At 35.3% G+C, this 72089-nt stretch overlaps 1 protein-coding gene across 1 annotated transcript; it reads left to right on the forward strand.

The window, feature by feature from the left end:
• Positions 1 to 15669: 15669 nt before the first annotated feature.
• LOC133036283 (uncharacterized) lies at positions 15670 to 43288 on the forward strand. The gene is made up of 4 exons (XM_061112824.1): positions 15670 to 15860; positions 16266 to 17006; positions 42844 to 43039; positions 43265 to 43288. Exons 1-4 carry the CDS (start codon positions 15670 to 15672, stop codon positions 43286 to 43288), a joined length of 1152 nt encoding a protein of 383 aa, XP_060968807.1.
• Positions 43289 to 72089: the final 28801 nt, after the last annotated feature.

Consider the following 72089-nt stretch of genomic DNA (forward strand, 5'->3'; position numbering starts at 1 on the left):
GGTGGGAGTTGATAACCCTCACTCGGGACGTCACGCTGATGACCTGGGAAGAATTTAGGGAGTTATTTAACTCCAAGTATTACAACGAAGCGGTCCGCAGTGCAAAGCGGAAAGAGTTCACTGATCTAGTTCGGGACCGAGGGAATGTCGACCACTGAGTACACAACGAAGTTTGATCGGTTGGCTAAGTTGGCGGCAGGAATTGTGCCCACGGACTTCAGTAAGAAAGAAAAATATTTAGCGGGTTTGAGTGCAAAGATCCGGCATGATCTGGTTATTACCACTACTGAAGCAACCACGTATGCAGATATGGTTGAGAAGGCTTTGAGAGCCGAGGGTGCAGTTAAATTTCTTCAGGAGCCCCGGGTGACTCCGAGTGTTGGTGGAACACCCACTATTCCTACTCCTGTTTAGGGATGGTGGTGACTCCACCACTGAGCAGAAAAGAAAAGTTGTTCCAGCTTCTGGTGGCTTGGGGCAAAGTAAGCGGTTCCGTGGGAACCAAGGCAGAGGAGGACGCCAGGGTTACTCTTATCCTGAGTGTCCAAGGTGCAAGAAACATCATCCGGGAGAGTGTAACCGGAAGACATGCTTCCTGTGTGGCATGGTGGGGCATTTCAAGAAAGATTGCCCCCAGGCAAAGAAAGAGGAGCCGAAAGCCGAGGTGAAACCGGTTCCTGCTCGTGTGTTTGCCATTACCCAAGCTGATGCTGCAGCCAGTCCTTCTGTTGTGACAGGTCAGCTTCCCGTCAACAACTTGTTATTTACAGTATTATTTGACTCGGGAGCTACACGTTCATATGTGGCTACAAGAGTGATTGATCTTTTGGGTAGGCCTTGTGATATTTTAGAAAGAGGGTTTGGAACCCTAATGCCTAGCGGGGAATTGGTTATCTCTAATAGGCGCATTAGGTCTATGCCGATTAGGATCGAAGATAGGGAATTGAGTACTGACCTTATAGAATTGAAATTAACTGAGTTTGATATTATACTGGGAATGGATTTTTTATCCAAGTATTCAGCCAGTATAGATTGTAGGCGTAAAATGGTGACTTTTCAGCCGGAAGGTGAAGATCCATTTGTTTATGTTGGATCGGTTCAGGGGTCTCGGATCCCGGTTATTTCTGTGCTGAGAGCTAGGGATTTACTATGCAATGGTTGTGTAGGATTTCTAGCGGTAGTTTTTGACTCCAGCAGACCTGAAACATTTGGGCCTGAGGTAGTCCGGGTGGTGAAAGATTTTCTTGATGTGTTTCCCGAGGAATTGCCGGGATTGCCGCCACAGCGAGAGATTGACTTTGTAATTGATTTGGCACCTGGAGTCGAACCTGTTTCTAAAGCTCCATAAAGGATGGCTCCAGCAGAACTCAAGGAGCTTAAGTTACAACTTCAGGGGATGCTTGATATTGGGTTTATTCGACCCAGTGTAACGCCCTGGGGAGCTCCGGTTCTTTTTGTGAAAAAGAAAGATGGTTCCCTCAGAATGTGTATTGATTATCGGGAACTAAACAAGCTGACGATTAAGAACAAGTACCCGTTGCCTAGGATCGATGATCTGTTCGATCAGCTTCAGGGAAAGGCAGTGTTTTCGAAGATTGATTTACGGTCTGGTTATCATCAACTCAGAATTCGGGAGGAGGACATACCGAAGACTGCTTTTAGAACCAGATATAGGCATTATGAGTTTCTAGTAATGTCGTTCGGATTGACTAATGCTCCTGCGGCCTTTATGGATCTCATGAATAGGGTGTTCAAGGATTTCCTCGATAACTGCGTTATAGTGTTTATCGATGACATTCTTGTATACACTTAGTCAGAAGAGGAGCACGAGCGTCATCTTCGAATGGTGTTACAGCGACTTAGGGATCACAAGTTGTATGCCAAGTTCAAAAAGTGTGAATTCTGGTTGTCCGAGGTGTCCTTTCTGGGTCATATTGTTGGGGAAAATGGAATTATGGTTGATCCAAATAAGATAGAATCAGTGAAGAATTGGCCGAGGCCCAAGTCTGTGACAGAAGTTCGAAGTTTTCTCGGGTTAGCAGGGTATTATCGACGTTTCGTCGAAGGATTTTCTAAACTTTCTATGCCCCTAACTGAACTGACCAAGAAAAATCAGAGATTTGTGTGGTCAGATAAGTGTGAGTCAAGTTTTCAGGAGTTGAAGCAACGTTTGATAACAGCTCCGGTGTTAGCTTTGCCATCAGATGAAGAGAAATTTGTTGTGTATTGTGATGCATCCAGACAGGGTCTGGGATGTGTTCTGATGCAAGCTGACAGAGTCATAGCTTATGCCTCTCGTCAACTGAAAGATTATGAGCAGCGTTACCCAACTCATGATTTAGAGCTCCCTGCTGTGGTTTTTGCTTTAAAGATTTGGCGACATTATCTTTACGGTGAAAAGTGTGAGATTTATACGGATCATAAAAGTCTTAAATACTTTTTCACCCAAAAAGATTTGAATATGAGGCAGAGAAGGTGGTTGGAGTTAGTTAAAGACTACGATTGCGAAATACTGTATCACCCCGGGAAAGCCAATGTTGTGGCCGATGCTCTGAGCAGAAAGGGTCCCGGGCAAGTGTGCACTACGGTTATGATAGCCCCACAACTAGCCTCGGAAATGGTTAGTGCAGGAATTGAGTTCGTGGTCGGGAAATTACACAATTTAACCCTCCAATCTGATCTGTTGGAGAGAATCAGAAAGGCACAACTAGAAGATCCCGAGCTAGTTAAAGTTCGAGATGAAGTAGTGGCTGGTCGGCCTAGAGGCTTTTCAGTCTCGAGCAGTGGAATGTTGTTACATAAAGCTCGAGTTTGTGTTCCTAGTGTTGATGAGCTTAAGAAAGAAATACTGGATGAAGCTCACACCACGCCTTATTCGTTGCATCTGGGAACCACCAAGATGTATCAGGATTTGAAACCCTACTTCTGGTGGTATTGGATGAAAAGAGATGTAGTGGACTATGTGTCCAAGTGTTTAACCTGCCAGCAGATTAAGGCTGAACATCAGAGGCCAGCCGGGTTATTGCAACCTTTAATCCTTCCAGAATGGAAGTGGGAGGACATCGCAATGGACTTTGTAACTAGATTACCTAGAACTACAGGGATGTATGATTCTGTATGGGTCATTGTGGATAGATTTACAAAGTCGGCTCACTTTCTACCAGTGAAAGTTACCTATTCAGTGGATCAGTATGCTGAATTGTATGTGAAGGAGATAGTTCGTCTCCATGGAGCCCCTAAATCTATTGTGTCAAATAGGGATCCAAAGTTCACATCGAAGTTTTGGGTGAGTCTTCAGAAGGCTATGGGTACCAAGTTAAAGTTTAGTACAGCCTTTCACCCTCAGACTGATGGTCAGTCAGAAAGAACTATCCAGATTTTGGAAGACCTACTGCGAGCCTGTGTCATGGACTTTGAGGGTTCATGGAGTAAGTACTTGCCTTTAATTGAATTCTCCAACAACAACAGCTACCAAAGTACAATAGGGATGGCTCCCTATGAGATGTTATACGGTAGAAAATGTCGTTCTCCTATTCATTGGGACGAGACAGGAGAAAGGAAGTACCTGGGTCCAGAGTTAGTGCTAAGGACCAATGAAGCTATTGATAAGATCAAGGCTCGGATGCTTGCTTCTCAAAGCAGGCAGAAAAGTTATGCTGATCCGAAGCGCAGAGATGTCACATTTCAGGCAGGGGAACATGTTTTCCTGCGAGTTTCACCCATGAGGGGTATTAGGCGCTTCGGGAAGAAGGGTAAGTTAAGCCCTAGGTTCATTGGGCCATTTCAGATACTCGAGAAGGTCGGGCAGGTAGCGTATCGGCTAGCCTTACCACCAGCTTTATCAGCTGTTCATGACGTATTTCACATCTCTATGTTAAGGAAATACGTGTCAGACCCGACTCATGTCTTGAGTTATGAAGCCCTTGAACTACAACCAGACTTATCCTATGAAGAGCAACCTGTTCAGATTTTGGATAGAAAAGAAAAAGTTCTTCGTAACAAGACTATTGCACTGGTTAAAGTGCTTTGGAGGAACAGTAAGGTGGAAGAAGCCACCTGGGAATTGGAGTCAGATATGAGGACTCAACATCCAGAGCTATTCAGGTTAGATTTCGGGGACGAAATCCTATTAACGGGGGGATAATTGTAATGACCGATCTAGTAATGTGGATTAGAAAAGGCAATTAGCACTAATTTTTATTATTTTATTATTATTTGTGAATTAATTTTTAATGTGGACCCCAATATTTAGAAATAAATATTAGAGTTATAATTTCTCAATTTCGGAGATTTTATTAAACTCTAGGGGTATTATTTAGCTTATATGTGAAATATGTTAATTTTGTAATTTTTGCTCGGCGACAACGGAAAATGCGATGGATGGCTAGATTGATCACATGGGTAAGTTTAGAACCCTATTTCATGGTGGGGAATATTTTAGAGAAAATAAATTATCGGGATTGAGCGGGGTTATGGAAATTGACCATTTTACCCCTAGTTTCAAAGAAATACCCTAGTTTAAGTCTAAAGGGCATTTTAGTCTTTTGTTAAGGTGGATTAGGTGGCTGCCATGAGTGTGTGACACCTAGCACATTTCTTTTCAGCAAGATTTAATTAAAAAAAAACCCTTTGAGAAATTAAGAGATAAAGAAGAAAAATTGGAAAATTGGATTATCTCTTGAACTCTCTCTCTCTTGCTTTCGGCTGGGACAAACCAAGGACCTAAACCAGAGTTTTCATCTTGTTTTTCTGAGATTTAGCAAGGAATCAAGGAGGATTTAAGTAAGGTAAACCCTAGAATCCTTGAATATGTGAATTTTCAAGTTTTATGTTAGTTTGAATTAATGAATTTGTGATATAGTGGCTGTTAGGTTTAGGTAGGTTTAGGGTTCGAATTTTAGGGTTCTTTTGAGTTGATTTTAACTCCTAGTAGCTGGTTTTACAGTGTGTTGTTGGTTTTATACAAGTTTAAGTTCTAAGAGCAAAGCTTTGTTCATTAATGGCAACTTGAGTTGTGATGGTTTATTCTGAGAATTACTGCCTGGAAATCATTGTGTATGCATTGTATAGGTATACTGGAGAGTTTGGTAAGGTTTGGGATTGAATTGAATCAAGGGGGATGATTTTTGGTTCCCAGCAGTAGAACCGAAATTCCGGTTCTGGGTGGCCTGTACCAACCGGTCGACCGGTTGGGAACCGGTCTACCTGTTGGGGGAATTTCCAGAACCCTAGTTTTGGCCAATTTTGAGATATTTAGGGTATTTCCATGAAGTTTATCGATAGGGAAACTTTTAGTTTCAAGTTTTAAGTCCCGGAAAGTGATTTAGCGAGTCACTCATCTGTATTACTATTATTGTGATTAGGGCATCCATCTAGCACGTGAATTCCGTTCAGGTCGGCCAGCACACTTGAATTCGGAAAACAAGTAAGAACTGTGTATAATGTATGATATGATTATCTGAATGTGTGTATATGTGTTTATATATGCATGCTTGAATTATGTTAAACACTACCAACACTTGTATGAATAAGTTATAGAGTGTATTAGTACAGTGATTGTTGTAATTGTGAGTACGATACAGTGATACCAACACAAGCATGGGAAAATGCTAAGGTGTGTGGTACATCACTCAGTGTTACTCAGTGATCGGGATAAACCCTACCAACACTTGTACAGTGAGGTACGATGTGCATGTGGTATAGTGGTTGTACCCTGGTATCGAACGTTCATACTTATCTGTTAAGCTCTGTAAATAGGTGTATGGGCGCCTATTTACAGGTCGGAAATTATATGGTATGTTATATGCATTTCTTACTGAGTCTGTTGACTCACAGTTTCTACTTCCATGTGTAGGTAAAGGAAAGGCGAAGGCTGAACAGGAATGAACCTGAGCTCGGGTGAGATTGTACATGTCAAGCGGCGCGACCTGGAGTGTTCGGTCTCGGGACATCTGGGTGTTATATTTTGAAAGTCGATGTGCGACCTGTGAATTATGTATTTTGAAATGTAAAGTTTAAAAAGTAAATTTTACGAAGTTTGAAATCGGGATCCCGGAATTTGTAAATATTATATTAAATTACAAAGTTTAATATTTAAAGCAAAAATTTTAAATTGACACGTTTTTCGAGAAATTTCTTTGATTAGCAAAGATTGCACAATAATTGAAAAAGCACTGTAGCGTGCCTTAGCATTAGGGCGTTACAACTAAAATGATCACTTTATTTTGGGTCTAACTGCAAATAGCAATACACTAATATACATATAGGGGTGACAAAGCTTGTCATCGTGTCGTGTTTGTGTCATATTTTATGTGACCGGCTTTTAAATTTTGTGTCAAGCTTGTCGACCCGTTGTTTAACTCGTGTCTAATTATCTCAGTACTAACCCGATCCGTAAAAAATCGTGTCGTGTTCGTGTCGACCCACTGTGACCCGTTTTGTTATTATTGAAGCTAGAATTGTAGGGAAAAATAATAAATTTAAGCTCTATTAGAAAACTTATATACATTATGTATATATAGTTTGTTATATATATAATAAAAATTAAAAAAATTATAATATATTTAATTTCATGTTAAAGAAAGTTAAATTTAATTTTTTTTTAATTTAATATTGAATCACGAAATATATATTTTTTATATAATTATATTATTATTATTAATTTTCATTTTTTTATATTTAAATAAATCGTGTCAAACGTGTCACATCGTGTTAAGCGGGTCGTGTCGTGTCGACCCGTTTTTGACCCGCGTCTAATTTTCCCAACCCTAACATGTAAAATTCGTGTCGTGTTCGTGTTCGTGTGCCGTGTCGAAAGCTGTTTTGCCACCCCTACATACATATGAGCCCATATTAAGAATTTTAATCCAACAATCTCTCATTTGGGCTACATATATTTTCTCATTGTGTATACCCTTATAACTGTTAGTTTTATGGTACTAAATCAGATACGCAGCGGAAAGGTTTTGTATTGCTAATTATTACTGTACACATCCTAATGGATATCTAGATGTGTGTACATTAAATCAAAATATACAATAATAAGTTTAGAATATACCTCTTGAAGACTATCAGGGTATCCTTGAAACTTGTCGTATGTTGCATCCCTTAATCTAGATGAAGAGGATGATGCAATTAGACTCACACTAGTGTTTTCCAAATCGTTACACCACAAACAAGGAATAGTGTGGTCTATTAGGATAAAGGGTAAAGAGTTGTTTTTGTTGAGTTCTCAACACATGAGCAAGAATAGTTGAGAGAAAAATTATTTCTTTCTTTTCTCTATTAATTTTGAAAATTAATATGTCAAAAAGAGTGTTTTAATTTCTCAAATCAAGCTTCTGTTTATAGTAGTTCAAACTCTTAAAGTAAATCACATTTAATTATTTAAATAAATAAATATCTATAACCGAATTTGGTTACTAATATTTATGAAGGAATCTCTCAACTACTTAAGAGAATATCTCAACAGCTTTGAAATATATTTAACCACTTTTCAAATTCAAGTATTTATTTAATTGAATTAATTAATTAATTAATAACACAAAAAGATAAACTCCATAGGGACAGGGTACATGCTAGGCGCCTATCCTTGTGTATTTAGGACAAAGATGATATTTTTTGTTCTAACAACTTTTATCTCAACAAATCTTGTCTTGACTGACCGCAGTGGGTTAACATCTCCCTGACCGCATGCCCTACCTCTTAGGCCTCTGCCTCGACCACGAACATTTGGGGGAAACTAAACTCCCTAACTGCCACTAGATCTAATCGAGCTACCTTGGCTTCTCGTGTTCCTCCTAGCATCCATTCTGTTAGAACAGCCTACAAAACCATGAGCTAGCCTGGTCAGTTTGCGATCAGGAATAAAGTTCTATTTACCGCTTACTTGAGAAAATAAAATATGCACCTATTCAACTATTAGGCTGCTAACATGCTTCCTATTAAGTTTTTCTTATAACATACTAATAAAACAAACTACTAAAGCAATAAAGGCTTACTGAATGATGAGTCGAGCTTATCTCTGATCATGATTGAACATATCATGACGATCATCAGAAGATAACCTGGCAGCTCTAATACCAAATTGTAACACCCTACTAGGTTAGGCGTGGTATCATAATTTAAAGCTAACTGTGCAATTTTTTACTAATCAACGAGTTTATTGGAAAACGTATTTAATTAAAAAATTACTTGATTAACCTTTAATTAAAATTAATAAACTTTATCTGCTCACACTCACTGTTGCTCAGCCTAAGCCTTACCCTTACCTACACATGTGCACAATAATTGTGAGTCTACAAACTCAATAAGAAAAGCATAATCAAAAAATAACTTAAACCAGATCATAATTTAGCGCCCATACACCTAATCATAACCCTATCTCGCGTATTGAGTCTAGAACATTCGTACAACTGTACTGTTGACCATAATCTCAGCCTATACTCGATACTCTAGTCATACCGATGTGATAGCGTCAATCAGTATTTTGCCAAACATCTATCCGTCGGTATTCAGTGAAACTCTATGTACACTAATACTGCTATTATTATATGTCATCTAACAGGTATTCATAAATATGTACGCTAAATATATAATCATATATGCATATTATTATACTAATCTTATCTCAATTTTGAATTCAGGTGTACTGATTAACGTGAGTGGAACTACTGCTCGACGGTTTACAGGCCCCTAAGTTAACATACATAAAATTGATAAGCAATACACTAAATAACTTTTTGGGGACTTAGACTCGAAACTAAAAGTTTCCCTATCGATAAATAGTGTGACCAAAACCCAAATATCGAGAAAATACTAAAAATTGGGATTTTAGGAACCCATTTTTTTGGGTTTTCTGCCTAGAAGAACAATAGACTGTTTTCCCAGAAACGGTCTGTCGTTTCTTCAGCAAAAAATGCCAAAATCCCAAAACTCATCCAATTCAATTCCAAACTTTACCCAAAGCTCTAACACCTAATTAGACCATAACAAACATATTCCAACTGGAAAATTCATCATCAAGCTACTAAAACTAAAATCACCAATAAAAGGTCATTTTTGAGCTTAAAAGCTCAATACATGCTTAAACATATCCATGACTAACATAATCAGTTCAAAATTATACAAAAATCAATAAAGAAACTGTAGAAGCAAGACAATCCACCCCAATCTGAATAGCAACCAAAACTCTAAATTTAAAGCTTAAAACCTAACTTTCTAACCATGAACTTCAAAGGAAACTTGGAAGAGATACTTACCTAGAATGGACACTACAGAAACTAGCTAAAAGTCCTTGATTTGATCTGAATTTTGATGAAAACCACATGGTTTTCCCTTGGTGTTCTTGGTGACCGACCCAAAGAGAGAAAGAAAGGGAACCTCCAATTTTCTAGTTCTTTCCTAAGTGTAATAAATGAATAATCAACCTGATTCAGCATTTAACTAATTTAATTAAGCTTGAGTTTAATTAAAAACTCACTAATTTAACTAAAGGCAAAAAGGGTAAAATAACAAATCTACCCCTTGCATAAGCATAAAGTAACCTTGTAACCTAGCGATATTTTGGTCAATCCTAATAACCCCAAATAATCCTGACATACCAAATCTCTATCTATAATGCTTCGCTATTTCTAATGTACTAAACTATAAAAAAAGTGACTCTACATGCCATACGTCTTATTCCACTATGGCCAGGCATAAAAATATAGAATATATAAAATTTATATATAACATAATTAACACACCTAGAATTCCAATATATCTCCACACTTGCATAAATAATAATTAAAAATCTAATTCTGAATTTAACCATAATTATCTACTAATTCTCATATTAAAGCTAAGTGGTCATTTGTAATGACCGCTTTATTAATTTTGATTAGTAAAGGCAATTAGCACTAATTTCTGTTATTTTTATAATTATTTATGAATTTAATTATTTTTGGACCCAGATATTTGAAATGGGCATTAGAGTTATAATTTCTCAATTCCAGAGATTTTATTAAAATCTAGGGGTATTATTTGTCCTATATGTGAATTATGTAATTTTTGTAATTTTTACTCGGCGACAACGAAAAATGCGATGGATGGCTAGTTTGATCACATGGGTAAGTTTAGAACCTTATTTCTTAGTGGAAAATATTTTTGAGAAAATAAAATATCGAGGTTGAGCGGGCTTATGGTTTTTGACCATTTTACCCCTAGTCTTAAAAATACTTAAGTTTTAAGTAATGGGCATTTTGGTAATTACCTTTGGTTAGGGGTTAGGTGGCTGCCTTGTTTGAGTGACACCTAGCACTAGTAATTTCAGCAAGGATAAGTTAGGAAAATCCTTTCCCATTTGAAGAAAAATCAAAATTTAGGAAAAAGACTTGTTTCCCTTGAAGCTCTCTCTTTCTCTCTTCGGTCGGGACAAAAACTAGAGGAGATCACCTCTTTTCAGCTCATTTTTCTGGAATTTCAGTAAGGATTCAAAGGTTCTTGAACCGTAGGTAAGCCCTAGTAGCACCCTTCTTTAATTCTCAAGTTTCTAGTTGGTTTGGTTATGTGATTTTGTGAAATCGGGGCTGTTAGGGTTAGGTTTGTTTAGGGTTTGATTTTTAGGGTTCATTTGAGTTGGTTTCAAGTTCTTCCAGCTGGTTTTAATGTGTTGTGTTGGATTTATGCAAGTTTGAGCTTTAAGCTCAAAGCTTTGATCTCTAATGGCATAAATTTATTTTGTATGTTTTTCTATGAAATACTGGTTGGATTATGTTGTGTATACCCTAATTAGGTACTCTGGAAGGTTTGGTTACGTTTGGTGGAGTTTTGAGCAAGAAATAAAATTTCTTGGGTGAACTGGTGCAAACCGGGTAACCAGTTTTACACATACGTGTAAAATCGGCTAGCCGGTTTTGGCATGGTTCCCCAGGCCTTTCATTGCCTCAATTCTTGTCCATTCTGTACCGTGGTTGGGTGTTTCCCTATTTCCAAAGTTAGATTAACCACTACAAAGTATAACAGAACCTAGAGTTGTGGGTTCGGGTTTCCCGGGATTAGGGTTTTAATCATGTAACTTACCCGGTTTCATAATGTGATTAGGGCATCCATCTAGCACGAGACTTTCCGTTCAGGTCGGCCAGCACACTTGAATCTGGAAAGAAGGTAAGAACTGTATATAATGTGTGATATCAATATCTGAGTGTATGTATATGTTATGTGTATATGCATGCTTAAAGTGTTAGTTGCACTACCAACACTTTTACATTTAAGGTATAGAATGCATTGGTATAGTGAATGTTATCTGATAGTAGAGTGATACCAGCATAAGTACGGAGAAGTACTGAGTGTGTGTGGTACATCAATCAGTGGTACTGAGGGTATGAAACAAACCCTACCAACACTTGTATAGTGAGGTACGTAGTGTATGTGGTATAGAGGCTATACCCTAGTATAGAACGTTCTTACTCATCTGTTGAGCCTTGTAAATAGGTGTATGGGCGCCTAAATACAAGTCAGAAATTATATGATATATTATATGATTTTCTTACGGAGTTTGTTGACTCACAGTTCTGCTTCCATGTGTAGGTAAAGGAAAGGCGAAAGCTGAACAGGAGTGAACCTGAGCTAGGATGAGGTTGTACATGTCAAAGCAGCGTGACCTGGAGTGTTCGGTCTCGGGACATCTGGAGTTGTATTTTGTAGTCGCTGTGCAACATGAATATTATGTATTTTGAAGTATTATGTTAAAAAGTTTGAAAACGGGATCCCAAAACTTGTAAATGGTTTTGTATATTATAAAGTTTATTAATTAATATAAAAGTTTTAATTTGACACGTTTTTCAAGAAAATTCTTTGATTAGCAAATATAGCACTGTAATCGAAAAAGCACTGTAGCGTGCCTTTGCATTAGGGTTTTACAGTTTTGGTATCAAAGCCGCAAGGTATGTCTACCGAAGCTTGCCAAGACATGTACAATCTTCATCAGAGAAAGCTCGGTTGACGGTTCAGTAAGCCGGTACTTGTTTAGTGTTTTAAATGATTATTAAAGCATGATAGGAAGCATATTAGAGTATAATTGTTTATTTTAAGTGTGTTGCTTTTAAGTCCATAAGAGCGGTATTAAGTTTTATGATCGCTATCTAACCTGCCTGGCTTATGGGTTTGCAGGCTAAGTCCTATAAGATGGACGCCTAGCGAAATACAAGAAGTCAAGGTAACATGGTTGAGACTGGAGGCGGTCAGGGAAATCAAAATCCCAAGAATCCCCGTGGCCGTGGTCGTGGCCGTGGCAGAGCTCAGGGTGGTCGCCCTATAAATCCACACCAAGCTCCTCCGGATATGGAGCAGAGGTTTGCAGAAAGGAAAGATCGAATCTGCCAGCATGATGAAGAAATTCAGAGGTTGAGGCAGCAGGGTCCTCCTGACGTGCCTCCTCAACGATTTGCTCGGGCCGTTAAAGTTCAGCTGTAATACCCTAGAATTAAGAAATGGATTAGCAAAACCCTAATTAGATAATTATGATAATTGAGGAGTTATATTATTATATAGTTCATTATATTTGAATTAATATGAATTTTAACATGTTAAGACCCCGTTGGTGAGCCAGGGGCATTTTAGTAATTATGATCCGAGAAGGGTAAAATGATGAAATTAATTTAATTACGTGCTTAATAGAATTATATTATTATATAGTATGACTGTGTTGTCTTTTCAGGTGCGTTTTGACAGGTTGGCACGGTATTGTCACAACCGGATATTTCGGGCCGAACGGGGTTCGAGCCTGAAATGCAATTTGGGATTAAATGTTGGCATTTTATTTCATATTTTATAATCTGAAATTTGTTTGAAATTAAATGTGTTGGGATGACAAAAATGCCCTTGAGAGTGCTTATGCATGTTATATAGCCGTAGGGGCAAAATGGTCTTTTGACCTTATATGATTTATTTTTGACAAAATGGATTTTTGAGGGAAAGTAAATAAAAATTCTGGACTCTCTCTCTCTCCCAACCCGTCCCTCTCTCCCTCTCTTACTCTTTTGCTTTCAACTTGATTTGTGTGGGGATTAAGCTTGGTTGGAGCTTGATTTTTTGGAAATTGATTATGCTAAGCTTTGAATTGGAGGTTGAGGTAGTTTTTACAGTTTTTATTTTTGGATTCATTGCTGAAATTAGCTATGGAAAGAGCATGATTATGTGTTGATCTTGTTGTTTATGCATGTATGAGGGTGTTGTAGCTAATTTTGATGAATTTGAGTATACTTATGCTTGAATCTTTGATGTGGTGTTTAATTGAGCTATGGATGGAATACTAGGGTTCTTCTTTACCTTAAATTCAAGTTGTTTGGGATTAATTGCTGCTGAATTATTTGGATAGGTTGAGTTTAAACTCAAGTTTGAGAGCTTGAAAGTTATAAGTTTAAGCATGATTTTGAGATGTTTTTACAATCTGATATTTTAGGGTAAAGTGTGGATTTTGATGCATTTTTTATGTCTTTTAAACTCCCTAATGTTTGCTAGCAATGGAATGTTATAAATTGGAAGTTTTGTTTTAATTTGGGATGAATTGGATTTAGTTTTTAGCTGAAAATCGTGTTTGAAGGTGGCTGATTTCTGGGTTTTCAACCCAGGTGCCGCGGCATGCCCTGAGCATGCCGCGGCCCGCCCCTACTGATGGAACCTGGGGGTTCGTCCCACGTGCCGCGGCATGACTTGGGCATGCCGCGGCCCACCCTCGTGTTTTTGTGCAGTTTTAAGTTGAATTTTTAAAATTCATAACTTTTGATTCTGAACTCCGATTTGAGAGTTCTTTATATCGTTGGAAAGCTCGTTTCGAGCTCTGTATGATTATTTGAATTTTAAATGCCATGATTGAATTTTATGAGTATGGAATCCGGGGTTAACCCTAAGTGTGAAAAATCCCAGATTTGTGTGACTAGGATTACCGGCACCTGATCAGGAGCACCCGGGGATTCGGAATCTTTATCTCTTGCTGGACAATAGGTAAGACACTGATTAGCACGTAGAGTATGCGCAGTGGTGCGTATATTGAGAATGATATGCATGAATGTTTAGTAACCGGGATTAGGGTTATTACCCTAATAAGAATGGTCTAATAGCCTAGGGTTATTACCCTAGTGATATATGTGTATAAATGCCATGCCATTTTAATTGAAATGAGATTTAAGGATTATGCGCTCAAGGCATAATCAGGTTGGACTCAGTAACTATAACCGAGATGAACCAATTCTAAGGCCTTAATGTATTTAGACGTGTGAGAGCAACACGTGGGTCTACGCCACGTAGATTTAAACAGATGTGTGAGCGCAACACATTGGTCTACACCACGTAGACATAAATAGGCATGTCAGTGTGATATGCAGGTCTGTGTGATACAGACATATGTGAATGGCATATTTGTTTAAGTAGTATGATAAGCATATTATATTTTTTATGACTTATACTGTCTTGCTGGGCTTGGCTCATGGGTGGTCTACTGTGCAGGAAAGGGTAAGGCATTAGCTGATCAGCCATGAGTTTGATAGTTAGGCAAAGAATGTACATGTTCAAGCCATATCAGACCAAGCGGGTTAAGGGTCTACCAGTGTTGAACTTTTGGAATTCTATTTTGCCGCTTAGGTCGACTAGAAAGCAAAGACTTGTTATAAAGTTTGTAAATATTTTCTGGATCCCAACTGTTTAAAAGTTTAAATAATTACAAGTTTTATTTTCATTCTGTTTACTATAAAAGTTTAAATTTTTGCGCTATTTTGATTAAGTAATCCCGTCTAGGGGATTAGGCTTTCATAAGTAATTGGGTAGCGTGCCTAATTATTTAGGGCGTTACAATTTGGTATCAGAGCGCCAAGGTTTTTAAACTTCCTGTAGACCGGCCGAACATGTACATTTATCGTCAGAGACAAGCTCGACTCATGGTGCAGTAAGTATTGAGAGTAAATACTTTACTGTTTGCGTGATCATCTGTTTACCGCTTTCCATTTTAGGCAGTATGCAAGCATCTAGAGTATGTATGTGTTATGTGATCCCATGCTTTAAATGCTTTTTGTTTACGTGAATATTTTATGAGGTAAATAGATGAGTTAGGGTTTAAGGCAATAAGTGCGTAAGTGTGGTGTTGGTGCTTAACTCGCTGGGGTTGTTGAGTACAGGGGTACTAGTAATGGACCCTCAGCAATCATCTAGACCACAAGGCGAGCAAGTAGAGCCCAGGGCTACCCAAACCGATCCACCAGCACCGCTTCCACCTCCGCAAAATCCGGGGGATAACGCGGGGGCTGATAATGCTAATCCTCCTGCTGACTGGCAACAGATGTTCTAAGAAATGCGAAGTGTCATACTTCGTCAAGAGGAAGAGTTGCAACGTTTGAGGCAACAGGCTGTCCCAGTTGATCAAGGGTTACCACCAGCACCTGTGCCAGTGATGGGTAACCAAGGGTATATTATGCTGCATCGGGACTCTGTGTTCGAGCGGTTTGTGAAGCTGCAACCTCCGACTTTTCTGGGAGGTATTGATATTATTAAGGCCGATCAGTGGAAGAGCACTGTTACCCGTATCCTCGATAATATGGGGGTGTGGGAACTGAGAAGGTGAATTGTGCGGCCTTTATGTTTCAAGACCATGCCCGTGTCTGGTGGGACATAGTGGGTCAGGCCCGAGATGTCAGTGTAATGACATGGGAAGAGTTCAAGAAACTTTTTGAAGAAAAGTTCTATAATGTTGCTGTGAGGACTTCACATCAGGAAGATTTTATGAAGTTGACTCAGGGAAAGATGTCTGTGGCCGAGTATACCCTGGAGTTCGATCGGTTGTCAAAATTTGCTGGTGATCTGGTTCCTACAGATTTCACCAGAAAACAGAAGTATGTTCGAGGACTGAACGCTACAATCAGTTGACACTTGAAAATTACCACATCACATGACACTCTGTATAAGAGAGTGGTGGACTTGGCCTTAACAGCAGAGGAGGCCGAGCAGCAAGTAATGAAAGAGCAGGTTGTAAAGGATGCCGTCATGGCATCAAATCCTCCTGCCAGTGGTAGTATCAGTAAGGGGACCGATAGTGGCAACCCTGAGCACAAACGGAAGGCTGAGGCTTCTGGAGCATCAGGGGGAAATAGAAAGTTTTGGGGAAATAGAGGTGGCTGTCAGGGTCGCAGGTCCTCATTCCGATCGTATCTTGAATGTCCTAAATGCAAGAAACACCATCTTGGTGAATGTCGAGCCAAGGCATGTTTCCAGTGTTGCGTGGTGGGCCACTTTATTAGAAATTTTCCCCAGGCTAAGAAAGAGGAGCCTAAGAAGAATACTGCTCAGAACCCGGGGCGACTTTTCACTATGACTCAAGCTGACGGTGATGCTAGTCCGTCAGTTGTGACAGGTCAGTTGTCTACTAATGGTTGTTCATATACTGTGTTATTTGATTCGGGAGCTACTCATTCTTATGTATCGAGTAGAGTTATAGAAAGTTTTCATAGGCCATGTGATATTTATGCTTCGGGGTTTGGAACCCTGTTACCTTTGGGAGACCTGATAGTATCCACTAGGTGGATTCGATCATTGTCTTTTTGGATTGACGGTTGTGAGTTGACCGCCAATTTAATTGAGTTACAACTATCTGATTTTGACATAATCCTCGGAATGGATTTTCTATCTAAATATGGAGCGATAATTGACTGCAAGCGGAAGATGGTGATGTTTGAGCCCGATAGTGCTAACCCAGCAGTGTTCGTGGGTAAGATTCAGGGGGCACGCATACTGAGAATAACATTGTTGAAAGCTAAGGACCTGATGGGTAGAGGTTGTCTGGGGTTCGTAGTCACTATAGTGGACACCAGCCAACCTGTGACATCAGGACCTGAGAATACGAGATTGGTATGCGAGTTCCTTGATGTCTTTCCAAAAGACTTGCTGGGATTACCACCTACCCGGGAAATTGAGTTCGTTATTGAATTGGTTACAAGAGTGGATCCAGTATCTAAGGCACCGTACCGAATGGCTCCAGCTGAGTTGAAGGAATTCAAGATACAATTGCAAGAGTTACTGAATCTGGGATTCATCAGGCCGAGCTACTCACCTTGGGGTGCTCTAGTATTGTTTGTGAAGAAGAAAGTGTTGGAATTCATTTTACCAGGATCTTAGATCTACTCACAAGTATGTTTATTAACACCCTAAATATGAACTTTCTAAAACGATGAAATAAACACATATAAAGTTTAGGAAACCTTACATTGGGTGCAGCGGAATATAATGACTCCTTCCGTTCAGATATCTAGCCCTTGATTCCTTTCTGTAGCAGAGCACTATCAATATCTGAACCTGGATCTCTTTCTCTGAATCTTTGATGCTGAAACCTCCTTCTTGCTGAAAGTCTTTCTTCACGATCTTCCTCACTATGATTGAGGTATCACTTGCTGTGTGTGGGCACTACTCTCACACTAAGATTTTCTAAATTGAAGGAAGAAGAAAGAGAAAGTGGGTTCGGCCAAAGATAGGGAGAGAGAAGGCTCAGTTTTTTTTCTGAATGAAAAAGTAGAAAATTTTTGTGTAATTTTCCTAAAGCCTTCACTATCTATTTATAGCATTCCACTAGGGTTAGGTTTAAATTATTTGGCATTAAAATAATGAAAATATTAGTTTAAATTTCCTACAAAAGTGGGCGGCCCTATACTAATGGATTTGGGCCTCACTTTTTACAATTTTGCAGTTTTATCTTTTCTGCATATGATTTTCTCAAAAACGCCAATTTTTTCTAATTCAACCATTTAAATGCCAATTCTAACTATTTAATAACTATAAATAATTATTAAATAATATTGTCATTTATCATATTTATTAATTGAACCATACAAAGTATCATAATTAACAAATATGCCCCTAAAGCTCTTTCTTTACAATTTCGCCCTTACTTAGTGAAAATTTCACAAATAGACTTAATCTAATTTGAGAATTATAATTGATTAATCAAAACCAATTATATGAGTCTTACAAGCAATATTATCTCAACTAGTGCGGGGACCATGGGTCTATATAACCGAGCTTCCAATAAGTGGATCAAGAATTTAGCACTAAAATTCACTAACTTATTAATTCTTCGTTGAATCCACGCATAGAACTTAGAATTGCACTCTCAGTATATAGAATGCTCTATATGTTCCATCATATAGAGGCATCATTAGTTATCAATTGTTATAATCCTAATGTGATCAATGATCCTCTATATGAATGATCTACACTGTAAAGGGATTAGATTACCGTTACACCCTACAATGTATTTATTCCTTAAAACACTTGACCCCGTATAAATGATATTTCAGCTTATGTGAAATGAGTACTCCACCATTTATGTTCGTTTGGTCAAGCTCGAAGGAGATCATCCTTTGCTTACTATTCGCCAGATAGAAGCTATAGATTCCATGTTATGCTAGCGCTCCCACTCAATTGCACTACCGTGTTCCCAAAATGTACGTATCACCCTGACCTAAAAGTAGGCTTAACTAACAAATCAAAGAACACAAATAGCCTTTCAAGATTGAGCCTAATCATAACAGGATTAAGAACATTTGATCTAGGATCAACTAGGCGATATTGACATGAATAGATATTACGGTAAGTTTAATAAATCTAAGTCAAAGTTCAATATCGGTCCCTTCCGATGCATACTCCATGCATCCAACCTGAGCTTTACTTTAACCAATGCTCTGGAAAGAACATAGCACTTCTCCAAATGCAAGTAAACTCTGTTGTAGATTATTATATAAGTAAAACCCTGTGTCTGATAAATCTTGGAAACTTTATTCACATAGTCATGTTTACTTTCCAATGTGTTGACGACATAATAAACAGGATCAAGTATGTGAAAAGGGTTTCAGATGAATTTATACATTATGTACATATAATCATGAAATAAATCATGTGAACCATGCAACATTAAATGTTATTTCTGATCTATATTAATAAGTAAATCTGATTATATTGAAATGAGTTTTATTTAGGGCATAAAACCTAACAAACTCCCACTTGCACTACTATAAAACAAAAAAGTGCGTTTCAAATAATCTCAACACCTTGATATACAAATCAAGTGTAGTAGTAGTAAACTCCTCGTAATAGGATCTGAAAGGTTGAATTAAACACAACATTTTCTCCACCATTACTCTTCCTTTGATCACAAAATCATTGATAATGTGAAATTCCTCTCTATATGTCTACTCTCTTGGGATACTGGATTCTATATCTTTGGCAACTACTTTTGGTTAATCAGGAAATAACACTAGTAGTTTAGGCAATTTGGAATGGTGCCAAAAATGTATAGAACTTTCCTTAGACTGAATAAGTACCTTTCCTGCAACTTTAACATTCAGTCCCTATCTGGTAGAGCTAGAGACTTCAGATAGGTTTTTACACTTCTCCAAAATCACTATTCCACCCCCAGAGTAATCACCATCTTATTAGAAAGATTTACTAGCACAAAGGCAAATTTCGAAATCTGATATGGTGTAGTCTAAGAGTTTTAAACACACCCTTATAGACTAACATATAGTTCCTCTTCTTAATCTTAGGATTTACTTGATTGTCTTCCAATGTTCTTTTCCTGGATTAATCTGATACCTACTCATTACTCCCACTCAACAGCAGGTGTCTGGTCTAAGGCATACAAAAGCATATCTAAGACCTCTCACATTTGATATAAGAAATTCTTTCATTGCTTTATCTTTTCTAGAATAGTTAAGACTTTTCCTTAGATAAATAAAATCTATACCTAAGAAGTTGTAAAGCTTTTATAGATTGCCATTAGAAAGCAAATGCTTCAGCATCTTACTAAAGTAAGTTGCTTGCATTAGAGTAAGTAATTACCAGGTATACCATAAGCAATAGGTTTAGATAAACTCAAACCTATAATATTAGGAACAAGAAGTTTTGTTAATTCCATTGAATAGACTTATAAACGAAAATTTCCTTTTATGTCCTTGTAATAGAAAACTTTAGGTTATTCCATGTGAATGGATTAAACCATAGTTCTATTGGCTTTTCTTCTTAGTTTATTATCTTGACAATCCATTACTTGTTTAAACTCACAATGGATTTTAATCACTAGTGTCTCCCAAGTCATAAGAAGGTGAGTTCCTAGAAACTCTCCCACTACGACAAGGTACCGTGAATTATGTCTAAGAAAACTAAATGGTATTAATCTCTTCAGTTGTGACAAGACAACAGAGGCAGTGGGATCATCATAAATAAGATGATAGAACATTTTTGGAATCAAGAAAAATATCTCCTTTATTTGCTACTTTATTTTCAGACTTGTCATTATCTTAGAAAAGTAGTATTTGTTTGAACAAACACTTTCTCATCTATTGACAATGGGATGGTCCACCCCTAATCACTTAGAACAACTAACAAACCATGGTTAACAGTTCTAGCTTTTCTTAAGATTTTGATTAGGTCATCCATGAATCTAGTAATGATTTACATTAAGTATACAACCATTACATCATTCTGAAATTGTATTACCATAGAAGGAATTAGGCAACGACTAGTAACTAATCATCAACATGCAACTTGAAATTTCTGGGGAGGTAAGTTTGGATATAATTCAAAAATCAATTTAATGATCTTTGAACTGCATATCTACTAACTATTTCTCCACCCCTATCAGTTTGCAAGATCTTTAACCACTTACCTTAATGGCATTAACCATTGTTAGAAATTAATGAAATTTTTTAAACATTTAAAATTTCTTTGCTAAAAGGTATAATCTAGAGTTATCGTTTTAAGAATACAACCAAAAACTCATATCCACCCCTGAATGTACATCCATCTGCGAATGAGATGAACTACTTTCAGTGGATATAGGCATATTAACTCTTTGTAGAGATTGATCTTGTCAAATCCACTATGAACAAGATACAAATGCCATAGATAAAAAAAAAGTGGTAGTGTCTTTTGATGACATAGGTTTAGTTACATCAAAGAGTTCTTAGAATACTGCAAGTGGATCCTGGTCACAGAATACCTAACTCATATTCCATACAGTTTTAATCCATTAATAGAAGATGGATATTAAACACTTGAGAAAGTGTAACTGTATTGTATTCTGGAATTAGAAATATAAGAAAATTTCTATTTGGAATCTAAAATTAAAGTCAAAGACTTAAATTTATACCAAATATAATGAGTAATTCTATCTTGGACCACCACTACTAATACAAACTCTAAGTCAGATTTGCCCATACAAGTAGGAGATTTCTAAGATTGAGGATTTATATCAATTGGGAATAGAATTTCGGGATTATAATCATATGCGTCATTTAAATTTCTTAAGAGAAAATATAGAATGACATGAAATGATTTATAGACCATTCATCCAATGATATGTTATTGAGCTAATTCGAAATGAATAAGCTAAGAGGAATTAGTTTAATTTCGTTTAAAATAAGAATCCAACGATGCTTCGATTAGCGAAAGTCAAAGTAATCTTATTTATACAATCTTCTTGTTTCATATCGTAAAAATACTAGTCTAAGGTGTCATCAATTGATGAACAGCTAGATGTCGCATATACAATATTTATCTTTCGAGATCTAACACTATTATGTATGTCTAATGGTGAAAATCCACTAGGGATTTATCTCATTAGATAAACAAGCCAAGTTAGACCAACAATGAAGATTCGAAATTAAACTACAACTTAATAACAGAAAATAACATGGTTCAATATAAATTCATACACAATTCAGAAATTATAAACATATAGCAAGTAGGAATGACAAGTGAAAATACTAAAACTTACAATCCTAAATAATTTCCAAGGTTTTTCAACAAACTGATACAGTGTCCCGTTTAGGCGAGAGTCAAAGCATCATCCATTGAATAGAGTTGTCAGCTCATCTAAAATGATAACCATTCTAGCAACCTTTTATTCGATCAAGATTGGAATTCAGCGTTGTCCCGTTTAGGTGAGAGTCAAGGCAATTCTATCTTATGAGCTTCCACCATTGTTTCATAATTTGCAGGTCAAGTATGGTCGCCACCATTGGGGTGATCTATACCATACAAAACACTTACAAACTACTTATCATTCGAGATTAAACGATGCAAAATTGCTAATGAACGTTCCTCCATTAGGGAGGATTACTCACTAAAACAAACGCGGTGTAAAACCCACAATGGAGATCGAATGTCTTTGAATTAAAAGCTCATTATTTAAAAAGAGTTGTATTTTCTTTGATTCTCTTTATTTATTCTATTTATTTTAAATATATATTTATTTAATTAAAATTTCCAATTTAGAATGAAAAATTCTAAATATAAATTTTAATTGAATATTTATAAATTTTACTTAGATGGATATGAAAATAACATGAATTATTTCCATCTTAGTAATAATTTCCAATAAATATTTAGAAAAATGTTCAATTTAAGTTGTTACAAAATTAATTTAAATTTATTTACAACTCAAATTTTATTTTCTATAAATATATATTGCATTTCGAAAAATTAAAGTATTTAAGAATACAATTTTCGAAAAATGCATGTTAAAATAAAAAGTAAATCCTGGAAAAATTATTCTAATGTAATGTTGGCCCAAAATTAATTAATAAAATTAATTTACAACAAAAAAATATAATTTTCCTATTTAATTAAATATATATAAGAAAAATTTCAAATATTTAAGTATGATGATAAAAATCAACTTAAATATTAATTTTCTATTTAATTAAATACACTAGAAAAATACTTCAAGCAAAAATTTTACCTATCTAGATTTTCCTTTGACTAATTAATTCAATTTCTACTAATATATTTTAATTCATTTATTTAAAAAGTAATCAATTAATGAAAAAATCATTGATTTAAGTTGGTCCAAAATTAAAATAAATAATTTACAACTTTAATCTATTTTTCAAATAAAATTCGAAATTCCAGCATTTAAGAAATGCAATTTCGAAATTTGATTAATAAAATAAAGAAAAAATGTATTTTGAAAATTATTTTAAATTTAGTTGAAAAAAAATAAATTTCAACTAAGAATAATTTTCTATTTAATTTAGTGTCATGAAAAAGAAATATTTAAGTATCATGATGAAAATCAACTTAGATATTTAATTTTTAAATTAATTAAATGTATTAAATTCAAGAAATAAATAATTAAGTGTAGAGAAGGCTTAATCATTAATCTCTAGTTTAATACTAGGAAAAAAATAAATTAATTATTTAAAATAATTAATTTCACAATGTATAATATTTTCCTATTTAATATTAGAAATAATAAGTAGTCTAGAAATAACTATCTAGAAAATATCTTATTTAACTAAGTATCTTTTCCACAAAATTTGAAAAAATAATATCTAATTTAAGTTGTATTAGAAAAAATCTAGAACTTAAATATTTTTCAAATTTAAATTTAATTAAATATCAAAAATTAAGTTATAACCACTTAATTTGAAAATATTCCATTTTAAGTTAATATTCGAAAAGATATTAACTCAAAAAAAAAATATCTAAAATATTCCATTTTAAGTTAATATTCGAAAAGATATTAACTTAAAAAATATCTAAAGAATCTTAATAACCAATGCCTAAAATTCCTCAACTTAATTTTGAAATTTGAAATTCAAAAGATATTCAGATTTAAGTTGGTTAGTTGTAGATAACTAAATATCAACTTAAATAGGAATATTTAATGAAAAATTTAAATTAAGCTCCAGAAAGAATCTAGATGGTTATAATTCTATATTTAATTAAATACAAGAAAATACATATAGTTTAGCTTAGAATAAAGAATTCTTTAAACTAAAATTTTCATAAATTAATTTGAAAATAAATGAAATTAATTATGTTGCTAATCAATTTTATTAGGTTAAACTAGTTTAATTAACCTAGTACAGCCATTCAAATCAGGCAAATGGACCTGCACAATTGGGGTGGTTTATGTGAGGGGGTGCTGGGTTCAGTATGTCGTACCCACTACTATGGCTCCCAACTCTCACACAAGGCCCAAAAGAGAGGAATTTAACCTTAAAATGAACAACTGTTATTAATTGAATAGGCCCAAAAACTAAATGGGCCTAAATAAAATCTATCAAGAACTATGATATTTTATTTAGCAACAACAACCTATATGCATCTATAATGAAATTAAACACATAAGCTCACACAGGCACACTTTGGATGGGTCCTATCATGTTGCTAGGTCATACACAGATGAAAGAAGATTGTAAATATACCTGTGATCATGTTACAAATTATTTACTTGACCAAGGGAGCCATCAGATCATTAGATCTGGCAAAAAGTAACCATGGCTATTTGCAATCAAGCAATAATAGGTTTTAAAAACTTACAAACAAGCTAAAACACATACTCCTGCAACAAGGTTAGCTGGATAGTTGGATGTAGGATTTATTTAATTTAAAATAAATAATTTTGAAAAATAATTCATTAAAAAAAATTCGAAAATTTAAAATAAAATAAAAGAAATTTCGAAAATTAAAAAAAATTAAATTTAAAATTAAACCTACAATTTTGAAAAATTAGGTTTCAACCAACCTAAATATCATTTCAAAATTTGCTAACTACTTTTAAAAATTAAATGTTATTTTATAAATAAAAATTAAATAAAAAATTAAAAAAGATAAATGAATATCTTTTTCAGATTTTAAATGTAATTTAAATAAAAAAAAATAACAAAATTGAAAAGTTAGCAAAATATCTTACATCTATTTAAAATTACATGATTATAGTTATCTTATTTTAAATTTAAATAAGGTCAAATTATTTAAAAAAAAGATTTAATTTAAAATATTTAAAATCTGACCCTAAATTTAAAAATAAGATATAATCAAATTTAAAAATAAGATAGATTATTAAGCAAAAAAAGATAGATACTAACTATTTTTAAATTCAAATTACACTAATATCTTGAATTAAATTTAAAAAATATTAAATTAATTCATTATGATAATTAGAATTGAATTAGGAATAGTAATAGTATAAATACAGAACTACACAAAAAATCGGAAGTTAATTCCATGAAAAAGCATGAAAAAACGAAGAAAACCCAAAAAATTGTGAGCTGTACGGACAGTTTTCGCGATCGCAGGGAAATTTCAGCACAACTTCGATTTTTTCGAATCTTCAAAAAATCATAACTAATTCAAATTAAATCCAAATTGAGTTCTGTAAAAAAGTAACTTGCTTAATTTTTTCCATACTATCAAATAAAAATAATTCCAAAAACAGATATTCAGATATTTTTAACAAAAATTCACAAACACCAATCAATCATCAAATAACACTCAATACAATATGATACCATCCAAAAACAAACAAACAATCGTTTTAAAGTCCAAATTTCTTGCAAGTAAATCAATTACCATGGCTCTGAGGCCAGTTGTTGGAATTTATTTTACCAGGATCTTAGATCTACTCACAAGTATGTTTATTAACACCCTAAATATGAACTTTCTAAAACGATGAAATAAACACATATAAAGTTTAGGAAACCTTACATTGGGTGCAGCGGAATATAATGACTCCTTCCGTTCAGATATCTAGCCCTTGATTCCTTTCTGTAGCAGAGCCTTATCAATATCTGAACCTGGATCTCTTTCTCTGAATCTTTGATGCTGAAACCTCCTTCTTGCTGAAAGTCTTCCTTCACGATCTTCCTCACTATGATTGAGGTATCACTTGCTGTGTGTGGGCACTACTCTCACACTAAGATTTTCTAAATTGAAGGAAGAAGAAAGAGAAAGTGGGTTCGGCCAAAGATAGCGAGAGAGAAGGCTCAGTTTTTTTTCTGAATGAAAAAGTAGAAAAATTTTGTGTAATTTTCCTGAAGCCTTCACTATCTATTTATAGCATTCCACTAGGGTTAGGTTTGAATTATTTGGAATTAAAATAATGAAAATATTAGTTTAAATTTCCTACAAAAGTGGGCGGCCCTATACTAGTGGATTTGGGCCTCACTTTTTGCAACTTTGCAGTTTTATCTTTTCTGCATATGATTTTCTCAAAAACGTCAATTTTTTCTAATTCAACCATTTAAATGCCAATTCTAACTATTTAATACCTATAAATAATTATTAAATAATATTGTCATATATCATATTTATTAATTGAACCATACAAAGTATCATAATTAACAAATATGGCCCTAAAGCTCTTTCTTTACAATTTCGCCCTTACTTAGTGAAAATTGCACAAATAGACATAATCTAATTTGAGAATTATAATTGATTAATCAAAACCAATTATATGAGTCTTACAAGCAATATTATCTCAACTAGTGTGGGGACCATGGGTCTATATAACCAAGCTTCCAATAAGTAGATCAAGAATTTAGCACTAAAATTCACTAACTTATTAATTCTTCGTTGAATCCACGCATAGAACTTAGAATTGCACTCTCAGTATATAGAATGCTCTATATGTTACACCATATAGAGGCATCATTAGTTATCCATTGTTATAATCCTAATGTGATCAATGATCCTCTATATGAATGATCTACACTGTAAAGGGATTAGATTACCGTTACACCCTACAATGTATTTATTCCTTAAAACACTTGACCCCGTATAAATGATATTTCAGCTTATGTGAAATGAGTACTCCACCATTTATGTTCGTTTGGTCAAGCTCGAAGGAGATCATCCTTTGCTTACTATTCGCCAGATAGAAGCTATAGATTCCATGTTATGCTAGCGCTCCCACTCAATTGCACTACCGTGTTCCCAAAATGTACGTATCACCCTGACCTAAAAGTAGGCTTAACTAACAAATCAAAGAACACAAATAGCCTTTCAAGATTGAGCCTAATCATAACAGGATTAAGAACATTTGATCTAGGATCAACTAGGCGATATTGACATGAATAGATATTACGGTAAGTTTAATAAATCTAAGTCAAAGTTCAATATCGGTCCCTTCCGATGCATACTCCATGCATCCAACCTGAGCTTTAATTTAACCAATGCTCTGGAAAGAACATAGCACTTCTCCAAATGCAAGTAAACTCTGTTGTAGATTATCATATCATTAAAACCCTATGTCTGATAAATCTAGGAAACTTTATTCACATAGTCATGTTTACTTTCCAATGTGTTGACGGCACAATAAACAGGATCAAGTATGTGAAAAGGGTTTTAGATGAATTTATAGATTATGTACATATAATCATGAAATAAATCATGTGAACCATGCAACATTAAATGTTATTTCTGATCTATATTAATAAGTAAATCTGATTATATTGAAATGTGTTTTATTTAGGGCATAAAACCTAACAGAAAGACGGAACCCTGCGAATGTATATTGATTACCGGGAGTTGAACAAGCTTACCATCAAGAACAAGATCCTTTACCTCGAATAGATGATCTATTTGATCAACTGAAGGGGAAGACATTCTTTTCCAAGATCGATCTTCGCTCAGGCTATCATAAGCTGAGAATTCGAGAGGAAGATATCTTGAAAACTGCATTTCGTACTCGGTATGGACACTATGAATTTCTTGTGATGTCTTTTGGACTCACTAATGCCCCGGCGGCATTTATGGATTTAATAAATCGGGTGTTCAAGGATTTTCTGGATAGGTGCATCATTGTGTTTATAGATGACATTATGGTGTATTCTGAGTCAGAAGAAGAGCATGAGTTGCATCTCAGAGCAGTTTTACAACGGTTACGGGATCACAAGCTCTATGCTAAATTCAAGAAGTGTGAATTTTTGTTATCTCGTGTCTCATTTTTGGGACACATAGTGGATAAAGATGGGATCATGGTGGATCCAGACAATATTGAAGCTGTTCGGGATTGGCGAGCACCAAAATCAGCTACAGAGGTCAGAAGTTTTTTGGGTTTAGCTGGGTACTACCGTCGGTTCGTTGAGGGTTTTTCAAAGATTGCCGTACCCTTAACGGAGCTGACTCGAAAGAACCAGAAGTTTGTTTGGATTGATCAGTGGGAGAAAAGTTTCCTGGAGTTAAAGCAACACTTGATTACCGCTCCAGTACTAACTCTTCCTTCAGATAAGGAAAAGTTTGTAGTTTATTGTGATGTCTTGAGACAGGGTCTCGGCTGTGTGCTTATGCAGGCTGGAAAGGTAATAGCTTATGCTTCTCGGCAGTTAAAGGAGTACAAGCAGAGGTACCCTACCCACGATTTAGAACTCGCAGCAGTGGTATTTGCGCTAAAGATTTGGCGACACTACCTATATGGCGAGAAATGTGAGATATACACTGATCACAAGAGTCTAAAATACTTCTTTACCCAGAAGGACTTGAATATGAGATAGATGCGTTGGCTAGAGTTGGTGAAGGATTATGATTGTGAGATCCTTTATCACCCTGGTAAGGCCATTGTGGTTGCTGATGTTGGAAATTATTTTACCAGGATCTTAGATCTACTCACAAGTATGTTTATTAACATCCTAAATATGAACTTTCTAAAACGATAAATTAAACACATATAAAGTTTAAGAAACCTTACATTGGGTGCAGTGGAATATAATGACTCCTTCCGTTCAGATATCTAGCCCTTGATTCCTTTCTGTAGCAGAGCATTATCAATATCTGAACCTGGATCTCTTTCTCTGAATCTCTGATGCTGAAACTCCTTTGCTGATGATCTTTCTTCACGATCTTCCTCACTATGATTGAGGTATCACTTGATGTGTGTGGGCCCTACTCAAATCACTAAGAAATTTCGAAATTTCAATGAACAAGAGAGTGAAGAAGTGGCAGCTAAAGATAGGGAGAGAGAGAGGCTCAGTTTTTCTGAAGCCTTCACTATCTATTTATAGCATTCCACTAGGGTTAGATTTGAATTATATGGCATTAAAATAATGAAAATATCAGTTTAAATTTCCTACAAAAGTGGCAGGCCATATACTAGTGGATTTGGGCCTCACTTTTTGCAATTTTACAGTTTTATCTTTTCTGCATCTGATTTTCTCAAAAACGCCAATTTTCTAATTCAACCATTTAAATGCCAATTCTAACTATTTAATAACTATAAATAATTATTAAATAATATTGTCATTTATCATATTTATTAATTGAACCATACAAAGTATCATAATTAACAAATATACCCCTAAAACTCTTTCTTTACAATTTCGCCCTTACTTAGTGAAAAATTCACAAATAGACATAGTCTAATTTGAGAATTATAATTGATTAATCAAAACCAATTATAGGAGTCTTACAAGCAATATTATCTCAACTAGTGGGGGGACCATGGGTCTATATAACCGAGCTTCCAATAAGTAGATCAAGAATTTAGCACTAAAATTCACTAACTTATTAATTCTTCGTTGAATCCACGCATAGAACTTAGAATTGCACTCTCAGTATATAGAATGCTCTATATGTTCCACCATATAGACACATCATTAGTTATCCATTGTTATAATCCTAATTTGATCAATGATCCTCTATATGAATGATCTACACTGTAAAGGGATTAGATTACCGTTACACCCTACAATGTATTTATTCCTTAAAACACTTGACCCTGTATAAATGATATTTCAGCTTATGTGAAATGAGTACTCCACCATTTATGTTCGTTTCGTCAAGCTCGAAGGAGATCATCCTTTGCTTACTATTCGCCAGATAGAAGCTATAGATTCCATGTTTATGATAGCGCTCCCACTCAATTGCACTACCGTGTTCCCAAAATGTACGTATCACTCTGACCTAAAAGTAGGCTTAACTAACAAATCAAAGAACACGAATATCCTTTCAAGATTGAGCCTAATCATAACAGGATTAAGAACATTTGATCTAGGATCAACTAGGCGATATTGACTTGAATAGATATTACGGTAAGTTTAGTTAAATCTAAGTCAAAGTTCAATATCGGTCCCTTCCGATGCATACTCCATGCATCCAACCTGAGCTTTACTTTAACCAATGCTCTGGAAAGAACATAGCACTTCTCCAAATGCAAGTAAACTCTGTTGTAGATTATCATATCAGTAAAACCCTATGTCTGATAAATCTAGGAAACTTTATTCACATAGTCATGTTTACTTTCAAATGTGTTGACGGCACAATAAACAGGATCAAGTATGTGAAAAGGGTTTCAGATGAATCTATACATTATGTACATATAATCATGAAGTAAATCATGTGAACCATGCAACATTAAATGTTATTTCTGATCTATATTAATAAGTAAATTTGATTATATTGAAATGAGTTTTATTTAGGGCATAAAACCCAACAAACTCCCACTTGCACTAATATAAAACAAAAAGTGCGTTTCAAATAATCTCAACACCTTGATATACAAATCAAGTGTAGTAGTAGTAAACTCCTCGTAATAGGATCTGAAAGGTTGAATTAAACACAACCTTTTCTCCACCATTACTCTTCCTTTAATCACAAAATCATTGATAATGTGAAATTCCTCTCTATATGTCTACTCTCTTGGGATACTGGATTCTATACCTTTGGCAACTACTTTTGGTTAATCAGGAAATTAACACTAGTAGTTTAAGGCAATTTGGAATGGTGCCAAAGATGTATAGAACTTTCCTTAGACTGAATAAGTACCTTTCCTGCAGCTTTAACATTCAGTCCCTCTCTGGTAGACCTAGAGACTTCAGATAGGTTTTTACACTTCTCCAAAATCACTATTCCACCCCCAGAGTAATCACCATCTTATCAGAAAGATTTTCTAGCACAAAGGCAAATTTCGAAATCTGATATGGTGTAGTCTAAGAGTTTTAAACACACCCTTATAGACTAACATATAGTTCCTCTTCTTAATCTTAAAATTTACTTGATTGTCTTTCAATGTTCTTCTCCTGGATTAATCTGATACCTACTCATTACTCCCACTCAACAGCAGGTGTCTGGTCTAAGGCATACAAAAGCATATCTAAGACCTCTCACTGTTGATATAAGAAATTCTTTCATGGCTTTATCTTTTCTGGAATAGTTGAGACTTTTCCTTAGATAAAAAAAATCTATGTCTAAGAAGTTGTGAAGCTTCTATAGATTGCCATTAGAAAGAAAATGCTTCAGCATCTTACTAAAGTAAGTTGCTTGCATTAGAGTAAGTAATTACCAGGTATACCACAAGCCATAGGTTTAGATAAACTCAAACCTATAATACTAGGAACAAGAAGTTTTGTTAAGTCCATTGAATGGACTTATAAACAAAAATTTCCTTTTATGTCCTTGTAATAGAAAACTTTAGGTTATTCCATGTGAATGGATTAAACCATAGTTCTATTGGCTTTCTTCTTAGTTTCTTATCTTGACAATCCATTACTTGTTTAAACTCACAATGGATTTTAATCACTAGTGTCTCCCAAGTCATAAGAAGGTGAATTCCTAGAAACTCTCCCACTACGACAAGGCACCGTGAATTATGTCTAAGAAAACTAAATGGTATTAACCTCTTTGGTTGTGACAGGACAACAGAGGCAGTGGGATCATCATACGTTATATAAGATGATAGAACACTTTTGGAATCAAGAATTAAATATCTCCTTTATTTGCTACTTGTTTTTCAGACTTAGTCATTTTCTTAGAAAAGTAGTATTTGTTTGAACAAACACTTTCTTATCTATTGACTATGGGATGGTCCACCCCTAATCACTTAGAATAGCTAAGAAACCATGGTTAACAGTTCTAGCTTTTCTTAAGATTTTGATTAGGTCATCCATGAATCTAGTAATAATTTACATTAAGTATACAACCATTACATCATTCTGAAATTGTATTACCATAGAAGGAATTAGGCAACGACTAGTAACTAATCATCAACATGCAACTCGAAATTTCTGGGGAGGTAAATTTGGATATAATTCAAAAATCAATTTAATGATCTTTGAACTGCATATCTACTAACTATTTCTCCACCCCTATCAGTTCGCAAGATCTTTAACCACTTACCTTAATGGTTTTAACCATTGCTAGAAATTAATGAAATTTTTCAAACATTTCAAATTTCTTTGCTAAAAGGTATAATCTAGAGTTATCGTTTTAAGAATACAACGAAAAACTCATATCCACCCCTGAATGTACATCCATCTGCGAATGAGATGAACTACTTTCAGTGGATATAGGCATATTAACTCTTTGCAGAGATTGATCTTGTCAACTCCACTATGAACAAGATACAAATGCCATAGATTAAAAAAATGTGGTAGTGTCTTTTGATGACATAGGTTTATAAAAGAATTCTTAGAATAGTGCAAGTGGATCCTGGTCACAGAATACCTAACTCATATTCCATACAGTTTGAATCCATTAATAAAAGATGGATATTAAACACTTGAGAAAGTGTAACTGTATTGTATCTGAAATTAGAAATATAAGAAAATTTCTGTTTGGATTCTAAAATTAAAGTCAAAGACTTAAATTCAACCAAATATAATGAGTAATTCTTTCTTGGACCACCACTACTATTTAAACTCTAAGTCAGATTTGCCCATACAAGTAGGAGATTTCTAAGATTAAGGATTTATATCAATTGGGAATAGAATTTCGGGATTATAATCATATGCGTCATTGAATTTCTTAAGAGAAAATATAATGACATGAAATGATATATAGACCATTCATCCAATGATATGTTTTGAAGCTAATTCGAAATGAATAAGCTAAGAAGAATTAGGATAATTTCGTTTATAAATAAGAATCCAACGATGCTTCGATTAGCGAATGACAAAGTAATCTTATTTATGTAATCTTCTTGTTTCATATTGTAAAAATACTAGTCTAAGGTGTCATCAATTGATGAACAGCTAGATGTCGCATATACAATAATTATCTTTCAAGATCTAACACTATTATGTATGTCTATGGTGAAAATCCACTAGGGATTTATCTCATTAGATAAACAAACATGTTGGACCAACAATGAAGATTCGAAATTAACTACAACTTAATAACAGAAAATAACATGGTTCAATATAAATTCATACACAATTCAGAAATTATAAGCATATAGCAAGTAGGAATGACAAGTGAAAATACTAAAACTTACAATCCTAAATAATTTCCAAGGTTTTTCAACAAACTGATACAGTGTCCCGTTTAGGCGAGAGTCAAAGCATCATCCATTGAATAGAGTTGTCAGCTCATCTAAAATGATAACCATTCTAGCAACCTTTTATTCGATCAAGATTGGAATTCAGCGTTGTCCCGTTTAGGCGAGAGTCAAGGCAATTCTATCTTATGAGCTTCCACCATTGTTTCATAATTTGCAAGTCAAGTATGGTCGCCACCATTAGGGTGATCCATACCATACAAAACACTTACAAACTACTTATCATGCGAGGTTAAACGGTGCGAAATTGCTAATGAACGTTCCTCCATTAGGGAGGATTACTCACTAAAACAAACGCGGTGTAAAACCCACAATGTAGATCGAATGTCTTAATAATAAAGCTCATTATTTAAAAAGAGTTGTATTTTCTTTGATTCTCTTTATTTATTCTATTTATTTTAAATATATATTTATTTAATTAAAATTTCCAATTTAGAATGAAAAATTCTAAATATAAATTTTAATTTAATATTTATAAATTTTACTGAGATGGATATGAAAATAATATGAATTATTTCCATCTGAGTAATAATTTCCAATAAATATTTAGAAAAAATATTTAAGTTGTTACAAAATTAATTTAAATTAATTTACAACTCAAATTTAATTTTCTATAAATATATATTACATTTCGAAAAATTAAAGTATTCAAGGATACAATTTTCAAAAATGCATGTTAAAATAAAAAATAAATCCTGGAAAAATTATTCTAATTTAATGTTGGCCCAAAATTAATTAATAAAATTAATTTACAACAAAAGATATAATTTTCCTATTTAATTAAATATATAAGAAAAATTTCAAATATTTAAGTATGATGATGAAAATCAACTTAAATATTAATTTTCTATTTAATTAAATACACTAGAAAAATACTTCAAGCAAAAATATCACCTATCTAGATTTTCCTTTGACTAATTAATTCAATTTCTAATAATATATTTTAATTCAATTTATTTTAAATTAATCAATAAATGAAAAAAATCATTGATTTAAGTTGATCCAAGAATTAATTAAAATAATTAATTTACAACTTAATCTATTTTTCAAGATAAAATTCGAAATTCTAGCATTTAAGAAATGCAATTTCGAAAATTGATTAATAAAATAAAGAAAAAAATATATTTTGAAAATTATTTAAATTTAGTTGAAAAATTAAATTTCAACTAAAAATAATTTTCTATTTAATTAAATGTCATGAAAAAGAAATATTTAAGTATGATGATAAAATCAACTTAGATATTTAATTTTCAAATTAATTAAATGTATTAAATTCAAGAAATAAATAATTAAGTGTAGAGAAGGCTTAATTATTAATCTCTAGTTTAATACTAGGAAAAAATATACTTAAAATAAGTTGTACCAAAATTAATTAATAAATAATTAATTTCACAATTTATAATATTTTCCTATTTAATATTAGAAATAATAAGTAGTCTAGAAATAACTATCTAGAAAATATCTTATTTAACTAAGTATCTTTTCCACAAAATTTGAAAAAAATATCTAATTTAAGTTGTATTAGAAAAAATCTAGAACTTAAATATTTTCAAATTTAAATTTAATTAAATATCAAAAATTAAGTTGTAACCACTTAATTTGAAAATATTCCATTTTAAGTTAATATTCGAAAAGATATTAACTTAAAAAATATCTAAAGAATCTTAATAACCAATGCCTAAAATTCCTCAACTTAATTTTGAAATTTAAAATTCAAAAGATATTCAGATTTAAGTTGGTTAGTTGTAGATAACTAAATATCAACTTAAATAGGAATATTTAATGAAAAAATTAAATTAAGTTCCAGAAAGAATCTAGATGGTTATAATTCTATATTTAATTAAATACAAGAAAATACATATAGTTTAGCTTAGAATAAAGAATTCTTTAAACTATAATTTTCTTAAATTAATTTCAAAATAAATGAAATTAATTATGTTGCTAATCAATTTTATTAGGTTAAACTAGTTTAATTAACCTAGTACAGTCATTCAAATCAGGCAAATGGGCCTTCACAATTGGGGTGGTTTATGTGAGGGGGTGCTGGGTTCAGTATGTCGTACCCACTTCTATGGCTCCCAACTCTCACACAAGGCCCAAAAGAGAGGAATTTAACCTTAATAAGAACAACTGTTATTAATTGAATAGGCCCAAAAACTAAATGGGCCTAAATAAATTCTATCAATAACTATGATAATTTATTTAGCAACAACAACCTATATGCATCTATAATCAAATTAAACACATAGGCTCACACAGGCACACTTTGGATGGGTCCTATCATGTTGCTAGGTCATACACAGATGAAAGAAGATTGTAAATATACCTGTTACAAATTATTATCTTGACCAAGGGAGCCATCAGATCATTAGATCTGGCAAAAAGTAACCATGGCTATTTGCAATCAAGTAATAATAGGTTTTGAAAACTTACACATAAGCTAAAACACATACTCCTGCAACAAGGTTAGTTGGATAGTTGGATGTAGGATTTGTTTAATTTTAAATTAAATATTTAATTTCGAAATAATTAATTAAATAAATAAAATATTTATTTTTTGAAAATTTAAAAAAAAATAAAAAATTTCGAAAATTTTAAAAAAAATTTAAATTTAAAATTAAACCTACAATTTTGAAAAATTAGGTTTCAACCAACCTAAATATCATTTCAAAAATTTGCTAACTACTTTTAAATTTTAAATGTTATTTTATAAAAAAAAATTAAATAAAAAATTAGAAAAGATAAATAAATATCTTTTTCAAATTTTAAATGTAATTTAAATAAATAAAATAACCAAATTTAAAAAATTAGCAAAATATCTTATATCTATTTAAAATTACATGATTATAAATATCTTATTTTAAATTTAAATAAGGTCAAAATATCTAAAAAGATTTAATTTTTAAAAAAAATCTTAAAAGATAAGATATAATTAAAAATATCTTAAAATATCTTAAAAGATAAGATATTTTAAAAATATCTTAAAAGATTTTATAAATATCTTATAAAATCTGACCTTAAATTTAAAAAAAAATAAGATATAATCAAATTTAAAAATAAGATAGATATTTAAGCAAGAAGATAAATACTAATTCTATTCGAATTCAAATTACACTAATATCTTGAATTAAATTAAAAAAAAATATTAAATTAATTCAAAATGATAATTAGAATTGAATTAGGAATAGTAATAGTATATATACAAAACCATACAAAAAATTGGAAGTTAATTACATGAAAAAGCATGAAAAATCGAAGAAAAACGAAAAAATTCGAAACTGTACGGACAGTTCTGCGATCGCAGGAAAATATCAGCACAGCCGCGATTTTTTCAAATCTTCAAAAAATCATAACTAATTCAAATAAAATCCAAATTGAGTTTTGTAAAAGGCTAACTTGCTTAATTTTTTCCATACTATCCAATAAAAATAATTCCAGAAACGAAATCACAATTATTTTTCACGAAAATTTCACAAACATCAATCAATCATCAAATAACACTCAATACAACATGATACCATCCAAAGAACATACAAACAATCGTTTTAAAGTCCAAATTTCTTGCAAGTAAATCAATTACCATGGCTCTGAGGCCAGTTGTTGGAAATTATTTTACCAGGATCTTAGATCTACTCACAAGTATGTTTATTAGCATCCTAAATATGAACTTTCTAAAACGATAAATTAAACACATGTAAAGTTTAAGAAACCTTACATTGGGTGCAGCGGAATATAATGACTCCTTCCGTTCAAATATCTAGCCCTTGATTCCTTTCTGTAGCAGAGCATTATCAATATCTGAACCTGGATCTCTTTCTCTGAATCTCTGATGCTGAAACTCCTTTGCTGATGATCTTTCTTCACGATCTTCCTCACTATGATTGAGGTATCACTTGATGTGTGTGGGCCCTACTCAAATCACTAAGAAATTTCGAAATTTCAATGAACAAGAGAGAGAAGAAGTGGCAGCTAAAGATAGGGAGAGAGAGAGGCTCAGTTTTTCTGAAGCCTTCACTATCTATTTATAGCATTCCACTAGGGTTAGATTTGAATTATATGGCATTAAAATAATGAAAATATCAGTTTAAATTTCCTACAAAAGTGGCAGGCCATATACTAGTGGATTTGGGCCTCACTTTTTGCAATTTTGCAGTTTTATCTTTTCTGCATCTGATTTTCTCAAAAACGCCAATTTTCTAATTCAACCATTTAAATGCCAATTCTAACTATTTAATAACTATAAATAATTATTAAATAATATTGTCATTTATCATATTTATTAATTGAACCATACAAAGTATCATAATTAACAAATATGCCCCTAAAACTCTTTCTTTACAATTTCGCCCTTACTTAGTGAAAAATTCACAAATAGACATAGTCTAATTTGAGAATTATAATTGATTAATCAAAACCAATTATAGGAGTCTTACAAGCAATATTATCTCAACTAGTGGGGGGACCATGGGTCTATATAACCGAGCTTCCAATAAGTAGATCAAGAATTTAGCACTAAAATTCACTAACTTATTAATTCTTCGTTGAATCCACGCATAGAACTTAGAATTGCACTCTCAGTATATAGAATGCTCTATATGTTCCACCATATAGACACATCATTAGTTATCCATTGTTATAATCCTAATTTGATCAATGATCCTCTATATGAATGATCTACACTGTAAAGGGATTAGATTACCGTTACACCCTACAATGTATTTATTCCTTAAAACACTTGACCCTGTATAAATGATATTTCAGCTTATGTGAAATGAGTACTCCACCATTTATGTTCGTTTCGTCAAGCTCGAAGGAGATCATCCTTTGCTTACTATTCGCCAGATAGAAGCTATAGATTCCATGTTTATGATAGCGCTCCCACTCAATTGCACTACCGTGTTCCCAAAATGTACGTATCACCCTGACCTAAAAGTAGGCTTAACTAACAAATCAAAGAACACGAATAGCCTTTCAAGATTGAGCCTAATCATAACAGGATTAAGAACATTTGATCTAGGATCAACTAGGCGATATTGACTTGAATAGATATTACGGTAAGTTTAGTTAAATCTAAGTCAAAGTTCAATATCGGTCCCTTCCGATGCATACTCCATGCATCCAACCTGAGCTTTACTTTAACCAATGCTCTGGAAAGAACATAGCACTTCTCCAAATGCAAGTAAACTCTGTTGTAGATTATCATATCAGTAAAACCCTATGTCTGATAAATCTAGGAAACTTTATTCACATAGTCATGTTTACTTTCCAATGTGTTGACGGCACAATAAACAGGATCAAGTATGTGAAAAGGGTTTCAGATGAATCTATACATTATGTACATATAATCATGAAGTAAATCATGTGAACCATGCAACATTAAATGTTATTTCTGATCTATATTAATAAGTAAATTTGATTATATTGAAATGAGTTTTATTTAGGGCATAAAACCCAACAGCTGATGCCTTAAGTAGAAAAGGCCAGAGTCAGTTGAGTACTATGAAGCAAATCTCCCAACAGCTAGCAAATGAAATGACTCGATCTAAGATTGAGTTGGTTGTGGAGCAATTGGCTAAAATTTCTCTGCAATCCACTCTCTTAGAGAGAATTAAAGAAGCACAGAAGCAAGATTCAGAATTAATAAAAACCCGAGCTAGGGTTTTGGCTGGGAAGGCTACTGATTTCTCAGTGGATGAAACGGGAATGTTGAGATTTGTGAATCGAGTTTGTGTGCCCATGGATGAGAATATCAAGAAAGAGACCATGAATGAGTCTCACACGACTCCTTATTCAGTTCATCCAGGGTCAACAAAGATGTATCAAGACCTGAAAGCCATGTTCTGGTGGCCAGTCATGAAGAATGACATTGTTGAATATGTTGCAAAGTGCCTTACATGTCAACAAGTGAAAGCTGAGCACCAGCGACCTGCAGGGTTACTGCAACCACTGAATATACCAGAGTGGAAATGGGAAGATATTGCTATGGACTTCGTGGTAGGTATGCCTAGAACCACAGGACAATTTGACTATGTGTGGGTCATAGTGGACAGGTTTACAAAGTCTGCTCACTTTTTACCTGTTCGGACGAATTTCTCCATTGACCAGTATGCTGAGTTATATGTCAGAGAAATTGTTCGTCTTCATGGTGTCCCAAAGTCCATTGTGTCGGATAGAGATCCGAAGTTTACATCAAGATTCTGGGAGGGTCTGCATCGAGCTATGGGTACTCAGTTGAAGTTCAGCACAGCTTTTCATCCTTAGACGGATGGGCAATCTGAGAGGACCATTCAGATTTTAGAGGACATGCTACGGGCATGTGTGCTTGACTTTGAGGGATCATAGGTAAAGTCCCTTCCCCTGATCGAGTTCTCTTATAATAACAACTATCATGCAACAATCGGGATGGATTCTTATGAACTTTTATATGGAAGAAAATGTAGATCGTCCATTCACTGGGATGAAGTGGGTGAAAGAAAGTTCTTGGGTCCCGAAGCTGTTCAGAGAACAAGTGAGGCAGTTGACAAGATAAGAGCGCGAATGCTCGCGGCTCAGAGTAGGCAGAAGAGTTATGCTGATCCAAAACGTCGAGATATTGATTTTCAGGTCGGGAACATGGTATTTCTCCGAATATCTCCGATGATAGGCATTAAACGCTTTGGGAAGAAAGGAAAACTTAGCCCGAGGTTCATTGGACCTTTTGAAATCCATGAGAGGATAGGGCAAGTAGCGTACAGGTTGGCTATGCCCCCAGCTCTGGCAGCTGTACATGATGTGTTCCATGTTTCAATGCTTTGGAAGTATGTCTCAGACTCGTCCCACGTTCTGAGTTATGAAGCATTGGAACTCCAACCAGACTTGTCATACGAGGAACAACCAGTGTAGATACTCGATAGAAGGGAGAAAGTCTTGAGAAGTAAGACAGTGGCACTGGTGAAAGTACTGTGGAGGAACACTAAAGTGGATGAGGCGACCTAGGAACTCGAGATGGATATGCAGCAAAAATATCTGGAGTTGTTCAGGTGGATTTCGGGACGAAATTTCTATAAGGAGGGGGTAATTGTAACACCCTGGAATTAAGAAATGGATTAGCAAAACCCTAATTAGATAATTATAAATAATTGAGGAATTATAATATTATATAGTTCAGTATATGTGAATTAATATGAATTTTAACATGTTAAGACCCCGTTGGTGAGCCAGGGGCATTTTAGTAATTATGACCCGAGAAGAGTAAAATGATGAAATTAATTTAATTACGTGCTTAATAGAACTATATTATTATATAGTATGCCTGTGTTGTCTTTTCAGGTGCATTCTGACAGGTTGGCGCGGTATTGTCACAATGTAGTATTTCGGGCCGAACGGGGTTCGGGCCCGAAATGCAATGTGGGATTAAATGTTGGCATTTTATTTGATATTTAATAATCTAAAATTTGTTTGAAATTAAATGTGTTGGGATGACAAAAATTCCCTTGAGAGTGCTTATGCATGTTCTATAGCCCTAGGGGCAAAATGGTCTTTTGACCTTATATGATTTATTTTGACAAAATTGATTTTTGAGGGAAAGTAAATAAAAATTCTAGACTCTCTCTCTTTCTCTCCCAACCCATCCCTCTCTCCCTCTCTTACTCTTTTGCTTTCAACTTGACTTGTGTGAGGATTAAGCTTGGTTGGAGCTTGATTTTTTGGAAATTGATTGTGCTAAGCATTGAATTGGAGATTGAGGTAGTTTTTACAGTTTTTATTTTTGGATTCATTGCTGAAATTAGCTATGGAAAGAGCATGATTATGTGTTGATCTTGTTGTTCATGCATGAATGAGGGTGTTGTAGGTAATTTTGATGAATTTGAGTATACTTATGCTTGAATCTTTGATGTGGTGTTTAATTGAGCTATGGATGGAATACTAGGGTTCTTCTTTACCTTAAATTAAAGTTGTTTGGGATTAATTGTTGTTGAATTATTTGGATAGGTTGAGTTTAAGCTCAAGTTCGAGAGCTTGAAAGTTATAAGTTTAAGCATGATTTTGAGATGTTTTTACAATCAGATTTTTTAGGGTAAAGTGTGGATTTTGATGCATTTTCTTATGTCTTTTAAACTCCCTAATGTTTGCTAGCAATGGAATGTTATAAATTGGAAGTTTTGTTTTGATTTGGAATGAATTGGATTGAGTTTTGAGCTGAAAATCGTGTTTGAAGGTGGCTGATTTTTGGGTTTTCAACCTAGGTGTTGCGGCATGCTCTGAGCATGTCGCGGCCCGCCCTTGTTGATGGAACCTGGGGGTTCATCCCAGGTTCCGCGGCATGACTTGGGCATGCCTCGGCCCGGCCTCGGCCCGGCCTCGTGTTTTTGGGCAGTTTTGAGTTGAATTTTTAAAATTCATAACTTTTGATTCCGAACTCCGATTTGGGAGTTCTTTATATCGTTGGAAAGCTCGTTCCAAGCTCTGTATGATTATCTGAATTTTAAATGTCATGATTGAATTTTATGAGTATGGAATCAAGGGTTAACCCTAAGTGTGAAAAATCCCAGATTTGTGTGACTAGAATTACCGGCACCTGATGAGGAGCACCGGGGGATTCAGAATCTCTATCTCTTGCTGGAAAACAGGTAAGACAGTGATTAGCACGTAGAGTATGCGTAGTGGCGCGTATATTGAGAATGATATGCATGAATGTTTAGTAACCGGGATTAGGGCTATTGCCCTAATAAGAACGGTCTAATAGCCTAGGGTTATTACCCTAGTGATATATGTGTATAAATGCCATGCCATGTTAATTGAAATGAGATTTAGGGATTATGCGCTCAAGGCATAATCAGGTTGGACTCGGTAACTATAACCGAGATGAACCAATTCTAAGGCCTTAATGTATTTAGACGTGTGAGAGCAACACGTGGGTCTACGCCATGTAAATTTAAACAGATGTGTGAGCGCAACACATAGGTCTACACTACGTAGACATAAATAGGCATGTCAGTGTGATATGCAGGTCTGTGTCATACAGACATATGTGAATGGCATATTTGTTTAAGTAGTATGATAAGCATATTATATTTGTTATGACTTATACTGTCTTGCTAGGCTTGGCTCACGGCCGCTCTACTGTGCAGGAAAGGGTAAGGCATTAGCTGATCAGCCATGAGTTCGATAGTTGGGCGAAGAATGTACATGTTCCAGCCATATCAGACCTAGCGGGTTAAGGGTCTACCAGTGTTGAACTTTTGGAATTCTTTTTTGCCGCTTAGGTCGGCTAGAAAGAAAAGACTTGTAATAAAGTTTGTAAATATTTTTGGGATCCCAACTGTTTAAAAGTTTAAATTATTACAAGTTTTATTTTCATTCTATTTATTATAAAAGTTTAAATTTCTGCGCTATTTTGATTAAGTAATCCCGTCTAGGGGATTAGGCTTTCATAAGTAATTGGGTAGCGTGCCTAATTATTTAGGGCGTTACACAAGCGGTGCCAGCAGAACAACCTGTTGTTGGCAACCGTATGGAACCGTTGTACGAAAGATTCCGTAAGCAAGCACCTCTAGTGTTTCTGGGAGGTCCTGATGTGATGAAGGCAGAGCAGTGGCTCACAGTAATTGAGCGTATTCTAAACTTTATGGGAGTGGTTGATAATGATCGGGTGACCTGTGCCACTTTCCAGTTCCAGTTGACGCTCTCGAGTGGTGTGAGTTGATAGCTCTCACTCGGGACGTCACAGTTATGACCTGGGAAGAATTCAAGGAGTTGTTTAACTCTAAATATTATAATGAAGCCGTCTGCAGTGCTAAGCGAAAAGAGTTCACTGAGTTGGTGCAAAACGAGGGGATGTCAGTTACTGAGTATACTACAAAGTTTGACCGTCTGGCCAAGCTTGTCGTGGGTATCGTGCCAACTGACTTCAGCAAGAAAGAAAAGTACTTGGCCGGTTTAAATGTGAAGATCAGGCATTATCTGGTGATCACCACCAATGAAGCAACTGTTGGGTTTTGTGCCCTAAATAAAACCCATTTCAATATAATCAGATTTACTAATTAATAAAGATCAAAAATCATTTTAATGTTGCATTGTTCACATGATTTATTTCATGATTATAAATTCTATTAAGTCCAGAACATATGTATTTTTTCATGATTATAGTGTTGTCAACACAGTGGAATATAATCATGATTATATGTTCAAAAGTTTGTTTACCTAATTTGTCAGTTCACTGGATCTAGACTGGCATGATCATCAGCGATAGGTATACTTACACCTTGGATAAGTGTTTTGTCCTTTCCAGGGCATTGGCAAAGTTTACCAGTATCGGATGTATGGAGTATACATTTGAAGGGATCGATATTGAACTTTGATTAGATATGATAATTTTACCGTAATATCTATTCAATTCAATATCACCTAGTTGATCCTATATCAAATGATCTTAATCCTGACATGATTAGGTTCGATCTCAAGAGTGTTATTCGTGTTCTTTGATTTGTTAGTTAAGCCTACTTTTTGGTCAAGGTGATACGTACATTTTGGGAACATGATAGTATAATTGAGTGGGAGTGCTAAACATAGATATGGAATCTATAGCTTCTATAGGTATTTAGAAGTGAAACGATGATTTCCTTCGAGCTTGACTGAATAGAGATAAATGATTGAGATCTCATTTTAGTGATTATATTATTTTACTAAAATATCATTTATAGGTGGCCAAGTGTTTTAAGGATAAAATACATTGAAAGGGTGTAACGGTAATTTTATCCCTATGCAATGTAGATCATCTATAGAGGATCATTGATTATTGGGATTATAACAATGGATAATTAATAGCGTATTTATATCGTGGAACATATAGAGCGTTCTATATGAATAAGAGTGCAATTCCAAGTTCTATGCGTGGATGCAACAAGGAATTAATAAGTTAGTGAATTTACCTGGTAAATTCTGGGCCTGTTTATTGGAAGCTCGGTTATATAGGCTCATGGTCCCCATACTATTTGAGACCATACTGCTTTTAAGACTCAGATAATTGATTTTAATTAATCAATTATAATTCTAAAATTAGACTATGTCTAGTTTATGAATTTTCACTAAGCAAGGGCTTAAATATGAAGAAAAGAGATTCTAGGTCTTGTTTGTTAATTAAGAGACTTTGTTAAGTCTAATTAATTAATATATTAAATGACAATATTATTGAATAATTAATTTTTTAGTTATTAAATAATTAGAATTGGCATTTAAGTGGTTAAATTAGAAAATTAGCGTTTTTGAGAAAATGAGATGGAAAAATGACAAAATGGCAAAATTGCAAAGTGGGGCCCAATCCAATACCCATGGGCGGCCACTTAGTGTCGGTTTTACCATTTATTTTTCTAATATTTTAATGCCAAATAAATCTAACCTAAACCTAGGTGGTTACCTATAAATAGATAGTGATGGCTCACACTTAAAGATTGATGAAATTTTACTTTCAGAAAACTTTCCTGAGCTTTCTCTCTATTAGGCCGAAACCACCTTTCCTCTTATTCTCTTCATATTATTCAGCCTTTAGTGATAGAGTGAGTTCCCACACACATCAAGTGGTATCTCAATCATAGAGTGGAAGACTGTGAAGAATCCAATCGACAAGAAGGAGAATCAGCCTTAAGAAGGAGAGAAAGAGATCCAGGTTCAGATCTTGATAATGCTCTGCTACAGAAAGGAATCAAGGGGCAGAGATCTGAACGGAAGGAGTCATTATATTTTTCTGCACCCAATGTAAGGTTTTCTTAAACCTTTATGTGTTTATTTCATTGTTTTAGAGAATTCATATTAGGATGTTAAACAACATACTTGTTAGTAAATCTAGATCCTGATAAAATAATTCAAACAGCAACCATATATGCTGAAATGGTTGAAAAAGCTTTGAGAGCCGAGGGTGCTGTGAAATTCCTTCAGGAGCCTCGAGTGACTTCGAGTGTTGGTGGAACCCCCACTTTTCCTACTCCTTTCTATGGTAGGGATGGTGGTTACTCCACCACTGATCAGAAGAGGAAAGTTACCTCGGCATCTGGTGGTTTGGGGCAAAGCAAGCACTTTCGTGGGAACCAAGGCAGAGGTGGACGCCAGGGTTACTCTTACCCTGAGTGGCCACGTTGCAAGAAACATCATCCGGGAGAGTGCAATCGAAAAACATGCTTTTTGTGTGGCATGGTGGGGCATTTCAAGAAAGATTGCCCTCAGGCAAAGAAAGAAGAGCCGAAAGCTGAGGTAAAACAGGTACCCGCTCGAGTATTTACTCTTACCCTGAGTGCCCATGTTCCCGTCAACAACTCCTTATTTACTATATTATTTGATTCCGGAGCTACACGCTCATATGTGGCTACACAAGTAATTGATCTTTTGGGTAGGCCTTATGATATTTTAGAAAGAGGGTTTGGAACCCTAATGCCTAGCAGGGAATTCGTTATCTCTAATAGGCGCATTAGGTCTACGCCGGTTATGATCGAGGATAGGGAGTTGAGTGTTGAACTTATAGAGTTGGAATTAACTGAGTTTGACATCATACTTGGGATGGATTTTCTGTCCAAGTATTCGGCCAGTATAGATTGCAAGCGGAAGATGGTAACTTTCCAGCCAGAAGGTGAAGATCCATTTGTCTATGTTGGATCAGTTCAGTTGTCTCGGATCCCAGTTATTTCTATATTGAGGCCTAGGTATCTACTACATCATGGATGTGTAGGATTTTTAGAAGTGGTGATTGACTCCAGCAGATCCGAAACATGTTGGCCTGGGGTAGTCAGAGTGGTAAAAGACTTTCTCGACGTGTTTCCCGAGGAGTTGCCAGGATTGCCGCCGCAACGAGAAATTGATTTTGTGATTGACCTGGCACCTGGATCCGAACCTGTTTCTAAAGCTCCATATAGAATGGCTCCAATAGAATTCAAGGAACTTAAGTTACAACTTCAGGGGATGCTTGATATTGAGTTTACCCGACCCAGTATAACGCCCTGGGGAGCTCCGGTTCTATTTGTGAAAAAGAAAGATGGTTCCCTCAGAATGTGTATTGACTATCGGGAACTAAACAAGTTGACAATTAAGAACAAATATCCATTACCCAAAATTGGTGATTTATTCGATCAACTTCAAGGAAAGACAGTGTTTTCGAAGATTGACTTACGATCCGGTTATCATCAACTCCGAATTCGTGAAGAGGACATACCAAAGACTGCTTTTCGAACCATATATGGGCATTATCAGTTTCTAGTAATGTCATTCGAATTGACTAATGCTTTTGCAGCCTTTATGGATCTCATGAATAGGGTGTTCAAGGATTTCCTCGATAACTGCGTTATAGTGTTTATCGATGACATCCTTGTACACTATCAGTCAGAAGAGGAGCACGAGCATCATCTTCAAATGGTATTGCAATGACTTAGGGATCACAAGTTGTATGCAAAGTTCAAAAAGTGCAAATTCTGGTTGTTTGAGGTATCTTTTATGGGACATATTGTCGGAAAGAATGGAATTATGGTTGATCCAAGTAAGATTGAGTCAGTGAAGAATTGGCCGAGGGCAAAATCTGTGACGGAGGTTCGAAGTTTTCTTGATTTAGCAGGGTATTATCGATGTTTTGTCGAGGGATTTTCTGAAATCTCTATGCCCCTAACCGAGTTGACTAAGAAAAATCAGAGATTTGTGTGGTCAGACAAGTGCGAAGCAAGTTTTCAAGAGTTGAAGCAACGCTTGATAACAACTCTGGTGTTAGCTTTGCCATCAGATCAAGAGAAATTTGTTGTTCATTGTGATGCATCCAAACAGGGTCTAGGATGTGTTCTGATGCAAGCTGACAGAGTCATAGCTTATGCCTCTCGTCAACTGAAAGATTATGAGCAGTGCTACCCAACTCATGACCTAGAGCTTGCCGCTGTGGTTTTCGCTCTAAAAGTATGGCGGTATTATCTTTACGGTGAAAAATGTGAGATTTATACTGATCATAAGAGTCTCAAGTACTTCTTCACCCAAAAAGATTTGAACATGAGGAAGAGGAGGTGGCTGGAATCAGTCAAAGACTATAACTGCGAGATTCTGTATCATCCCGGGAAAGCCAATGTTGTGGCTGATGCCTTGAGTAGAAGAGGTCTCGGGCAGGTCTGCACCACGGTTTTGATAGCCTTTCAACTAGCTTTTGAAATGGTTAGTGCAGGGATAGAATTTGTAGTTGGAAAGTTACACAACTTAACACTTCAGTCTGATCTGTTAGAGAGAATCAGAAAGACACAACTAGAAGATCCTGAGCTAGTCAGAGTTCGAGATGAGGTAATGGCTAGTCGACCTAAAGACTTTTCAGTCTCGAATAATGGAATGTTGTTGTATAAAGCTTGGGTTTGTGTTCCTAATATTGATGAGCTAAAGAAAGAGGTACTTGATGAAGCTCACACCACACCTTATTCATTGCATCCGGTAACCACCAAAATGTATCAGGATTTAAAACCCTACTTCTGGTGGTATGGGATGAAAAGAGATGTGGTGGACTACGTGTCCAAATGCTTAACCTGCCAGCAAATCAAAGCTGAACATCAAAGGCCGGTAAGGTTATTGCAACCTTTGGTCCTTCCTGAGTGGAAGTGGGAGGACATTGCGATGGATTTTGTAACTGGATTGCCTAGAACCACAGCAATGTATGACTCAGTATGGGTCATAGTGGACAGATTCACAAAATCAGCTCACTTTCTGCCAGTGAAAGTAACATATTCAGTGGATCAGTACGCTTATGTGAGGGAGATACTTCATCTCCATGAAGCTCCTAAATCTATTGTCTCAGATAGGGATCCAAAATTTACATCAAAGTTTTGGGTGAGTCTTCAGAAGGCTATGGGTACTAAGCTGAAGTATAGCACAACCTTTCACCCTCAGACTGATGGTCAGTCAGAAAGAACAATTCAGATATTAGAAGATTTACTGCGAGCTTGTGTCATGGACTTTGAAGGTTCATGGAGTAAGTACTTGCCTTTTATTGAATTCTCCTATAACAATAGCTACCATAGTACAATAGGGATGGCTCCCTATGAGATGCTATATGGTAGGAAATGTCGCTCCCCTATTCATTGGGAAGAAACAGGAGAAAGGAAGTACTTAGGTCCAGAGTTAGTTCAGAGGACCAATGAAGCCATTGATAAGATCAAGGCTCGGATGCTTTCTTCTCAAAGCAGGCAGAAAAGTTATGTTGATCTGAAGCGCAGAGATGTCACATTTCAAGCGGGGGAACATGTTTTCCTGTGGGTTTCACCAATGAAGGGTATTAGGCGCTTCGGGAAGAAGGGTAAGTTGAGCCCTAGGTTCATTGGGCCATTTCAGATACTTGAGAAGGTCGGGTAAGTAGCGTATCGGCTAGCCTTACCACCAGCACTGTTGGCTGTTCACGATGTATTCCATATTTCAATGTTGAGGAAATATGTTTCAGACCCGACTCATATCTTGAGTTATGAATCCCTTAAACTGCAATCAAACTTATCCTATGAAGAACAACCTGTACAGATTCTTGATAGAAAAGAAAAGGCTCTTCGGAACAAGACCATTGCTTTGCTTAAAGTGCTCTCGAGGAACACTAAGGTGGAGGAAGCCACTTGGGAGTTGGAGTCTGATATGAGGACTCAACATCCAGAGCTATTCAGGTTAGATTTCGAAGACGAAATCCTTTTAACGGGGGGATAATTGTAATGACCGCTTTAGTAATTTGGATTAGTAAAGGCAATTAGCACTAATTTCTGTTATTTTTATAATTATTTATGAATTTAATTATTTTTGGACCCCAATATTTGAAATGGGCATTAGATTTATAATTTCTCAATTCCGGAGATTTTATTAAACTCTAGGGGTATTATTTGTCCTATATGTGAATTATGCAATTTTTGTAATTTTTGCTCGGCGACAACGAAAAATGCGATGGATGGCTAGTTTGATCACATGGGTAAGTTTAGAACCTTATTTCTTAGTGGGAAATATTTTTGAGAAAATAAAATATCGAGGTTGAGCGGGGTTATGGTTTTTTTTACCATTTTACCCCTAGTCTTAAAAATACTTAAGTTTTAAGTAATGGGCATTTTGGTAATTACCTTTGGTTAGGGGTTAAGTGGCTGCCTTGTTTGAGTGACACCTAGCACTAGTAATTTCAGCAAGGATTAGTTAGGAAAATCCTTTCCCATTTGAAGAAAAATCAAAATTTAGGAAAAAGAATTTTTTCCCTTGAAGCTCTCTCTTTCTCTCTTCGGCTGGGACAAAAACCAGAGGAGATCACCTCTTTTCAGCTCATTTTTCTGGAATTTCAGTAAGGATTCAAAGGTTCTTGAACCCAAGGTAAGCCCTAGTATGTAAAGCCCGCTTAGCTAATTTGGAAATTATCGATTAATTATGAAATTATTTATAGCTATTTAAATAATTTATTATACTGTTATTTATGGAATTCAGAAATGCATGGTTATGTTATTCAGTAGTTTTCATATTTTGCATTTCCGGTGCCCGGTATTTTGGAACTCGGTGTTTGGCTCAATAGAAATCACAACTTAGCATGTTTTAGTTTGGGACGGGTTTTAGACATTGGGAATGTCGGGAATGGCCGGGAATTTAGAATTTCCCAAAAATACCCCTTTAGTATGATTTTTGTGATTTTATGGTGGAGGGGCAAAATGGTCTTTTTGCCCCATTAGTGTTTTGTCTTTTAGTGACTTGTTTATTTGAAAATAAATGTTATTTTATTTAGTTAATGGCTGAAATGAATTATTAGAGGTGGCTTTGATTTCACTTATTCCTTTTACAAAAAAATTACTAAGTGTAGAAAATAGAATTTTTCCAAAAAGCTCTCTCTCTTTTCCTCTCATTTTCGGCCATTTGGGGCAGCAAGAAGCTTGGATTTTCCTTTTCTTTTTCAAGTAATTTTCAGCAAGTTAGAGTGTTTCTAATTAAGGTAATTCTTGTCTAGCTTTCTCTACTTTGTTTTCTTGAGATTTTATGAAAATTGATGAAATGCATGCTTGATTATTTGTTATTGTTGCTGCTGAAATCTTGTTGTTGTTTCTGAGTTTAAACTTGTTAGATTAGGGTTATTTAAGTTGTTTTGATGCATGATTATTAGGTTGAGCATGCTATAGCTTTTTCTATGCAAAAAGTTATGATTTTTGAAGAAATGTTGTGTAATCTGTTACTATGTTGTTGCTGTTGTTCTTGTTTGTTTTCAGAAGCTTAATCATGCATATTTAAGTAGAATTAACCAGGTTTGATTGCATGTTTGTGGGATTTGCTCAAGTTTGAGTTTAGAACTCAAAGCTTGAGCTTTAATGGAAATTTGTGTATCTGTGATTTCTGGGTTAGTTTGATGCCTTGGATATGTTCTTTGGGGTATTTAGAGCAGGTCTGGAAGGTTTGGTATAGATTGGGTTTGATTTGGTTGAGTTAGGAATTTTTGAAAAATTCCTGCGAGGAACTGGAATCCCGGTTGTGCAACTGGAATTCCGGATTAGGGTCCAGTAATTCCCAGAACCAGAATTCCGGTTGGGCAACCGGTCTACCGGTTGGGGAATTTTTAGAACCCGTGTTTTTCCTCGTTTTTATGTTTTTAGGGGTATTGCCATGCTTTTTATCGATAGGGAAACTTTTAGTTCCTAGTTTAAGTCCCCGGGAAGTGATTTAGCGTGTCACTTATAGCGTTGTGATTTTTATGGTTTAGGAGCCGATGTCCGCGCTCGGCTAAAGTTCCGGTCGGAGTTGGCCGCACACCCGAATTCGGAATCCGAGGTAAGATTAGTATAACGGTATGCATATGTAGATTACATGTTTAGCGTGCATGTAGGAAGCTTTGTTAGATTACATTAGTTATGTATATAGGCTTCGAACCATCCAACCTGTCACGTCGGTACGAGCCGGAGTATGACCAAGACGGCGGAGTATGATCGGTTCGACCGATCAGCCGACATTTGGTTGGTGGTTCCGTGCTATTGACCTATCCCGTCGGTACAGTGGAGTATGACCGACGGCGGAGTATGACCGGTTCGACCGATCAGGAGGATACTTATCAATAGTACCGTCCCTGTGAACGTTCAAAACTCAGTACCATGTTGGACATGGCAGTAGTGGCTCAGTACCGTGTTGGACACGACAGTAGCGGGACTCAGTATCGTGTTGGACACGGCAGTTAGATTTATGTATGAGTATTATTATGCTTTTCTTACTGAGTCTGTCGACTCACAGTTTACGTTTATGTGTAGGTAAAGGCAAGGCTAAAGCTGATGGACCGTGAGCGAGCTCGTGAAGATTGTACATGTCGGGGCGGTTAGGCCTGGAGCGTACGATCATCGGGACATCGAGGCTGATTTTTTTGTAACTGGTCGTTAGACGACTTTTATTTTATGTAACAGATAAACAGTCAAATCTTTTTGTAAATGATTTTATATTCGGGATCCCGAGTCTTTTGTAATATTGTTTATAAGTTTAATTAAAAAGCAAAATTTTAATTAATCACGTTTTTCCATAAACCTCGTTGATTAGCAACGAGTTGCACAGTATGTTTAAAAATCACGTAATACGCCTATGTTAGTTAGGGTGTTACAATTTGGTATCAGAGCCGCCAGGTTGTCTTCCGAAGATTGTCACGACATGTACAATCATCATCAGCAGTTAGCTCGTTTCACGGTTCAGTAAGCCTTTATTGCTTTAGTAGTTTATTTTATTCAGTTATGAAAAAGAAAAGCCTGTTAGGAAGCATGTTAGTAGCCTGATAGTAGAATAGGCGCATGTTTCGTTTTAATTTCCAAATTAAGCGGCATTAGTAAGCTCTCCTTGAATACGACCTGATATGCCAACTCTTGGTTTCGCAGGCAGTTCTAACTAGATGGACGCCAGGCGGACTACCAGGAGTCAGGGCAACTCCGTAGGGTCGAACCAAGGACAGGGAGCTTAGTTTCCCCCACCTGCTAGGGGCCGAGGTAGAGGTCCCCGAGGCAGGGCTCGTGGCCGGGGTGATGAGAACCCGCCACAGGCTGCCCAGGCTCCCCCAGCCGATCAGGGAGCCCAGAACTGGGAGTTACGGTTTGCAGAGATGCAAGCCCGGATCGAAGAACAAGACCTCGAGATTCAGAGGTTGAGACAGCAGGGTGCTCCTGCAGTTCCAGTGCCCATAGTTCCAGTGGCACCTGCCCTCGCCGCCTGTGCCGAGATAGTGGTGGCGGCCCATAGATTGGAACCTCTGTATGAGCGGTTCCGGAAGCAAGCACCTCCAGTTTTCCTGGGAGGTCCGGACGTAATGAAAGCCGAGCAATGGCTGACGGTGATCACCAAGATTCTGAATTTCATGGGTGTCACCGGTAACAACAGAGTGGTGTGCGCCACGTTTCAGTTCCAGGAGGACGCTTTGGTCTGGTGGGACATGGTGTCTCAGATCCATGACGTCACCACCATGACCTGGGAAAGGTTCTAGGAACTCTTCAACGCAAAGTATTACAATGAGGCGGTCAGAAGCGCCAAGAGGAAAGAGTTCGCTCACATGACCCAGCGTGAGAACATGAGCGTCACTGAGTATACTACTCAGTTTGATCGGTTGGCGAGGTTAGCCTCGGGAATTGTGCCGACCGACTTCAACAAGAAGGAGAAGTATCTGGACGGGTTGAATGCCAGGATCAGGCATGATCTGATGATTACCACAGACGACAGCACCACCTATGCTCAGATGGTGGAGAAGGCACTTCGAGCTGAGGGCGCAGTTGGGTGTATGTCTAGATCAGCCAGTACTCCGGTGAGTGGCGGAACTCCTACCCCTCCTGCATCAGGCTATAGCAGGGGGAGTAGTGGTTCGGCCATTGACCAGAGGAAGAGAGCACCCACTGCTTCCGGTGGCTCGAGTCAGAACAAAAGGTTCCGGGGGAACCAGAACAGAGGGAGTCGTCCTGGTGGTACTGAGACCCGATTCTCCTATCCCGAGTGCCCTAGCTGCAAGAGGCACCATCGGGGCGAGTGCAAAGGTCAGGGATGCTTTCATTGTGGCATGCTCGGACACTTCTAGAGGGATTCTCCCCAGCTCCGACCAGAGGCACCGAGAGCTCCAGCGATACCCACTCCAGCCAGGGTATTTGCTATCACGCAGGCTGATGCAGATGCCAGCCCATCAGTTGTCACAGGTCAGCTTTCTATTAGCAACTCACTATATTCAGTGCTGTTTGATTCTGGGGCTACACATTCTTATGTGGCGGCCAGAGTCTTTAGTAAATTGGGTAGACCCTATGATAGATATGAATCAGGGTTTGGAACCCTGTTACCTGGCGGAGAATTGGTTATCTCCAATAGGTGGATTAGGTCTATGCCGATCATGATAGATGGTAGAGAGTTAAGTGCGGATCTGATAGAGATGAATTTAGTCGAATTCGATATTATTTTAGGAATGGATTTCCTATCTAAATATTCGGCGAGCATTGACTGTAAAAGGAAGATGGTGGTCTTCCAACCGGAAAGTGAAGAACCGTTTGTATTTGTTGGTTCAGTTCAGGGATCTCAGATCCCGGTGATCTCGGCTATGTCAGCGAGAGAATTGTTGCACGGTGGTTGCTTAGGGTTTCTGGCCGTGGTGGTGGACACCACTCGGCCAGATACCATTCGGCCAGAGGACATCAAGGTAGTTCGGGAATTTTTAGATGTTTTTCCCGAAGAACTTCCAGGGTTACCACCTCAGCGGGAGATTGATTTCGTGATTGACTTGGCACCAGGGGTGGAACTGGTTTCCAAAGCCCCGTATAGAATGGCTCCAGCTGAACTTAAGGAATTAAAGATTCAGCTCCAAGGGTTGCTTGACATAGGGTTCATTCGGCCCAGTGTGTCACCCTGGGGAGCCCCGGTTTTGTTCGTCAAGAAGAAGGATGGATCTATGAGGATGTGCATCAACTACAGGGAGTTGAACAAGCTAACGGTGAAGAATAAATATCCATTACCTAGGATCGATGACTTGTTCGATCAGCTTCAGGGGAAGACGGTCTTTTCTAAGATTGATCTCCGTTCGGGTTATCATCAGTTGAGAATCCGAGAGGAGGACATTCCGAAGACGGCTTTCCGCACTAGGTATGGACATTACGAGTTTCTGGTTATGTCATTCGGACTAACCAATGCTCCTGCAGCATTCATGGACATGATGAATAGAGTATTCAAGGATTTCCTCGATATCTGTGTGATTGTGTTTATCGACGACATCCTCGTGTACTCTCAATCAGAAGAGGAGCATGAGTTACATCTTCAGATGGTACTGCAACGGCTTCGAGAACATAAACTTTATGCCAAGTTCAAGAAATGTGAGTTCTGGCTATCTCAGGTGTCCTTCCTAGGGCACATTGTGAGCAAAGACGGGATCAAGGTGGATCCCGGGAAGATTGAATCCGTCAGGGATTGGCCGAGACCGAAGACAGTGACAGAGATCAGAAGCTTCTTGGGTTTAGCTGGGTACTACCGTAGGTTCGTGGAAGGGTTCTCCAAAATTTCAATGCCCCTAACTGAGCTTACAAAGAAGAATCAGCGGTTTATCTGGTCAGATAAATGTGAAGCTAGTTTTCAGGAGCTGAAACAGAGGTTGATTACTGCTCCGGTGCTAGCTTTGCCTTCGGACAAGGAGAAGTTCGTAGTTTATTGTGACGCATCCAAACAGGGTTTGGGGTGTGTGTTGATGCAAGCCGATCGGGTCATCGCTTATGCCTCCCGTCAGTTAAAGGATTATGAACAGCGATACCCGACTCATGATTTAGAATTGGCCGCAGTGGTTTTTGCACTGAAGATTTGGCGGCATTACCTTTATGGGGAGAAGTGTGAGATCTATACCGACCATAAAAGTCTCAAGTATTTCTTTACTCAGAAAGATTTGAATATGAGACAAAGGCGTTGGTTGGAATTAGTGAAGGATTACGATTGTGAGATCCTCTATCATCCCGAAAAAGCCAATGTAGTGGCCGATGCCCTGAGCAGAAAGGGTCCCGGGCAAATAGCTAGTATGGTTCAGATCTCACCTCAGCTAGCGGAGGACATGGTTAGATCCAGCGTTGAGTTTGTGGTAGGTCAGCTTCACAGCTTAACGCTGCACTCTGATCTATTGGAAAGAATAAAAGTTGCTCAGATGACGGATCCAGAGTTAGTGAAGATTTGGGATGAGGTGTTGGCTGGTCAAGCCAAGGACTTTTCAGTGTCAGACAGTGGGATGCTTTTGTATAAAGCCAGGGTTTGTGTTCCGAACAGTGTGGAACTTAGAAATGAGATCTTTGAGGAGGCTCATTCTACCCCGTATTCTCTGCATCCCGGCACCACTAAGATGTACCAAGATTTGAAACCGTACTTCTGGTGGAGCGGTATGAAGAAGAATTTGGTAGAATTCGTATCGAGATGCCTCACTTGTCAGCAGATTAAGGCTGAACATCAGAGACCAGCAGGGTTGTTGCAGCCTCTAACCCTACCAGAATGGAAATGGGAGGATATTACGATGGATTTTGTGGTCGGGTTACCTAGGACCACGGGTTTATTTGATTCCATATGGGTAGTGGTGGATCGGTTTACGAAATCTGCTCATTTTCTGCCGGTTAGAACAACATTTATAGTGGATCAGTTGGCAGAGTTATATGTCAGAGAAATAGTGAGACTTCACGGGGTACCGAAGTCTATAGTTTCGGACAGGGATCCGAAGTTTACCTCCAAATTTTGGCAAAGTTTGCAACGGGCAATGGGTACAAAGCTAAAATTCAGTACAACATTCCATCCTCAGACAGATGGTCAGTCCGAAAGGACAATTCAGATATTGGAGGACATTTTGAGAGCCTGTGTTATGGACTTTGAAGGCTCATGGAATAAGTATCTACCGTTGATAGAATTTTCTTACAACAACAGTTATCAGAGTACGATAGGGATGGCTCCCTATGAACTGTTGTACGGTAGGAAATGTAGATCCCCTATCCACTGGGATGAGACAGGGGAGAGGAAATACCTAGGTCCTGAGTCGCATGACGGACCAATGAGGCGATAGAGAAGATAAAAGCTAGAATGCTTGCCTCACAGGAAGCGGACGGAAGAGTTACGCGGTCCGAAACGCGTAGATGTTGAGTTCCAAGTAGGGGAACATGTGTTTTTACGGGTATCTCCGATGAAGGGGATTAAACGTTTCGGGAAAAGAGGCAAGTTATGCCCTAGATTTACAGGACCTTTCGAGATTCTCGAGAAGATAGGTCAAGTGGCATATCGGTTAGCATTGCCTCCAGCCTTATCGGCGCTCACAACGTATTCCATGTCTCGATGTTGAGAAAATACGTTTCAGACCCCTCTCATATACTCAGTTATGAGAGTCTTGAGCTACAGCCAGACATGACTTATGAGGAGCAGCCAGTGCAGATCCTGGATAGAAAGGATAAAGTCCTTCGGAATAAGACCATAGCTTTGGTCAAAGTTCTCTGGAGAAACAGCAAGGTGGAAGAAGCCACCTGGGAGCTAGAGTCAGATATGAGAGCTCAATATCCAGAGTTATTCAGGTTAGATTTCGGGGACGAAATCCTTTTAAGGGGGGGATAGTTGTAAAGCCCGCTTAGCTAATTTGGAAATTATCGATTAATTATGAAATTATTTATAGCTATTTAAATAATTTATTATACTGTTATTTATGGAATTCAGAAATGCATGGTTATGTTATTTAGTAGTTTTCATATTTTGCATTTCCGGTGCCCGGTATTTTGGAACTCGGCGTTTGGCTCAGTAGAAATCACAACTTAGCATGTTTTAGTTTGGGACGGGTTTTTAGACATTGGGAATGTCGGGAATGGCCGGGAATTTAGAATTTCCCAAAAATACCCCTTTAGTATGATTTTTGTGATTTTATGGTGGAGGGGCAAAATGGTCTTTTTGCCCCATTAGTGTTTTGTCTTTTAGTGACTTGTTTATTTGAAAATAAATGTTATTTTATTTAGTTAATGGCTGAAATGAATTATTAGAGGTGGCTTTGATTTCACTTATTCCTTTTACAAAAAAATTACTAAGTGTAGAAAATAGAATTTTTCCAAAAAGCTCTCTCTCTTTTCCTCTCATTTTCGGCCATTTGGGGCAGCAAGAAGCTTGGATTTTCCTTTTCTTTTTCAAGTAATTTTCAGCAAGTTAGAGTGTTTCTAATTAAGGTAATTCTTGTCTAGCTTTCTCTACTTTGTTTTCTTGAGATTTTATGAAAATTGATGAAATGCATGCTTGATTATTTGTTATTGTTGCTGCTGAAATCTTGTTGTTGTTTCTGAGTTTAAACTTGTTAGATTAGGGTTATTTAAGTTGTTTTGATGCATGATTATTAGGTTGAGCATGCTATAGCTTTTTCTATGCAAAAAGTTATGATTTTTGAAGAAATGTTGTGTAATCTGTTACTATGTTGTTCTTTGTTGTTCTTGTTTGTTTTCAGAAGCTTAATCATGCATATTTAAGTAGAATTAACCAGGTTTGATTGCATGTTTGTGGGATTTGCTCAAGTTTGAGTTTAGAACTCAAAGCTTGAGCTTTAATGGCAATTTGTGTATCTGTGATTTCTGGGTTAGTTTGATGCCTTGGATATGTTCTTTGGGGTATTTAGAGCAGGCTGGAAGGTTTGGTATAGATTGGGTTTGATTTGGTTGAGTTAGGAATTTGTGAAAAATTCCTGCGAGGAACCGGAATTCCGGTTGTGCAACCGGAATTCCGGATGAGGGTCCAAGATTCCCGAACCGGAATTCGGTTGGGCAACCGGTCTACCGGTTGGGGAATTTTCAGAACCCGTGTTTTTCCTCGTTTTTATGTTTTTAGGGGTATTGCCATGCTTTTTATCGATAGGGAAACTTTTAGTTCCTAGTTTAAGTCCCCGGGAAGTGATTGAGCGTGTCACTTATAGCGTTGTGATTTTTATGGTTTAGGAGCCAGTAATCCGCCGCTCAGCTAAAGTTCCAGTCAGGTTGACCGGCACACCGAATTCGGAATCCAGGTAAGATTAGTATAACAGTATGCATATGTAGATTACATGTTTAGCGTGCATGTAGGAAGCCTGTTAGATTACATTAGTTATGTATATAGGCTTCGAACCATCCAACCCTGTCACGTCGGTACAAGCTGGAGTATGACCAGCAGCCGGAGTATGACCGGTTCGACCGATCAGGCTGACATTTGGTTGGTGGTTCCGTGCTATTGACCTATCGCGTCGGTACAGGCTGGAGTATGACCAGCAGCCGGAGTATGACCGGTTCGACCGATCAGGAGGATACTTGTCAATAGTATCGTCCCTGTGAACGTTCAAAACTCAGTACCATGTTGGACATGGCAGTAGTGGCTCAGTACCATGTTGGACACGGCAGTAGCGGGACACAGTATCGTGTTGGACACGGCAGTTAGATTTATGTATGAGTATTATTATGCTTTTCTTACTGAGTCTGTCGACTCACAGTTTACGTTTATGTGTAGGTAAAGGCAAGGCTAAAGCTGATGGACCGTGAGCGAGCTCGTGAAGATTGTACATGTCGGGGCGGTTAGGCCTGGAGCGTAGGATCATCGGGACATCGAGGCTGATTTTTTTGTAACTGGTCGTTAGACGACTTTTATTTTATGTAACAGATAAACAGTCAAATCTTTTTGTAAATGATTTTATATTCGGGATCCCGAGTCTTTTGTAATATTGTTTATAAGTTTAATTAAAAAGCAAAATTTTAATTAATCACGTTTTTCCATAAACCTCGTTGATTAGCAACGAGCTGCACAGTATGTTTAAAAATCACGTAATACGCCTATGTTAGTTAGGGTGTTACATAGTAGCACCCTTCTTTAATTCTCAAGTTTCTAGTTGGTTTGGTTATGTGATTTTGTGAAATGGGGGTTGTTAGAGTTAGGTTTGTTTAGGGTTTGATTTTTAGGGTTCATTTGAGTTGGTTTCAAGTTCTTGCAGCTGGTTTTAATGTGTTGTGTTTGATTTATGCAAGTTTGAGCTTTGACCTCAAAGCTTTGATCTCTAATGGCATAAATTGATTTTGTATGTTTTTCTATGAAATACTAGTTGGATTATGTTGTGTATACCCTAATTAGGTACTCTGGAAGGTTTGGTTACGTTTGGTGGAGTTTTGAGCAAGAAATGAAATTTCTTGGGTGAACTGGTGCAACCGGGTAACCAGTTTCACACATACGTGTAAAATCGGCTAGCCGGTTTCGGCATGGTTCCCCAGGCCTTTCATTTCCTCAATTCTTGTCCATTCTGTACCGTGGTTGGGTGTTTCCCTATTTCCAGAGTTTGATTAACCCCTAGAAAGTATAACAGAACCTAGAGTTGTTGGTTCGGGTTTCCTGGGATTAGGGTTTTAATCATGTAACTTACCCAGTTTCATAATGTGATTAGGGCATCCATCTAGCACGAGACTTTCCATTCAGGTCGGCCAGCACACTTGAATATGGAAAGAAGGTAAGAATTGTATATAATGTGTGATATCAATATCTCAGTGTATGTATATGTTATGTGTATATGGATGCTTAAAGTGTTAGTTGCACTACCAACACTTTTACAGTTAAGGTATAGAGTGCATTGGTATAGTGAATGTTATTTGAGAGTACAGTGATACCAGCATAAGTACGGAGAAGTAATGACTATGTGTGGTACATCACTCAGTGGTACTCAGGGTATGAAACAAACCCTACCAACACTTGTATAGTGAGGTACGTAGTGTATGTGGTATAGAGGTTATACACCTAGTATAGAACGTTCTTACTCATCTGTTGAGCCTTGTAAATAGGTGTATGGGCGCCTAAATACAAGTCGGAAATTATATGATATATTATATGCTTTTCTTACTGAGTCTGTCGACTCAGAGTTCTGCTTCCATGTGTAGGTAAAGGAAAGGCGAAAGCTGAATAGGAGTTAACCTGAGCTAGGATGAGCTTGTACATGTCAAAGCAGCGCGACCTGAAGTGTTTGGTCTCGAAACATCTGGAGTTGTATTTTGTAGTCGTTGTGTGACATGAATATTATGTATTTTGAAGTATTATGTTAAAAAGTTTGAAAATGGGATCCCGGAACTTGTAAATGGTTTTGTATATTATAAAGTTTATTAATTAATATAAAAGTTTTAATTTGACACGTTTTTCAAGAAAATTCTTTGATTAGCAAAGACAGCACTGTAATCGAAAAAGCACTGTAGCGTGCCTTAGCATTAGGGCGTTACATCAATACAGCTTGAGATACCATTATTGTGCCATTTCTAATAGCGTGGCTTGAAAGATTCAACATCGAGAGTTGTCTCAAATGCCTTGCAGGTCAATTTTGTACTTCAAAATTGTGTATGTGAGAGAGAGGGTCTTCTTTACCAGTGTATGGGTGCCAGACTAGATTTTTGAACTTTGACGGGATCTTAAAAGCCTTGATCTCATCTGAGAGAGGTGAATTTCGCTCCCATTCTAGGTCAAAGTCATATTTGTTTGGCGCTTTGATAATTTTCACCAAGGTGGAAAGAGTACTGAATTCTGCTTTCTAGACATCACGTGTGGTGATGTGCATATCAGCTCACCACTTCTTAATTTTTTTGTAAGGGCTCGCTTAGTCTTATTGGTGTTGCTTTGTAGTTTCTTTTGTCTTCCAAGTCGATTAAAAATGTTGATCGATCTGGGCCTTGTGGTTGTTGCTTGGTCGTGTCGCCTGTTGGAAATATTTTACCAGGATATAGATTTACTACCATGTATGTTTCATTAACATCCTAATATGCATTATAAAACAATGAAATAAACACATATAAAGTTTAGGAAACCTTACAATGGGTGCAGCGGAATATAATGACTCCTTTCGTTCAGATCTCTAGCCTTTGATTCTTTTCTGTAGCAGAACATAATCAAGATCTGAACCTGGATCTCTTTCTCTCCTTCCTTTGATGTTGATTCTCATTCTTGATTGGATTCTATACAATCTTCCACACTATGATTGAGATACAACTTGATGAGTGTGGGCACTACTCTATCACTAGGGTATTTCGAAATTGAGGAGAAGAAAAGAGAAGAAGAGGGTGGCGGCTATGAGGCTCAGGTTTTTCTCTGAGTGAAAATAAGATGCAAGTCATAGTTTCCTGAAGCCAACACTTTCTATTTAAAGAATGCCATCTAGGTTTAGGTTAGAATTTTATGACATTAAAATAATAAAAAATATAAATGGTAAACCCTATACAAAGTGGCCAGCCATATTAGTGGATAATGGGCCTCACTTTGCAATTTTGCCATTTTGTCATTTCTCAATCCCATTTTCTCAAAAATACTAATTTTCCAATTCAACCATTTAAATGCCAATTCTAATTATTTAATAACTAAAAATTAATTATTAAATAATATTGTCATTTAATGTATATTTATTAATTAGACATATAAAGTCTCTTAATTAACAAATAAAACCTAGAATATCTTTTCTTTACAATTTTGCCTTTGCTTAGTGAAAATTCATAAAGTAGACATAGTCTAACTTTAGAATTATAATTGATTAATTAAAATCAATTAACTGAGTCTTGCAAGCAGTATTGTCTCAACTAGTATGGGGACCATGGGCCTATATAACCGAGCTTCCAATAAGTCGAACCGAATTTACCAAGTAAATTCCCTAACTTTATTAATTCCTCATTGAATCCACACTTAGAACTTGGAATTGCACTCTCAGTCATATAGAACGCTCTATATGTTCCATGATATAGACACGTCATTAGTTATCCATTGTTATAACCCTAATATGATCAATGATCCTCTATATAGATGATTTACACTGTAAAGGGATTAAATTACCGTAACACCCTACAATGTATTTTATCCTTAAAACACTTAACCCTGTATAAATGATATTTCAGCTAAGTGAAATGAGATCTCCACTATTTATTTTCGTTTGGTTAAGCTCGAAGGAAATCATCCTTTACTTTCTATTCGCCAGATAGAAGCTATAGATTCCATATTTATGTTAGCGCTTCCACTCAATTGCACTACCTTGTTCCCAAAATGTACGTATCACCATGACCCAAAAGTAGGCTTAACTAACAAATCAAAGAACACGGATAACACTCTTGAGATTGAACCTAACCATATCAGTATTAAGATCATTTGATCTAGGATCAACAGGTGATATTGAATTGAATAGATATTACGGTAAGTTTTAATATATCTAATCAAAGTTCAATATCGGTCCCTTCCGATGTATACTCCATACATCCGATACTGGTAAACTTTGCCAATGTCCTGGAAAGGACATAACACTTTTCCAAGGTGTAAGAATACCTATCGCTGATTATACCATGTCAGTCTAAATCTAGTGTTCTGACAAAGTAAATTCCCTAACTTATTAATTCCTTATTGAATCCACACTTAGAACTTGGAATTGCACTCTCAGTCATATAGAACGCTCTATATGTTCCACGATATAGATACGCTATTAATTATCCATTGTTATAATCCTAATTTGATTAATGACCCTCTAATAGATGATCTACATTGAATAGGGACTAAATTACTGTTACACCTTCAATGTATTTTATCCTTAAAACACTTAGCTTCGTATAAATGATATTTCAGTGAAGTTAAATGAGATCTCCACCATTTATCTCTGTTTAGCCAAGCTCGAAGGATATCATCGTTTCACTTCTAAATTTCTATAGAAGTTATAGACTCCATATTTATGTTAGCGCTCCCACTCAATTATACTATCATGTTTCCAAAATGTATGTATCACCCTGACCCAAAAGTAAGCTTAACTAACAAATCAAAGAACATGTATAATACTCTTGAGATCGAACCTAACCATATCAGGATTAAGATCATTTGATCTAGGATCAACAAGTTATATTGAATTGAATAGATATTACGGTAAATTTTAATATATCTAATCAAAGTTCAATATCGGTCCCTTCTGATGTATACTCCATACATCCGATACTGGTAAAATTTGCCAATGCCCTGGAAAGGACATAACACTTATCCAAGGTGTAAGAATACCTATCGCTTATTATCATGCCAGTCTAAATCCAGTGAACTAACAAATCAGGGAATAAACTTTCGAAAATATAGTTAAGATTATATTCCACTGTGCTGACAAGACTATAATCATTAATAAATTCATAAGTTCTGGACTTAAATAGAATTCATACATTATATGCCTATAATCATGAAATAAATCATGTGAACCATGCAACATAAAATGTTATTTCTGATCTTTATTAATAAGTAAATCTGATTATATTGAAATGAGTTTTATTTAGGGCACAAAACCCAACAAACTCCCACTTGCACTAATATAAAACAAAATGTGCATTTTAAATAATCTCAACACCTTGATATACAAATCAAGTGTAGTAGTGTATACTCCTCGTAATAGGATCTGACAGGTTGTATCAACCACAACCTTTTCTCCACCATTACTCTTCCTTAATCACAAAATCCTTGATATTGTGAAATTCCTCTCTATATGTCTACTCTCTTGGGATACTGGATTCTATACTTTTGGCAACTACTTTTTGGTTAATCAGGAAGTAACACTAGTAGTTTAGAAATGTTGGAACGGTGCCAAAAATGTATAGAACTTTCCTTAGATTGAATAAGTATCTTTCCTGCAACTCTAACAATCAGTCTCTCTCTGGTAGACCTAGAGATTTCAGATAGGTTTTTACACTTCTCCAAAATCACTATTCCACCCCCAGAGTAATCACCATCTTATCAGCAGACTTTCTAGCACAAAGACAAGTCTGGAAATCTGATGTGGTGTAGTCTAAGAGTTTCAAACACACCCTTATCGACTAACATATAGTTCCTCTTCTTAATCTTAAGATTTCCTTGATTTTCTTCCAATATTCCTCTCCTGGATTAATCTGATACCTACTCATTACTCCCACTCAACAACAGGTGTCTGGTCTAAGGCATACTAAAGCATATCTGAGACCTCTCACTGTTGATTTAAGAAATTCTTTCATGGCTTTATCGTTTCTCGAATAGTTGAGACTTTTCCTTAGATAAATAAAATCTATGCCTAGAAGTTGAGAGGCTTCTATAGATTGCCATTTAAAAAAATGCTTCAGCATATTACTAAAGTAAGTTGCTTGCATTAGAGTAAGTAATTACATGGTATACCATAAGTCAGAGGTTTAGATAAACTCAAACCTATAATACTAGGAACAGGAAGTTTTGTTAAGTCCATTGAATAGACTTATTAACTAAAATTTCCTTTATTGTCCTTGTAATAGAAAACTTTAGGTTACTCCATGTGAATGGATCAAACCATAGTTCTCTTGGCTTTTCTTCTTAGTTTCTTATTTTGACAATACATTACTTGTTTAAACTTACAATGGATTTTAATCACTAGTGTCTTCCAAGTTATAAGAAGGTGAGTTCCTAGAAACCCTCCCACTACGACAAGGTACCATGAATTGTGTCTAAGAAAACTAAATGGTATTGACCTCTTTAGTTGTGTCAAGACAACAGAGGCACTGGGATCATCATATGTAGAATAAGATAATAGAACACTTTTGGAATCAAGAAAAAAATATCTCCTTCATTTGCTACTTTATTTTCAGACTTAGTCATTTTCTTAGAAAAGAAGTATTTGTTTAAACAAACACTTTCTTATCTAATGACTATGGGATGGTCCACCCCTAATCACTTAGAATAGCTAACAAATATGCAAACCATGGTTAACAGTTCTAGTTTTTCTTAAGATTTCGATTAGGTCATCCATGAATCTAGTAATGTTTTACACTAAGTACACAACCATTGCATCATTCTGAAATTGTATTACCATAGAAGGACTTAGGCAACGATTAGTAACTAATCATCAATATGTAACTCGAATTTCTGGGGAGGTAATTTTGGATATAATTCAAAATCAACTTAATGATCTTTGAACTGCATATCAACTAACTATTTCAACACCCCTATCAGTTCGCAAGATCTTTAATCACTTACCTTAATGGTTTTTCACCATTGCTAGAAATTCATGAAATTTTTCAAACATTTCAAATTTCTTTGCATAAGGTAAAATCTAGAGTGATCGTTTTAAGAATATTACAAAAAACTCATATCCACCCCTGAATGTACATCCATCTGCGAATGAGATGAACTTATTTTCAGTGGATATAGGCATATTAACTCTTTACAGAGATTGATCTTGTCAAAACCACTATGAACAAGATACAAATGCCATAGATTTAAAAAATATGTGGTTGTATCTTTTGATGACTTAGGTTTAGTTACATCAAAGAGTTCTTAGAATAGTGCAAGTGGATTCTGGTCACAGAATACTAAACTCATATTCCATACTAACATACAGTTTGAATCCATTGATAGAAAATTGTTATTAAACACTTGTGAAAGTGTAACTGTATAATGAGTAATTCTTTCTTGGACCACCACTACTAATTTAACTCTAAGTCTGATTTTCCCACACAAGTAGGAGATTTTTAAGATTAAGGATTTATATCATTTTGGGATAGAATTTCGGGAATATAATCATATGCGTCATTTAATTTCTTAAGAGAAAATATAGAATAACATGAAATGATTTATAGACCATTCATCCAATGATATGTTATTGAGCTAATTCGAAATGAATAAGCTAAGAGGAATTAGGATAATTTCGTATTTAAATAAGAATCCAACGATGCTCCGATTAGCGAGAGTCAAAGTAATCTTATTTATACAATCTTCTTGTTTCATATTGTAAATACTAGTCTAAGGTGTCATCAATTGATGAACAGCTAGATGTTGCATTTACAATATTTATCATTCGAGATCTAATACTATTATGTTTGTCTAATGTTGACAATCTATTAGGGATTTGTCCCATTAGAACAACAAACCAAGTTAGACCAACAATGAAGATCCGAAATTAAACTACAATTTAATAACAGAAAATAACATAGTTCAATATAAATTCATAGACAATTCAGAAATTATTAAACATATAGCAAGTAGGAATGACAAGTGAAAATACTAAAACATACAATCCTAAATAATTTCCAAGGTCTTCAACAAATTGATATCAGTGTCCCGTTTAGGCGAGAGTCAGTGATACCATCCATTGAATAGAGTTGTCAGCTCATCTAAAATGATAAACATTCTAGCAACCTTTTATTCGATCAAGATTGGAATCCAGTGTCGTCCCGTTTAGGCGAGAGTCAAGGTTATTCTATCTTATGAGCTTCCACCATTGCTTCATACTTTTGTAAGTCAAATACAGTCGCCACCATTAGGGTGATCAATACTATATAAAACACTTACAAATAATTGCTAATGAACGTTCCTCCATTAAGGAGGATTACTCACTAAAACAAAAACTATGTAGAACCAACAATGGAGATCGAATGTCCTAATAATAAAGCTCATTATTTAAAGTGTATTTTCTTCTAATATTTATTTTAATCAATTTATTTTAAATATATATTTATTTAATTAAAATTTCCAATTTAGAATGAAAAATTCGAAATTTAAATTTTAATTTAATATTTATAAATTATACTTAGATGGATATGAAAATAACATGAATTATTTCCATCTTAGTACTAATTTCCAATAAATATTTATAAAATTATTTAATTTAAGTTGTTTCAAAATTAATTTAAATTAATTTACAACTCAATTTTAATTTTCTATAAATATATATTGCATTTCGAAAAATTAAAGTATATAAGAATACAATTTCCGAAAATGCTTGTTAAAATAAATAAATCCTAGAAAAAATTATTCTAATTTTATGTTGGCCCAAAATTAATTAATAAAATTAATTTACAACAAAAATATAATTTTCCTATTTAATTAAATATTAAAAAAAAATTCAAATATTTAAGTATCATGATGAAAATCAACTTAAATATTAATTTTCTATTTAATTAAATATACTAGAAAAATACTTCAAGCATAATAGATAATAACTATCTAGACTTTCATTGACTAATTAATTCATTTTCTAATAATAATATATGTTGGTTCATTTATTTTAATTAATCATTAAATGAAAAAATCATTGATTTAAGTTGGTCCAAAATTAATATAAATAATTTTCAACTTTAATCTATTTTTCAAATAAAATTCGAAATTTCTGCATCAAAGTGATGCAATGTCGAAATTGTGGAAAAAAGATTAATAAAATAAAATAAAATATATTTTAAAAATTATTCAAATTTAAGCTGTTATGAGATTTTAGAGAAAATTTCCAACTTAAAATAATTTTCTATTTAATTAAATGTCATGAAAATAACAATATTTAAGTATCATGATGAAAATCAACTTAGATATTGAATTTTCAATTTAATTAAATGTAATAAATTCAGGAAATAAATAATCAAGTATAGAGGAAACTTAATTATTAATTCTAGTTTAATACCAGGAAAAATATACTTAACTTAGATTGTACCAAAATTAATTATTAAACAATTAATTTCACAATCTATGATATTTTCCTAATTAAATATTAGAAAATATAATTAGTACTAGAAATAACTATCTAGAATATATATCATTAACTAAGTATCATTTCAAGATTTCGAAAACATCTAATTTAAGTTGTTATAGAAAGAATCTAAAATAAGCAACTTAAAATTTTCCAAATAAAATTTAATTAAATATCAAAATTAAGTGGTAACTACCTAAGTTAAGAATATTTCATTTTAAGTTTAAAATCAACTTAAAAAATATCTTAAGAATCTTCAATAACCAATTCCTAGAATTACTCAACTTAATTTTGAAATTCAAAAGATATTCAAATTTAAGTTGATACATAAAATTAGTTAGAAATAACTAATTTACAACTTAAATAGGAATATTTAATGAAATAATTAAAATAAGCTTCAGAAAGAATCTAGTTAGTTATAATTCTATATTTAATTAAATACAAGAAAAATACAATAGTTTATCTAGAAATTAATTCAGTAAACTAAGTGTGTTTTTCTTAAATTAATTTCAAAAAAAAAAAATTGAAATTAATTATGTCGCTAATTAATTTTATTAGGTTAAACTAATTTAATTAACCTAGTACAGTTATCCAAATTAGGCAAATGGGCCTTCACAGTTGGGGTAGTTCATGTGAGGGGAAGCTGGGTTCAGTATGTCGTACCCACTTCTATTGGCCCCCAACTCTCACACAAGGCCCAAAAGAGAGGAATTTAACCTTAAAATGAACAACTGTTATTAATTGAATAGGCCCAAAAACTAAATGGGCCTAAATAAAATCTATCATGGTGTGACATTTTATTTAGCAACAACCTATATGCATCTAAACATAAAGTAAACATATAGGCTCACACAGGCACACAGATTTGGATGGATCCTATCATGTTACTAGGTCATACACAGATGAAAGAAGAATGTAAAATTTACCTGTTACAAATTATTTACTTGACCTATTGACAATTGAACCATGGGTTAAAATCAGATCATTGGATCTGTGAACAAGTTAACCATGGCAATTTAGATCAAGCAATAATAGGTTTTATAAAACTTACAAATAAGCTAAAACACAAACTCCTGCAACAAGTTGAATTAGATAGTTGGATGTAGGATTTATTTAATTTTAGATAATTAATTAAATTTCAAAAATTATTAAATAATAATTAAAAAATATTTTTGGATTTTTTAAAAGAAATAAAATAATATTTAAAATTAAACCTACAATTTTGAAAAATTAGGTTTCAACTAACCTAAATATCATTTCAAAAAAAAAATTGCTAACACCTTTTAAATTTCATGTTATTAAATAAATTAAATATTCAATAAAATAAAAAAGATAAATAAATATCCTTTTCTGATTTTATAATTTAATTTAAATTAAAAATAACAAAATTTAAAAGGTAGCAAAAATATCTTATTTCTATTTAAAATACCATGATTATAGTAATCTTATTTTAAACTTAAATAAGGTCAAATAATTTAAAAAAAAAGGTAATATCTGACCTTAAATTTAAAAATAAGATAAAATAATCAAATTTAAAAATAAGATAGATAATTAAGCAAAAAAGATAGGTATTTACCTATTTTCAAGTTCAAATTACACTAATATCATAAATTCATTTTAAAAAATTCAATTAATTTAATTCTGATAATTAGAATTGAAATATAAATAGTAAATATCTAAACACAAAACTACACCAAAAATCAGAAGTTAATTCCATGAAAAATCAAAGAAAAACGAAAAAATTGTGAGCTGTACGGATGGTTGCAAAGCACACCATCCAGGTGCACATTCTGGGGCGCAAGGGGCTGCTTGGGCGCACAAAGGGTGCTACCAGCAGCCAGCCGCGCGCACAAGGGTGTGTCACGACACCCGATTTTTTTCAAAACTTCAAAAAATCATAACTAATTCAAATAAAATCGAAATTGAGTTCTGTAAAAAAGTGAATTGCTTAGTTTTTTCCAAACTATCCAATACAAATAATTCCAGAAACGAAAAATTCAATTATTTTTCATAAAATTTCACAAGCATCAATCAATCATCATATAACACACAGATCAACATGAAACCATCCAAATCAACACATATCATCGTTTTAATTCATATTTCATGAAAGTAAATCATTACCATGGCTTTGATACCAGTTGTTGGAAATATTTTACCAGGATCTAGATAAACTACCATGTAAGTTTCATTAACATCCTAATATAAATTCTAAAACAATAAAATAAACACATATAAAGTTTAGGAAACCTTACATTGGGTGCAGCGCAATATAATGACTCCTTCCGTTTAGATCTCTAGCCCTTGATTCCTTTCTTTAGCAGAACATAATCAAGATTTGAACCTGGATCTCTTTCTCTCCTTCCTTTGATGTTGATTCTCCTTCTTGATTGGATTCTACACAATCTTCCACACTATGATTGAGATACCACTTGATGTGTGTGGGCACTACTCTATCACTCAAGATATTTCGAAATTGAAGAGAGAAAAGAGAAGATGAAGGTGGCAGCTAGAGAAGGCTTAGAATTTTCTCTGAAGGAAATTAGATGCAAGTCATAGTTTCCTGAAGCCATCACTTTCTATTTATAGAATGCCATGTAGGTTTAGGTTAGAATTGTATGGCATTAAAATAATGAAAAATATAAATGGTAAACCCTATACAAAGTGGCCAGCCATATTAGTGGATGATGGGCCTCACTTTGCAATTTTGCCATTTTGTCATTTTTCAATCCCATTTTCTCAAAAATGCCAATTTTCCAATTTAATCATTTAAATGCCAATTCTAATTATCTAATAACTAAAAAACTAATTATTAAATAATATTGTCATATAATATATTTGTTAATAAATTCTCTTAATTAATAAATAAACCTAGAATCTCCTTTCTTTACAATTTCGCCCTTGCTTAGTGAAAATTCATAAAGTAGACATAGTCTAACTTTAGAATTATAATTGATTAATCAAAATCAATTAACTGAGTCTTACAAGCAGTATGGTCTCAACTAGTATGGGGACCATGGGCCTATATAACCGAGCTTCCAATAAGTCGAACCGAATTTACCAAGTAAATTCCCTAACTTATTAATTCCTTATTGAATCCACACTTAGAACTTGGAATTGCACTCTCAGTTATATAGAACGCTCTATATGTTCCACGATATAGATACGCTATTAATTATCTATTGTTATAATCCTAATTTTATCAATGACCCTCTAATAGATGATCTACATTGAATAAGAACTAAATTACTGTTGGGTTTTGTGCCCTAAATAAAACCCTTTACAATCTGATTAGTTATCAATATAAGAAATTTGAAGTGATTTATGTTTGCATGAATTTTACACGCTAATGGTTTAATATGTTTATTACATTTACACACAAAATCTGTCAAGTCCAGATCATATGTTTATTCACAATTATAGTATCGTCAATACAGTGGAATGTGATTGTGATAATATGAATCAAAAGACTAAGTCCCTGTTTCATCAGTGTTTTGGATTTACACTAATGTGATAATCAGCGATGATGTGTACTTACACTTGGAGTAAGTGTTATGTTCTTTCCAGGACATTGGTAAAGTATACTAGTTTTGAATGTATGGAGTATACATTGGACTGGACCGATATTGCAACTTAGTTAAGATATCATAAACTTACCGTCATATCTTTCCAAGTCAATATCAGTAGTTGATCTTAAGATTAAAAGAATCCAAATCCTGATATGCTTAGGCTCAACTCAGGAGTGCTATTCATGTTCTTTGATTTATTAGTTAAGCCTACTTTTGGGTTAGGGTGATACGTATATTTTGGGAACATGATAGTATGATTGAGTGGGAGTGCTGAACATAAATATGGAATCTATAGCTTTTACTGGTGTATAGAAGTCAAGTGATGATTACCTTCGAGCTTAGCTAAATAGAAGTAAATGGATGAGCTCTTGTTTAAGTGACTAATTCTTAGATCACTAAACATCATTTACAGGTAGCTAAGTGTTACAGGTAATCCATTTTATTCAACATCAATAAAGAAATAGAAGTATTTTTCATTCATTTGTGTATATTTTGGTTCATGTTATCAATTGCTTGTCTATTTGATTTATAAATTCATCTGAAACCCTTTTCACATACTTGATCCTGTTTATTGTGTTGTCAAAACTTTGGAAAGTAAACATGACTATGTGAATAAAGTTTTCTAGATTTATCAGACACAGGGTTTTACTGATATGATAATCTACAACAGAGTTTACTTGCATTTGGAGAAATGCTATGTTCTTTCCAGAGCATTGGTTAGAGTAAAGCTCAGGTTGGATGCATGGAGTATGCATCGGAAGGGACCGATATTGAACTTTGACTTAGATTTATTAAACTTACCGTAAAATCTATTCAAGTCAATATCGCCTAGTTGATCCTAGATCAAATGATCTTAATCCTGTTATGATTAGGCTCAATCTCAAGAGGCTATTCGTGTTCTTTGATTTGTTAGTTAAGCCTACTTTTGGGTCAGGGTGATACGTACATTTTGGGAACACGGTAGTGCGATTGAGTGGGAGCGCTAACATAAACATGGAATCTATAGCTTCTATCTGGCGAATAGTAAGTAAAGGATGACCTCCTTCGAGCTTGACCAAAC

The sequence above is a fragment of the Cannabis sativa genome, chromosome 3 (assembly GCF_029168945.1).
Source record: "Cannabis sativa cultivar Pink pepper isolate KNU-18-1 chromosome 3, ASM2916894v1, whole genome shotgun sequence".
In the NCBI taxonomy this organism is placed as follows: Eukaryota; Viridiplantae; Streptophyta; class Magnoliopsida; order Rosales; family Cannabaceae; genus Cannabis; species Cannabis sativa.

Excerpts from the sequence above, each read along its gene's own strand:
- LOC133036283 (XM_061112824.1), top strand. The coding sequence starts at position 15,670 with ATGACATGGGAAGAGTTCAAGAAACTTTTTGAAGAAAAGTTCTATAAT. Across the intron at positions 17,007-42,843 it reads TACCGAATGGCTCCAGCTGA|TGCTAAGCGAAAAGAGTTCA; the intron begins GTTGAAGGAATT and ends AGCCGTCTGCAG. Across the intron at positions 43,040-43,264 it reads TCACCACCAATGAAGCAACT|TTCACTGGATCTAGACTGGC; the intron begins GTTGGGTTTTGT and ends CTAATTTGTCAG.